Genomic DNA, 72,089 nt, shown 5'->3' with positions numbered 1-72,089 from the left:
GGTCCCCCCACAGCCTTCTCTTCTCCAGGCTGAACAAGCCCAGTTCCCTCAGCCTCTCTTTGTAGGGCAGGTGCTCCAGCCCTCTAATCATCCTTGTGGCCCTCCTCTGAACCCTCTCCAACAGTTCCACATCTTTCTTGTATTGGGGGCCCCAGATCTGGACACAGGACTCCAGATGGGGCCTCATGAGGGCAGAGTAGGGAGGGACAATCACCTCCCTGTCCCTGCTGGCCACTCCTCTCCTGATGGAGCCCAGGATACCATTGGCCCTACGAGCTGCAAGAGCACACTGCTGGCTCATGTTAAGTTTCTCATCTATGTGAGAGATCTTATAAATGTCCCTGCTGAAGGAAAGCCCTGTCTTTCCTTGGACCTATAGCTCAGTTGACCACAAGACAGGAATCTGAAGGAAGGAAAAATCAGAAAAAACATTTCAACATAATTCAAGGTAATTCTGAGTGTACAATATTTAACAAGCAACTTGATGAGCAATTTCAAAATGTTTTGTCATGTGGATTTGATGCAATATAAAAAAACAAACATGAGCTGATTGAAGAACTCTGCTTACATAAACAAAAGATTGGTTTTTTTGCTATTGATTTTTCCCCACCTCCTTCCTCAAGCACCTATGCTTTGGCAACACAGAGAGTCTATTTGGCTAAGTACGAGTGAAGTCTCCTGATGGGCAGCCTGATAGCCCTGTCAGAATGTTATGGGTATATGGATGTTCAAAGATGGCATTCTCAGGTAAAGCCAAGCATACCTTTAGTTATTACAACATGGAAAACTTTAATGTATGTAGGTACTGTGCTGGTCTGAACCTTTCTGGTAGCATTTTTGATCCTGTATTATGTAGATATTCAGGACTTGCTAGGTTTGTCTTGAATTTCTGGATGTACATGATCCTATCTAAAGCTGCTATGTGTAGTATGGTACTAATGTTAATCCATAATCCACACAGAGAACCTGGTGAATCCACCAAGCTTTATTATCCAGTTTTTCATATATACAAAAATCCTTAACACTTCCAAGGAAAACAGTGGACTTCCTGTGCAGGCACTGGATAGAGCTAGGCACCTCTCGTGTTTGATGGCCATCTTTGAAAGCAAGTTGGAAAGGCTCTTTTTTTTTAAAAAAAAAATAGGTGTAAGGAATTCTTAGTTTCCCTGTCTTTTTACATATTTGAAGGTACTTCTTTTTTTGGTGGATTTAATAATTTTATAACAATAGCATTGTATGAGCAATGGTTTCTGTAACAGACTTCAGAACAAGGATATATCAAAATTCTATCCTGCTTTCACTGAAGTTAATGTGAGGACTCTATTGTGAACTGTATCTGATTCTGCTTTACAGGTAACAGTAGTCAGACATGCAAAGCTCTTTGATAATACAGTTTTTGAATCAAAGTGAATCATTTGGTATAATGAAGTAAAGATTTTTCGGAATCATATTTTAAAACACTGGAAATACTTTGACCTTCTGTTATATAGAGCTTCTTGGGCATCCAAAATAATCTGGCTGTCAGTGATCTAGACAAGGTGTTTTTTGCCACTGCTAATGAGATGTGTTGTATTGGACTGTTTACTGCTCTGTGTAGTTCTCCAGGTTTTTCACCTCTTCTACTAATACTACTTATTTTGTCTCTGCACGAAAAGAGCATTCTGCTGCCACAGTAGAGTCTCATTACAGGTTTTTATTTCAAACCCATCTCTAGAAATACCTAAAAATAGCTGGACTTCAATGTCCTTTTTTAAAAGTCTTTCTTTCTGAAAACTGCCCAGGTACTACTGTGATGGAAATATTGGTAAAAAGGATGAAATAGAAAAGCAGTATGAGTGGGGTTGTTAGTGATGTCTTTCAGTAAATACACTTAATTATCTTCAATCAAAATCCCTATTGTAATCTAACACACTTCCTGTTCTGAAAGGTGTACTCAGTATTTATTTATCTGGTACTTTCAGGTTTTGTCCATTGGTATTTTAAGCTATAGCTTCTACCTCTTGTTTTTCAATGGCAGCCCTTTATCATAGATCTCTCCTACATATATGTAAATACCAGTTTTGTCAGCATCTACTGTACTGACAGCTGTTTGTGTTGTAGGTGTTCCAAGTGGTACCTCTTTTTCCAGTCATGTCTACAAATCTCAAAGTGATGAGTTGTTCCTTTACGTGCTTGAAGTCCATCATAAGGGACAGCACTCTTCAAAGATTTAAATAATATGTAATTAAAAAACATAATCAGTTTTCTTTAGTGATTGAAGATTATTTAATAACCATACATGAGTAATACTACAAAGTGCTTAAGCAAATCAAATCAGAATCAAGTGCCTTGAAAACTTTTGAGTAATAACTGTTAAGAACCGAACAGATAACACTTTGAACTGAACTTAATATGCAGACAAACAAGGAATGAATGGTTGAATAGAAACAAGTGTTAAGAGGGAAGTGAGCTGATGCAATACTTTGTAAGGAAGGGGCTGAGTCCATTCTAGGTGGTTAGAGACAACTGTTTGAGCAGTTTCAGAATGCCAGAAATTAGATTACAAATAGTTCCATTTCGGGATAAGGAGAGCAGAATGGTGGGTTTTCCCTCCTTTTTTCTTTTTTTTTTTAAGTTTCCTTTACGTCTTTTGATCTGTTTCTGAAACTGTCCCCTACCAGTATCAAAGAATGAGTATTGAAAAAAATATTATCTCTGATTTAAATAATAATTTAGTAAAACGCTAGAAAGCCAAAGCAGTGATTAAATTTTATTAATCACATCGAGTTAGCCAATAGCAAATGCCACTTGGAGTGGGGAGACCCCCTAAAAATGGATTCTCATGCTGCACTCAGTTTGCACTTGTGTATTCTGCATTGCAAATAACAGAGAAGACATAAAAAGAGAAAACACTTTTCAGATATTTCAACACAGCTGTAACAAGGAAATAGGTTGTACGCTGTTTTTCAGCGACTCTCTATTTTACTCTGTTTTTGAAGGAGTTATAAGTGCTTACTTCTGGAGGCAGAGTAGCTATTATTCATGCATTGCTTTGTTAGACATAATTAACCTTGTGGAGAAGTCGGATATTATGTTAGCCCAGGCAGAGTATCATGCTAACACAGCTACGTTCTTTCTGGTACCTGAGACATCTCTCTAGAAGCTGTGAACATGCCTTTACTGAAACATGATTCATTCTGATAATGTCAGGAAACCAAACAATGTAATAAAATGACTCCATACGCTGAATAGTTTCCATCTGTCCATACCTTCCATATTCGTGTTCAGTAGTGTGCAACTCTCTCAGTCTTACAGTAAAATAAACAGGAATGTGTGCAGTCCTTTCTCCTTATTTTTCATCTTTCCTTCTGCTGCACTTCATAATGTTTTTCTTGAGTATTTTTAGTAATGGTAGATAAATAGTGATCATATCCATAGTATTTGGAAGAATACAGAAAGCTTCCTCAACACATCTCTCCAAAAATAGGTTAGGAAAAATATTTGTTATGGAGCCGGAAAGCATTTCTGGGTGATTTACAACTTCTTAGGGTAAAAGAACATTTGAAACAAGAAGCTTTTACCATGTCAATAACAGCATTTTAAGGCAAACTTGAAGAATTATTTTCCCTGCTATTTTATTGTACATGGTTTTTTGATAACTATGACATTATGTTTAATTATTATCCTGGTATTATTTTTAAAATTGATGAGAGTCTCCTGCGTGTAACAGCTGATGGGTTTTTTTCAGCATTTGGGTTTCTTAATGAGCAAAACCTGAAACTCTCACGTTTGGTTTTAGCACATAGTGAGAATTAAACAATAGCTGGCCTTAGGAAACAAGCTTGAATGGATGTATCATGAATTGATTCTGATGAAAGTAAATACATGGACAACTTAAATATTTCAGTGTCGTGATTTCAGAAGGACAAATTTCTTTAAGAGATATTTAATGATTTTGACTGAAGCATGCTTTGTCTTTGTTTCAGTCTAAAGTACAGAATAGCCTGAAATCTAACGATTGTAGGAAGATCATTAGGAAAATGAAGTAACCGTAAGAAATGGAGCAGAAATACATCTGAGATGTTTTACATATAAAATCAGAATTCCCTAAAACAGAACCTGCATTACATCTTGAAAATAGGTCTGAAAAGATGCTAAGGCAAATGTCAAAAGGTCCTTGAACCCTGTGCATAGACGGTGTAAAGGAAGACATTCTCAAGAAATAGATGGCAGACAAAATTGTATTTTACTCTAGGTATTTTTCTACTAGGTAAATGGAAATGAATTCCCATTTTCAATAAAGATTATTTCAGAGAAGGCAGGATGGCTAATGAGAATGGGGGTGTGTGTAGACAGAAATTACTTTGGTCAAAGGGGAAGCAAAATTTGAGAGGAGATTGTGAAGTAGGAGGTAGAGATAACTTCTACCCTAGAATTCCTGTCAGGTATCTGTCTTGTTGGGTGGCAGTGTTGGAATGCAAAATACCCGAAATCTGGTTGTTATTGTTGCTGGGTATTTTGGATTTTTAAATTTTTTATTTAAAAAGGCAAAAAGCTATAGGTGTATCAACCTAACGTCAGTGGTATTTAAAGTTTTTGAATAGATTCCTTAAGAAGTCCTGAGTAAGGGTTGAAAATGGACATAGGATGGAATACAGAATGGGTTTGCAAAAAGTAGTGAACCATTGCCAATTATTTGGCAAAATAACTGATTTGCTAGAGAAAGAAAATTCAGTGCTTCCCATCCATTCTGGAAAAACATTTTGTATTAATAGCACACAGGAAAACAAATCTGAGCGGTAATAGCATAAGGATACATCCTCAGACAAATCTTGTATTTTAACTAGTAATTGTAGTACAGGAAGTAGGAGAGGGTTAATTAAATTTGCTGGCAGAGTATCTGGAGGCATTGTCAATACCACAGAAGATGCGAAATTCCTGTGGAGAGAACCAAGGACCTTGTGGACTGGCGTAACAGAAACAGGATGAAATTTAGTGGTGCAAAGTACAAGGTCATGTACTTGGGGAGTAAGGATAGGATAATTCTGTTTCAGAAACTTGTGGCTCATTAGTTGGAAATGACTGAGGAGGAGAAAGACATGGGTGTTTTAGTTGATCGTAGGATTATTGTGAGCTGCTAATGGGCATGAATGAAATAAAGACAGTTTTAGGTTCTGTCTGGATGTTGCTTTCAGCTGAAATTGGTATTATACAACAAGGATGCTGAGGACTCATCTGTTGTGCTGTATGTTTAATTCCAGTTACTCCCACTCCAAAAAAAAAAAAAAAAGAAATTAAAAGAAGTAGTAGAATTGTTATGGTGATTGGGAAAATCAGATTGGGAAAAGCCTATCTTATGAGAAAAGACTAGAAGAATTAATCTTGTTTAGTTTAGGGGAAAAAAAAAAAAAGCCTGAAAGGAATTATGATTTATCTCTGTTAATACGCTGGGGAAAAAAGGTTTGAAATGCCAAGGAATGAAAGAACTATTTAAACTAAACTAAAATGTTGGCACTGGAATTAAAAGTTATAAACTGAACTTAGATAAACTTGCACTGAAACTGGAAGAGAAGTGAGCTGCTGAAGTGGCTTTCCAAAAGAAACAATGGTATCCAAAAGCCAGTTATTTTTCAGTGAAAATGATATAAGTTTAGTAAAAAGCATTACATGATGTTTGCTACTTGTGGTAATGAGATACTGAACTTAATGATCCAGAAGGTCCCTTGCCCTCCTATTTCATACATCATTATTATTCATTTTGTGTTATCTGTGACTGTGGTGAAAGACAGGTATTTAGAGTTAATCCCTTTGTTGAGATATGTGTGTGTGTGTGTGCATGTAGATATACATACCTATATATATCCCATTTTGCAAGACTTCTTGGAGGGTCAGGAAATTACAGCTGAGATTGCGCAAGAGTGTGTATTTTCCCTTGTGAAACAGGACCCTCATCTTTATATTATCTGTGAGAAAGATATTTTTCACTTCTGCCCTAGTTAAAGGATCCTAAAAGCCTGGGATCAGATTTTTGAGAAAATGCAATCCTCAAAATCCCTCAGGTTTTAGTTTTTCAAAATTGCACACCCATGTTATGTTTCCATGTGAAGTTTAGCTAGGAATTTCTCCTTCTATATTCTTCCCAAAACAAACCAGAGAGGTACTTCACCTTCACTGCAAAGGAAACAGAGGAAAGAAAATACAGGAAGTTTATCAAGAATTGGACTAACAATTCACAGTGCTAGTTAGCATACTCCCCTTACTGTGTGGAGTTCTTCATCACTGAGACTCCAGTGTGCCAATGGGAATGTCTGTCTTAGGATAAGCTTTTGAAAGAAAATGAGGAGAATAATTTGGTTCAGTTAGAGGAAGTGAGCACAGAGGTAATGTGGGTGAGACTGTGTGCACCCTTCATACATGTGAGGAACAGGGCAGGAGTGCTTGTTATGGTTGGACTGAGAAGAGTAACGTGGAGAAGTCTGGGATAAGTCATTGGTATGAATTAGGATTGTTCCCTGCTAAAACTCAGGTGTATTTTTTCCTCAGAGGCTGAACAAGGAACCACAGACTCAGAATCACAGGGGTTAGAAGGAACCTCAAGAGATCGTTGGGTCGAACCACCCTGCCAGAGCAGGCTCCCTAATTTCTTCCATGTGCTTCCATATTTCCAGACCTGATACTGCTACTCAGAAGTATTGCTGTTGCTAATGCTGAGCATGGGCTTCAGGTACCTTGTGCCTGCTTGTGATGGGATGAGACCAACAAATGTTTACATCCCTTTGGTGGCATTTTTCCCTCTGGGATTTGAGAGTTGTTGTAGTTTTTTATGGTATAGAAGTCTAAAAATTGCCTTCTTACCTGATGAAATGAACCAGAAGTGAGTGTTAAGCTGGGGAACAGAGGGGATGAGGGTTTCTGTCCTGAACACAAAGCAGAGAAACACAATGGAGAGAGCACTGCACTGAGCAGCCTCAGAGGGTGAAAACTTGGTCCCCTGCTCTTGCAACACTGTGCTACTGCTTGGGTTGGTTAAAGAGGGAGGATGCTGCAAGGTTAGTAATTTATTTCACCTTTGTAGATTAGCTTTGCCTTGAAGCAGAGAAACAGTCTGGTGTTAAAAATGCCAATTTTAATGAAACACAGTTTTAGGTTATCCATAGTTTTATATTTTTATCTTTCTCTTGGTAATTTGTTGCCAGCTTTCTTACCAAAAACGTAATCTTTTGCTTTCCTAGGTGAAATTTGTGTTCATTTGTAAGTCATCTGGTGTTAAAATGAACAGAACTGAGGGACAGGCTTCTTCAGAGATGATGTATCCTAGGAAAGGAGAACGTACAGCTTCCAAGCAACGGGGATCTACAACCTGAGAGAAAGTCAGGATTTTCTGGAGCTGTGCAGGAATCCTGCCAACTGGAGGGGTCTGTGTGCACCTGGCATCAGCTCCTGAGTGGTAGGAAAACGTCCTGACAGGCAAGGTACAGGTGGAGTAAACCTGAACCCAGGGCAGTCCCCCAGATCACTGCACACTTCTGCACCCTTCCAGCTTTGGAAAACCACTTTTTAACCAATCTTTCCAAATGACTTGTATCAAGGAGCTCTGCTATGGGGTGAGGTGTGTGTGCTGATAAAGGGTCCATGTTACTTTCCTTCTAGTGGCTGGAAGTGCAGTCATTGGGAAAAAGAAATAATGTTTTTGAAAGTGCCATCTCTGTGTGGAAAGCTTGCCCTAGTGAAACAGAGGAGTTTTGAATATTAACATCATGCTTAACTTCCCTTGCCCTTGTTCTCAGCCCCACGCATCTTCATGAACTTGGTTCAAGCTTATTATCTTACTTCTGTGTGAGAAAAATGAGCCAATACGGAGTCAAGAGACTGAGGTGAATGCTTTTCTGATGGTGATAAAATGAAGCCTGTGTTGTAGTCATCTACAAATGTGTTGAATTTTCATTTCATTTTGTCCTAAATCAGAGGACCATTCTGCTTTTTTCCAGCAATACCATTTTCGCTTCTGATTAATTTTTAATGCCCACCTGTTGAACAGCCTGTATCTCTGAATTAGGACTAAGGCTAGTAGTTCTGGGTTTATGTTGGGACTGATCTCCTCACTCATATTGGTGTTCTTCCCCTTGAAGCCTCAGGAGCATCCCCAAAATCAAAGCTGTGAAGGTGTGTATATGTTCCATACAGGATCGTGGAAGCTTATCCTTTGGTCAGATGTGCCTGTTACAGCACATCCATCAGTCACAAGTGGGGAAGAAGATAGACCATCTGTACAGTCAGTGTCTTAGGAGTGGTTTGTACTGGGGGTGGGGGGGGAGGTAATCTTGGTTATAGAATTATGGTTTTATATGAGAAAATCTAATATTAATGTGCTCTTTTTAGGTTAATTTTGTCTGAGTGACTCAGACAGTTCCCAATTGTGATTGGCAATCAATAGCAATAATGTGAGCACTAAGTCATGTTTCTTCATCAAAATGACAAGCCTCAGAGCAGACAGTATAATTGTTTGCTTTTCTGCACAGATAGAGACATGATTGCTCTGCTTTTTTATGAAGAATGAGTTCATGGGGGCTGAAGAAATTAATGTGTAAAGTACTAGAGACAAAGACTTATGTAAGATTAGGGAAGTGTAAATGTAAAACAGAATGGACATTTTAAAAGTTGGGCTAAACATCTGCAGCAGTAGCTAATGAGGGGCATTTTAAAAGAACCCTTTAGAAATCTGAAACAGGGGTTTCTACATGGGATTTCAGAAAGGCATGTTAACATGGAAGTAGAACGGTGTTGAGCACAAACATACATGGACTTTTAGGAAGAGAAAAAGGGATTATATCATTTATGCAAGTAATACTGCTTACATAACTGCTATTTCTCAATAGTGTCTAACATTAAAACCAAAATAAAATCTCTGATAATTTTTTTTATTTCCCAACTTGGCATATATGATTTTTCCTGGATTCTCGAGTCTTATCTCCATAAGGAAGAATTAAGTATCTCTATTTTATTTCCATTTTTACTTAGCAACCTTTTGTATTTCTATCTGGCATCCAATTTTCAGATTTATTTATTTATTTTGTGTTCCAAATAGTATGTGTCTTTTGGCTCAGTTTCATGTATGTTGCTCAATATCTGCAGTATCAACAGTTCCTTCAGTTCCAGTGTGGTTAAGATAAGCCAGAAAAACTTAAGTTATTTTGGGAGCACCTGATATCAAAGAGATGAAAGCTACAGAAATGCTGTTGAAAGTTAGGCTCATTCTCACTATGAAATTTCAAGACTATCAGGAGGAGATGTGGGGCAAAGAGACCCAATGGTTTCAAGATGGAGCTAGCGTGATGTGTGGCTGCTGTGCAGTCCTGGTGCTGGGCTTGACACTACATCCTGTTCCTTGTTCATGTTCCTCTAACTCACATTTCAAGTATTAATGTGTGGGCAGGATTTTTATCCACCATTTAGTATTTCTGAAAACCTGGACCTCAGTAGAGCTCAACATGTGGTCTGCCAGGCTAACATGATTCAGGTATTCTGCATTTATTTGTGGGTTTTTTTTTTCCTTTTTATTCCAAGTCAGTTGGAATTTTGTCAATTGTGTCACGTATCAAGAAAGATGCTCGTGTACAGCCATCATCAACCACAGCAAAAATGAAACAAAGCAAATTCACCCTAGCTGGCCTGTCAGTTTTGGAAGTCTGATCCCCTATTTTGCACTCAGATGGTCCTTCATAATTTAAAAGGAATATATGTATATTTAGTTGCTGTTATAAAATTAATGTTTCTTTTTTCTTTGCCATTTTTATGTTTCATGCAAAGATTTAATTGAGAATTGAGACTTTCTACTACTGTTTTATGTAAAAGAATTAAAATTCTTTACTGTGAGGACAAACCATATGATGGAAAAGCTAACAGGAGTGCTAAAAGAGAAAAACATGAGAAGATAGTTTTTAATTTAAATATGTAAAGCTATGTTTTCAGTCTACTTTCAGCACCTACTTCTGTGATTAATCCTTATTTGAATAGAAGGCAAATTTATGAGAGTTAACTGTCTCAGTCTTTAAATTATACTCGTAAGTTAAAGATACAAACACAACTTACATCTACTGTTGCTTCTCTGGAATCAGTTTCTGTGTCTGAATTTACTCTGGAAGTTACTAACTGGCATGATAATATTAGTTTTACAGACAAAATCTTACGGTTTTCTCTAATTATGTCTTGTCTTGCACTAGCCAAAGACATTAAAAAATCTTGGTGTTAATAGATTCAAGTATTTCTGTGATTTGTTCTTAAATGTTGCTGAAAACTGAATTTTACTATTTCTGATGCAGTGGCATCCAGCTTTCCAAAGGACGTTCTCTGATAGTTCACAGAACAATTTAGGAGTGTTTTTGCTCATAGGCTTAGGTATTTAGTACAGAGAGTTATTATTCTTAAGTTATTTTTTAGATTTCGGGGGGGTGGACTAGATGATCTCTAGATTCCTTCCAGCCCCTATCATTCTGTCATTCTGTGATTTTTTTCAAAGCACAATTTTGACAGTCACTCGAGCTGTGAAGGTCCCAGGGTGTATTATAAGGTTGTCTGAGACATGGTTGTGTTAATACTGTCCTGTGATTAAAGGTGGCACCAAACTTTGAAAGACCATTAAGCATGTTTTTTACTGATTTAAATTTTAAAATCAAACACTTGAAAAAAAAACCTTCCTAAATGTTGATATTTTACCACTGAGTGATTACATCTAATAATATTTGATCTTCCTTTTGGAATATTAGGTTTTGAAAGCAAAAAATGTCTTTAATATGTCTTGTGTGTTTTACTGCCATCCCTGCCTTTAAAGGTTTTTAATGTTCAAAAATGGTTTACCTGCTGAAACTCCAGGACTGGTTTTGAAGTTCTTTTGCTAAAATAGTTGTAAGATAGCTAATTATTTCTTGAGTGTTTGGAAATGCACAGCATATTGGCACTAGGAATCAAAATAATTAAATTATGCACTCAGTTCTGTTGTGAATTTACCATATAAGCTTGATCAAAGCACTTCACCTTTCTGAGTTTTCACAGAGCTGGTGCTTGTAGGGGGTAGAAGCTAACAAAATAACTTCATAAGAGAGTAATCTTGATACAGAATATGCAGTGGACTTTGCAATGCCACTTTGTATAGAAAAAAACTCCACCTTATGATATCTGGTAAGACCACTGAGGCAAGACCTTAAACAAATCCCTTGTTGCATTGTAATGTTTACTTTCCTTTTGACTATTCCTATTTTTAAAACAGAATAGATGCATTTAAAAACCTTGCTTTTTTCTGTTGTGTCTTGGTCCTCCTGGGCTTATTGCTGAAAGTTTTGCCTTTTTTTTCTTTTTTTTTTTTTTACTGTGAAGCTGGAATTATGGAATAAGCAAGCACAGTGTGATTAAAAAAAATAATCATACAAGTGAAGACTGAGGATAAACGAATTTCAGGACTGAGCTGTTTGGTAGTTCACGTTCCACATGATCAACCTCTAAAGTCGGGACAAACTTTATTTCAGGATAAGCCTGTATAGGACCAGTGTTAATGCCAAGGTCCTCATTCTTCTTCCACGTGACACACTGAATCATGTAGAATTGAACAAGGGGTAAATTTAGCCCCGTTTTTCTTACTTGTATTGTCATCCAATTTTAATATTGCACTTTTCCCTGAGCAGAGGAGAGAGGGACACATTAAGTTGCCCAAATGAAACCCAGAGTATGATGTGAGGAATTCCTACTGCATGTTCAGTAGTAATGAGAGTGTGTTTATCGTTATGGATTCCCTTGCTGCAGGTTGTTTATTCAGCTTGAGTAGCAACCATGTTTTCTATCTGACTGCTAACATACTGTACTGTAAGTAGTTAGGCATTTCTCTGGTGACCCATATGTCTGAGCAATTGGAGGACAATTCAAAGGGAAGAAAAAGAAACAGACGACTAGAGGGCTAGCTTAACCCCCCTCTTCCCTCAAATTCAGTTTGAAATACAACTTCCTGTTGGAGGTCTGTGTCTCCAAGCAGGAGTAGGAGGAAAAGACAATTTTCTTTTCCTCCTGGATGCAGTCAAATTGCTGGGAAGGGTGGAATTGAGTTCATGTGAGCGCTTACACTTGAGGGAGAAATGGGAACGTTGTTTCTAATTCCTTTGGAATACAGACATTTTAAAAAAGCTTATTTAGAAAAATACAAGAAACTACTTCAGAGTGCCTCAGTAACGTGGCAGGTTGACACTGAGCAAGCTATACCATCAGGCTGTACCAGCTGGTGCTGCTGTGGGCACGGTTGAAGAGCCACTGTTAGCAGTTTCTACTGCAGTAGCAGGTAGAACCATCCCCAGCCTCAAATGTGGCAAATTGGCTGATAAAGCCACACATTCATCCCTATCCCTCTGCATCACACACCTATTAGAGGCTCAGTTCTTCTCCTGTTGGACAGCTTAGATGTTTTAGATGAGGCAGATCTGTAGAGGTGGTAGGTGCTTTAACTCTAGACCTTGTGGACTGGGCTCTTTTGAAGTTAGACCTTTGATTTTATATTAATTCAGATTTGTGTATCATCAGTTGTTTTCAGAGGCAAAGAACAATACTGATGTAACCCAAGCTTTCTACGTGGTGAGCTGCAATAAATTGATCTTGGTTTCACATTCTGTCATGTAAATGCATGTTTTGGCTCTTGAAGTACTTTTTAAGTATGCTCAGTATGTCCACATAGTAAAAACCTTATAAAAGGATTTGAAATGTCCCTGGTATCAATATGAAGTAAATGGATTTTCTTTGAGTATTAAGTGGCTTTATTTTTCTTTTTTTTTTTCTTTCAGAGTCATAATTGCAGTCAGGTTTATAAACCTGCAGTTTCCTTTTGCAGAGTGCTGTATGAATACTGTGGCAGAGGTGAAGGAGAGTTTTTAATGGAAGATTAATTTCCTACAAACTCAGATTTTCTTCAGGAATTTATTTTTCTAATTAGGCCAATGAAAACAGCTTTGTTTACCTAGGATGAATTTAATCCTACTGAAAGGGTGGCAATGTATTAAACTTCTGTGAATGTTTTTTTAGCAACAATTACACAATATACTCCACTGCCTAGTAGAGCTGTATTTTTTAGGTCTCTCCCCATGGTGGGTTGCTCTTTTGGGGAAAATAGCATTATACTTTAGGTGCTATAGTATTTTCTTTGACTATATGATGTTAGAGTAGTGAAGTGCCTGTGAATACCTCAATTTAGAGCTGAGCTGGCTAGAAACCTTGTTTTTTAGGTGAGAAGCAGATGTGCATTAGGTCATGCACACCACTTGGATTATCAAAGTGAATAAATATCCAGCTGATTCTAAGTTAATTGGTTCAGCAGATTTATATGGCACACACTAATTGAGAAATACCTAATTGTCTTTTTTAAATATCTCTTTCTTTTTTAATATCTTTAACCAGATAGAGAAGAAATGTAAAAATAGTGTCATTCCTCCTGGAATGGAAATGGCAGCATTTGGTCGGTCCCAGCATTTTGAATTCCCTTTTCTTTGTGAAAAACGTGGTTGGGCAAATGACATCTGTGAAGTGTGTGGGGAATCCCTAGTTGCCGTAGGAGAATGAGGGGCATTCATCTCTTGATTTGTTGATACTGTCAATACTTTTGTGACAAAAGAGGGAGAGGAGAGCTGAGATCAGCTTGTGGTAATCTTGATGTGGCAACATTTGTGTTATAAACTCTATTTCCTGTAACAGTTTCTGTCTCCTGCTCTATTGACCATGCTTCCCAGCTTTGTTTGGTCAGCAAAATTTGTCAACAATCTCTTGCTTTTGTGCTTACGTTATTAAGGAACGTTTTAACTAAGGTTTCTTTACAGACCAGTTTCAGAGGTGCTTACTTAATTCACTCTCTCCTGGTCAATAATTCTCCTGTTAGCATATTCCATTGTTATTCTCCAGTTTCTTATGCATTACATTTTTTACATAATCCTCATGTTCTCCATTTTAAATAATGATTTCCCATTTGGCGCAGTATCAAATGTTTTACTGAATCCAGGCAGATTGAATCTCCTGCATTTCCTTGTCCACTAATTTAGTTACCTTATCAGAGGAAGATATCAGGTTAATTTGGCATGCTCTTTCTTTGGTAAACCAGTGTTGTGTTTTATCCCAGTTTCTGTGTAGCTCTGTACATTCAGTTATTCTTTCCCTCAAAAATGGTTCTAACCCCTGTATACACTGAGGTCAGATGATGGTTACCTAAACAGCTTTTTCTCCCCTTTCTTAAATACAGATACTTCATTATATTTCATTCAGGTATTATCACTCCAGGATGATTCAGTGGTAAGAAGACCTTGCTGCTGGATATATTCCTTCATGTGTCTGTTCATTTAGGTTGGAGCTTGTTTCGCTCCTGCTCCTTGTTGGCTCTCCTACCAGTGACCTTGGTCTTCTGTCTGGGAATGAATGTAGCCTCACGCTCGTTAAACATTATATTGTGCTCCCATCTTCTGCCTTAGTGCTCTGAATGTGCATACTGGCCACGGAGACCGAATCTGAAATCAGGCTTGGGGCTCTTACTGTTTTCACTTTGAGACTCAGTCTTACCATCTCTTTGCACCACCTATTTTCATGTTCTACTGGTGGTCTGATGTGCCTTTTCCCATTTGCAAGTGTAAATCCAGCCTGAACTTTGTTACTTGTAGTTTGTTACTTCAGTTTTGTTGCTTGAATCTTTGTTAATCTACATAAAAATATTTTTCTTTTTGTTAATTTAGTGATTTTTTTGGTGGAGACAAAATTCAGGTATTGCATCTAAGAAAAAACAAGTCTTGCCAATACTAGAAACATGGTCTCCTACATCTCCTGGCAGTACTAATCTCGCAACATTTGGGAGATTTCCATCCAAATAAAATCCTGTTGGTCATATTTTTACTCCTATAAACCCCATTTTTATAGTTCTTCCCCCAGATGATTTTTGACCCAAGCTGAGGTGTCTTCTGCATTACTTGCACTTCTCTGCAGCACTGGCAGCTAGAATGTTGGCACTGAAAGCATTTCTTTGGAAGGGAGAACCTACTGTAGTATGTTCCTCCAAGTCCTGCACCAGCCATCCACCCCTTGCCTCTGGTTCTTCCCATGTCTCCAGAGTTCTTGAATTGGTATATTGACACCATGAACGCTCTCCTTTGACTCTCCCTGTCTCCTGTGTAACTCAAATACATCCCTTTTACTTCCTGTGAACACTAGTTTCAAGGATCATACTCCTCTCTGCTAATGATTTTTCCAGCACTTTAAATTTTAATTTGTGCTTCACCATTGCTTCAGTTATGGTTTTATTCTCTGTATAATCTTTCACAACACTTTTCCCCAATTTCCTGTTCTAAATCACCCACAAACTGTACTAGACATGACTGCAAACAAGAGTGACCCATGCTCAAATTATGTCTTTTTGTGGAGAGAAGTCAGTTGTCTGTGAAGGCTTACCAACAATGAAAGATCCTCAGATCTTCCAGAGTTAATCAGTAAGTAGTCTGCTGATCAACACCATGATACTATGCCTCCACCTTCCTTTCCCTGAGAAGGCAAATCCCAAAGAATCACAAAATTTCCACCTGAAGTTCCACAAAACCTTCGTTCTTTGAGCATTTTCCTTTGCCTGATGAAGTTGTCTGTCAGTCCTTTCTGTAGAAACACACATTTATGATTTGACTCAGTATGAGGGACAAGCAGTGGGGTTTTCCACACTTCACCTGAGGCTTGGAAGCTCTTTATTGAGTGAAAAGAATAAGGTTCTGTTTGTCTTATGTGCTGAACAAGGTGAAGAGTCTTTTGGGGAAAAAATTACTGTCTTCTATAAAAAAAATACATCTGTGTATCTACACTCATGGTCTGCAGAAGCATTCAAACATTTATGAAACCGTACACATAGATATAAAGAGCCAACATTTGCCTTTTCCCTATAAACTGTACACTATTCTGTAGTATTCAACATACAAATGGTCCTGGTACTCGCGGAACTGATTCCTGCAGCTGTAAATTCTTGAGCAGCTCACATATTACCTACAGACTCAGCAAAATCAAAAATGCAGATATCCTCCTTTACCTGAAACATCCCAGAATAGGGACCTCAGCAGTACTTTTTGAAATATCATAGAGACACGAGGCCTTTACGCTGAAAATATTTCTCCAGGGATTGCAGTTGAGTTGCAGAAACCTATAGATGAAAGGTAAGGAAAAATCCTGTCTTTGATTTTGGTGCATCACTACCATTCATAGCCTCTGCCTTATGAATAAAGGCAGAGGATAGGATGTTAAAAATACAACTAATGTAATTTTAGTTGTTTTTTTTCCTTCCCTTACATGCTTTGTTTTGCACGTGAATGAACTTCAGTGATGAGGAAAGCGTGCTTTTAGTGGAGTCCTTTACATAACCAGAAATAATTTAGGTAGTAAATACCTTGCTGTTTCTGTGGGACCCTCTTTGGGGTACGTGCAGCAGCACGCAGTACAATTAAAGGTTCTTTCAGCAAATGTTTAGGAAAATACTTTCCAAGAGATCTGCACATGATTAGAATCACTGAGTGCTCTCCTCTTTGGCTTCCTGTTTTGGAATTAAATGCCTTCGGGACACTTGGAAGATCTCAGCTTTGAAAAGCAAGAGCAATTTAACCAATTAAATACTTCATTGTCTTAGGTATGATTTCAGTTAGTTCTGAGTAGGGACGAAAATCCGAAATGGTCCCTGAGATAACGTTAATCAAATTGAAGTAACAAATTAACTTCAGTAGCTGTAGAGTAGCTTTTGAGGGAAATTAGAGCAGATAAAATGTAGCGAACAGTCAAAGCTGTGTTTTAGCTCTTTCTGTAAGATTGTATACATCTTAACATAGTTAACATGTATAATATACACACAATCGCTAACATTGTGTACATCTTAACATTGTTAACATATACAATTACTAGCTTGCTCTTTATTTCTTGCATCCTGTGTTTCTGATCCTATGGGACACTGAGCAAATGTCTTTCTGATTCATTCGAGGAAGTTGGGGCTGAGGAGCCTCTCATGCTGTGTGCCTTCCAAACACCAAAATCACCTGTGGAGGCTAGTCTGGCATCGTGTCATTCATCCAGGCTCTGTTCTCCCTGCTCCAGCAAATGTTGGGTGACTCATACAGAGGGGAACAGGAGAGACATCACCTCACAGTGTCTCTGTGTCTGAAGTGCTCCTCTCAGGGAGGAGACATGTGCTTTCAGACTTCCCCACGCAGAAGGAAGAACTGTGCAAAAGGGGTGAATGCAGTGTTGAGAGGGAGGAGGCAGAGATACCAAGGTATCAGATCTCCTTTTCCTTCTCAGATTTTTTGCTGCTTCCAAAAGAGAGAAAAAAAAAAGATCATTTTTTGGGGAGCAATTTGGTAGCCTAAAGTGTCTTACAGAGCATATTTATAAAGTTTTAAGGAAAATCGCAGAATCACAGAATGACTAATTTGGAAAAGACCTTTAAGATCATCAAGTCCAACCGTACCTGTCCTCTGTGAAATCATGTCTCTAAGTACCTCATCTGCCTGTGTTTTAAACACATCCAGGAATGGTGACTCAACCCCCTCTCTGGGCAGCCTGTTCCACATCCAGACAACTCTTTCAGTGAAGAACTTCTTCCTAACATCTAATCTGAACCTGCCCTGGTGCAGCTTTGTGCCATTTCCCCTTGTTCTATCCCCTGTCATCTGGCTGAAGAGACCGTCACCCACCTCTCTACAACCTCCCTTCAGGTAGTTGTAGGTGGTGATAAGGTCTCCCCTCAGCCTCCTCAAGACTAAACATCCCCAGCTCCCTCAGCCGCTCCTCATAGGATTTGCCCTCCAGCCTCTTCCCCAGCCTGGTTGCCCTTCTCTGGACACACTCCAGGGCCTCAATGTCCTTTTTATGGTGAGGAGCCCAGAACTGGACACAGCACTCAAGGTGCAGCTTCACCAATGCGGAGTACAGGGGCACAATCTCTTCCCTGGACCTACTGTTTCTGGTACAAGCCAGGATGCCATTGGCTTTTCTGGCCACCTGGGCACACTGCTGGCTCATGTTCCCTTGACAGTCACTCAACACCCCCAGGTGTAGATAAGCTTATTGAACAGTTGTAATACAAAAAACCCTCTTCAGGCCCCTCCACAAGTACTGAACAGTTTATCTACAAGAATTCCCCAAAATGAGATAACGAATGTATTTAATAGTTTGCTATCATGTGAATTTTGCAGCTGTGTAAAATTCATATAGTGACACTGTACATGAGCTTGGCCAAGTGCAGGTATATACTGTGTGTACCATTTCTTCCTTATTGTAAACCTTCTGCTACAGTGGTGGTATCTGTCCTTGTATTTCTGTAGGGTTGTTGACTGTTGCGGGTGTTTTTTTGCTGTTGAAATATTTGGATAGTCCTAAATCTGTACTGGGCTCTTGCTGTCAAATAAAAGAAAGTTTGCAAGCAGGTGAAGACCGTTAGAAGTTTTATTCCAGGCAGAAACATTGTAAATAATTCATACAAAATTTCTACTTGGATTTAAAAAATTATAAAGCAAACTCCAAATGCTTAGTTGTGGGGTACAGCTGGCTTCAAGGTGCAGTTGTATGGAGTTGTGTGAAACTCTGGCGGTGCATTACTATAGCTGGAATCCTTTTCTCTGTTTTTCTTTATTTTTCCATAGGAGACTCCTATGGAAACCATATTATTCAGCCATAGGAATTATATGGTATAGATACCTTTATTGTTAGATAATGCCTTAACAGGCAATTTTTAATTGCAGGAATGAATTGCATTGTGTCTTCTCATTTGAATTTTGTGAATTTTAGCTGCATTCTGTCAAACTACAATTACTTCTTTGTAGAGCTTGCTAGCAGTTAAATTTGCATTGAGATCTATTATGTGCCGCATTCCTGGATATTAATAGCATTGTGTAATACAGCATGGCAGTTTTCATTCGAGATCATTTTAATAAAATAAGTCATTCAGTGCTTTCTTTCCATCCACTACTGAATGTCTCCAGTATAGATTTGGGCTGGTTATGATCAATAACATTTGATAACATTGTATTTATTAATACTTAGGATATATACAGGGTATTTTGTTTGAAAATGAACAGAGGGGCTTTTGACCTGCCCAAATCTGAATTCAGAGCTTTGCATGTCCTATGTAACAGTGATCAGAGAGTAGAAACAAAGTATGCCTGTATTACATCATATATTAATAAAATACACAGGTTTTTAGAGCAAGCAAAAACTGAACTCATTTGACTTGGTAGGTTCTGGCCCTTTTCCATTTAAAAATTTGTATTTTATTTAGGCATTTCCAAAAGAAAAGATCTAAAGATATCTGGATCCTAAATGCTACCAGTTTTTATTTAAGTGTAGAAACAAATTCATATTTATTTGTATGGTATTTAGAAGTAAATTCATAATTATTTTGAGTGATAGTTAACATTTTTGAATTAAGATTGTTTTGAATTTGAAAGAGATCATTATATTTTCATTTTATCTTAATAAGAGAATAATGTATGTGCTTTAGCCTTAATTTAGAGTTAGTTTAATTGAATCTCATATTCAAATAAACTGTAATTAAGCTACATTGTTTATGACTATTGTTTCTAATTGTTGTGCTTATATTGCACGCATTATGGCCAAGCTTAGATTAGCATCTCAGGTAAATTTTAAGTTGTATCATTTTGAGAGATATGAACATAATCAGGTGCTATTTCCTTTTTCAAAGAGGCAGCATGCTGACATTGTACTTAGAATCAGAGAACCTTTAAGGCTGGAAAAGACCACTAAAATCATCATGTCCAACTGTCTGTCCAGTACCACTAACTAACCCATGTCCTGGAGTGCCACATCTGACTCCACCACCTCTCTGGGCAGCCTGGTCCAATGCCTGACCACTCTTTTGGTGAAGACTTTTTTCCTAATACCCAATCTAAACATTCCCTGACCCAACTAGAGACCGTTTACTGCAGTAAGGGACTGTCCCAAAGACACTGCCTTTCTCTGGGGGTGTCCTGGTGGGCATCAGGGCAGGCAAGCCTCCTGGAGTGGCTGGACGTGGCTGACAAGCCTGTAACACTGCAAGTGACTCCAGAACTGCTCCCTCCACCCCTGCTTCCCCTTTGGCCCCTTTTCATTGTAACCTCCAACTTCAAATTTCTTAGTTTTATAATGCCAGATTTTGTGACAATTTGAGCATTTCTGTCTTTAACTTTTTTCACTTGAATTACTGCTAAACACTGTCTGTCAGTCTTGGCACCATTTTCATACAGTTTCCCATCTGAGAAATTAATGAGGATTTGAGTTTGTCTTCTATAAAGTGAAGGTTTGTAGGCATTTGCTGTCAGTCTCCCCATTGAATTAAGCGTGGCCAAAACTGGGTTGCCTCTGAGATTCTCTGAGCAGAAATAATAATAATTCTTGTTCTAAAAAAAATAAAGCTGACCTAAAATACAGCTGAACTGCTACCTTTGTCTTCTAGTATAGCAGGTTTTGCCTATTATAAAACATAATGTTATGAAGCACTGAGCCCAATCCTGGAACCACTTCAGTTTAAAAAGGCAATAATCTTGTGAAATAGTACTTAATCTTGAAGTAGTAACTTTTCCCAGTCTGCACGAATGCAAGACAGTGACAAAAATAATGGGAAAATACCGCAATTTGATTTATCTTCTCCTGGATAAAACTCAGTGATATAAAACTTGTGTGTGAATTTTTTTTTTTTTCTTCTTCTCTAATAATTACTGCAAACTAACTGCAACCACGTGTACTTAACACCTACTTGATTTCACTTTCCTGAGCTTGAAAACTCTCTGCACCGCTGTGTGTGCGTGGCTTGTTCTCATGTGGCAGCACCATTGAGGACTGGCATATTTTGCAAGGGCTTTTTATGAATGAAACTCCCAAACTTTCTATTAATCATAGTTTTCTTCTTGTAATTCTAGAGTAGGAAAATGCACAGATCTAAATCAGCAGAGAGAGGTTATATCCACCAAAGGATGTGGATGCCCTTGGCAGCTCTGGCCTGGAAGCTTGGTCTGTTGGTTCCCACATGCCTCTTTAACCTGGGATGTGCCAGAGGGCCCTGGGAGTCCAGTCCCAGGTAGGAGATGCCATGATCTTTCATGGCCTGTCTTGCCCTCAGGCAAGTTCCAGCAAGGCTCCTGACAACATGAGTGCTAAAATGTGCCCTGCAAAAGACGGCCAGAAGAGATGGTGGTGGTTTGAGGGGGGTTACAGATCCTGATTTTGGTTCTCTCCTTTGGCGGGGTGGCTGGAGGCTGCTTTGAAAGTGCTTGACTCGTTGGGTGTCAAGGTATTGTGGAAGTTGTTCTGCTTCATATGGCTTAAGTACACATTGGATGAGACAGAGAAAAAGGCTTTGGGATGATGTTGACAGTATTTGGGAGAAGAGGCTGGAGTTGCTGTCCCTGCAGAGGGACTTAGGCAGAGTGGTGTCCTTACATTAACTGTCGTGCATCACTTTTCTTACAAAAAGGCTGGAGGCAAAAATAGAGGAGGTACAGGTACCACTGTCTGCAGTTGCTTCTTACTGCCCCATACCCAGAAAGAAGGGCTGCTGGAAATGCCTAATTCTGATGAATCATATTGACAAAGTTGGCTGGAGGGGGTAGAAATAAATGCATCCCTACTGCTGACAGATGAGGTAGCTCTGTTCTGCCACAAGGCTGCATCTGTAGCTTTGGGTGCACCCTTCTTGTAAGAATTTTGGGTAGCCAATGTTAGGCCATGTCTCTCCTGCTCCTTTGATCACCTTGCCTCCTCTCCCAGCTTCAACTGGGTGTTAACAGCAGTTCCCACCAGAAGCAGTTTCCTAATGTACTGTGTCTCAGTGCTTCAGCCCTGAGGCTTCAGAATGGAGTCTTGTACTTCCTACATGAAAAAAAAGGAGGAAACATTTCTTCTAGGGAAGGAGAGACGCCACCAAATTCTGCATTTTACATGTGACAACCTGTGAGGAGTGAAGAGTGATTTTTGAAAGAGTTCCCCACCTTTATCTGAAGAAGAAATTCACAACTGTTCTGTTTTCATGGTCCACTGCTTCTTTTGCTTGAATAGATTTTGTTCTCACTCGTGATAGCGGTTTTAAAGCAATCAAAAGACAAATCTAATTTCCAGCCATTAGAAGTGATTGTTAATGCATGAGAGACTACGGCAGTTTTATGTGCTGCATCTTTCTGGGGTGGAAGTCTTGATTTTGGTCTTTTGGTATGCCTTGAATGACAAAAGGCTGGAGGGGAGGGGAGGGTTTGTCAGTGATCTGCATATTGTAATAATGACCAGGTGCTTTAAGAGTGTCTGGTCAGGGTGCTGAAATGCAGTTAGAAGGTTTTCCTTTGGGAAATTAAGGATTTCAGGGACCTGTGCGTCCGTAGGAATCCCCTGCCTGTTTGCACACACCAGAGTTTAGGTGGTGGTGTAGCTGCCCTTCCAGGTAGCTGTGTCTTCCAAAAGAAAGCTCTTGGAATCATAGAATGGTCTGGGTTGGAAGGGACCCCAAGGATCATAGAGCTCCAACCCCCCTGCCACAGGCAGGGACACCAACCTCCAGGCCTGGAGCTACACAAGGTTGCCCAGGGGCTACACAAGGCTGTCCCGTGCCTTTGGGCACGGCATTTAGTAACCTCACCGACTAATTTAAGGGCCGCTTTCTGTTATGGGGGGGGCCCAGTATTTAATCAGGTTCTTCACTTGGCTAGCAGAGGATGAAGAAATCCAGGATAACGGGGACGATCTTGTAGCTGCATACAGAAAAGAAATCTGTGAGGTATCTTTGTTATTTTTCAGAGCTCTTTCGTTATCCTCATATTGCCTCATCTGTCACTAGTGATGGCGGCACCGGAAGACACATGGAGATTGTTGGTTTCCCTGTATATACTTCACATAAAAGAGCAATTTATTAATGTATATAAAAATGCTGCAACTGGTGGCAAAGACTGTTCATCTTACACTTAAATTATTCAGGAAGATGTCCAAATTTTTATGCATTTTTACAGGCCATGATACAGTGAGGTAAGTTTGATTACAGCCTGTAAATAAATGAATATATAGTATAGTATGAGTTTAACAGTGAGCAGAAGATACTGACAATCACTTAATGCAAACTGAAATTCCCTGCCTAAATTAAAGTGAATTCTTAAAAAGTGCTAGGATGATTTTGAGGTTCTTGCAACCCTTGTTTTTTGTTTGGTTTGGGGTTTGTTTTTTTTTTTTTTTCACCTCAGAATATTTGCTTTTGCAAGGAGACTTTTTTTTTATATATATATTTTTTCTAGGACTCCTTGCAATTTCCAAGCACTACTTCATTTTGAGACTTGAATCCAGGCACTGGGCATACTGACAGTTCAGCCTTCGCTCAGTCAGCCAAGCTCCCGTCTCCTGTCACCTTCCAGCTTGTGGGGATGATCTGAGCTGGTCGTGGGTGTGTGAGGTGGGGTGGGTTTGCTGCCTGGAGCTCCGAAGCTTCTCCGCTCCCACCACGGTTCCCTCACTGACCACCGGGACCCCACGCTGCGTTTTCAGCGTGGGAGGGAAAGGGAGGACGGGATCTGCAGACTCGAGGAGTGTGTAAGGGTGGGGGATGACTTCAGGCTGCGCAGGAGGGACAAAACCAGCAGCAAAATGACCTGCAGAGACTAGACCCGTGGGGGCTCCAGGCAAGAAAGCGAGACGAGGTCCAAATAAATGTGGAGAACACCCAGGAGGAAGAATAAAGAGCGTAGATACCATCTCCCCACGCTGCCGCACCCTCCACATTAAGCTCTGTTTTAATTCTATCTGATGAACGCTGTCCTACCATTCAGTTTTCCTGTTCAGATCTCCCTGTTTGCCAAAGGGAAAGTGCTGCATGGGGAGGGGAGCAGCTCCCTGAAAGCTCTTGTGTTTCACACAGTAGCTCGCAGTCGTCTCTGAAGAAAGAGAAACGCCGCGCTAGAGAAGCAGCGATGCATTTGTTTTCAACTTTAGAGGCTGAAATGAAATTAAGTGTAAATGTATTCCAAGCAATGAAATCAGATTTGCTTACTAATCTGGATTGCATCTCCTTTTCCTCCCACCCCCCCTCATCCCCACCCCCCCCACATCGAAACTAGCAGTACCAGTAACTGTGCCTGCGTCACCTCTTCCTCCCCTTCCTGCTCGCAGCCCAATCCTGCCCTGTGCCTGCAGGAGAATTTCCCAGGAGGCTGGCCTGCAGCAGGAGGAAATAGAGGTCAGGACAGCAAGAGAAGAGATGAGGAACATGGGAATTGGGAGAAAGGCAACAGTGACTTGAGACCCAGGAGAAATGTGCCTGCTGTTCTTTAAACCACTTCCCTTAGCTTTTCCCCAAAAATGGGCATGAGGGACATCCTGCATTTCAGAGGGACTTGGAGCTGAGCAAGAGAGGCAGGCTCTGCCGGCCTCTGCGGGTGAGGTGGAGAGAGGGAAATGTGTGGTGTCATCAGAGAAAAATCCCCCTTTTATCAGGTAACTCTGTCGCCTTCCCATTTTACCCTGGCTGTCACTTCCCTGGCCCTTCCCTTCCCCTTGGAGCCCTCTCTCCAAAGGTGACCCACCTTAACCTATACCTTCCTGCTGCACTTTGGGGAGCACAGTCATGACTAAAGAGTATCAAAACACACTATTAACTCTCTTTTGCTTTCAAATTAGCTTGTTACCAGGGCTTTTTAACTTGCCCCCTTTGTCAGGAGGAATAAAAATAGTATAGATGCATAGTTTTTCTTCAGAATGACATTTCCTATCTATTGATTTTAAATATTTGGCATTTTAAAAATGATAAAAAAATAAACTTTCTTTGTTTAGGGGATACTTAAAAGTTGAGAACACTTTTATATCAGTTAATTTTAGTGATAATTCATTTATGATGGAACTAATATGATTCATTAAGCTGCTTACCTTTTTTTCTGGTACATTCATTGCTTTTAAATATCTGCTCAATAGTCCATTATTACAGACGAGAATGGGTTTACATGAGAGCAATAGAGAGGCAGATGCTTCCTGATGACAACTTCCCAATTTGTTTAGGAAACACTGAGTGAGTTCTGGATTCACAGTTTTAACTTGAAGCATGGCAAGCATGAAAGCAAATTTGCAAAGCAGAAACAAAAAATTGAGAAATCAAATTACTGCATAGCAGTTTTAATGATTTCAGTTTGCTCAGACTCCCTTTTTGTTACATTTTACTTTTTTAAATGCAGGTATGTTCTTCTTTTGCCTTTACAAGATCTAAGCAAAATTACAAATTTGTTTTGTGATGTGTACATGTGTGTACAGTTTGCAGCAGTTAACAAAATCTTCTGAAGTTAGAATTGATCACAGTGTTGTCTGTTACAGTAACTGAAATTCAACAGTAGCTCAAAAAGAGACAGAACAACAGTATATACTAAAAAGGAAAGTAGAACAATTGAAGAAAAAAATAAAGTAGGCTATCATATGACATAGATAAAAATAAAATTCCGTATTTTTTTAATAAGTTACACCTGCATTTGTATTTATGGTTTTATCAGTAGTTAGTTAAAGGATAAAAACAAATCTCTTTTTGGGGGGGCTAATATAAAACTCTCTGAGGCTCCATGGCTTTGTTCAGCCATGTGCAGATTTTTAGATGTTCCAAAGATCACCTAAAATGACTGTACTCATTTTATTCATCTCATCAGCAAAGTTCATCTCATCAGCCAGAGAGATACCATCAAAACTTTTAGGCTCTAAAATGTATTTTCACTGCATAAATACTGTGTGTGTTGTACTTCCAGAGACTGTAAAGTGCAGGATTACACATCAGTGCTGTATATTTTTATGTAAGAAGTCTTGAAACTGCTGTTTACCCAAAGTAAAGGAGATTATAGGTAGCTGTAAGAAGGATCCGGCTTTCTGCCTTTGTACGCCGATCACAAACACAGTGCGCTCACTTGTCACTGGGAACAGCAGAGAAAGAGGTGTGAGTATCAGGAATTTACTTTGAATAGCTGGAAACTTTGTAGGAGACCCAAGTCCATCTTGTTACAGAGCAGAAGAATGTCAGTTTCCAAGCTTTGCATGGAACTGAACACTTGATTTCAGAAGCTGCCTAAACTATGGGTAAAAAAAAAAATAAAGATCTAGAATAATGCAAAATAAATGTGTCCAAAAATATTCTGCGCTCCAAAAGATTAAATCATTAAAGCTGCCTTCTTCCTTTCTCTGCTGCCTCTCCTGCCATCAGTCTATCTACATCTGGGAAGGCCATTTCTGGATAAAATCACCTTTTTCTGGAATTAATAGCGTGCTTTGGGAAGTACCTCACCATCTAGTATCTCTCTGGTAATGGCAGAAATTCTTAAGATTTCTCAGTGGCCATCTCAGGGAGCACAGAAATTAGAAAGTCTCATCTCTGCTTTCCTTTTCTAATCCAGAAGATTAAGATAGAAATGGTTTACCAGCTGAAATCTGTGCTAACCCTGTAAGCTGAATTTGTAATGATCCAGTTCTTCCTAACTTAATTTATGGCTTTCTGAGATAGTAAGTAGGGTTTTTACAAAGCATGTTTTCCCTAAGGGTATACAGGTTTGAGCATTTCATTTTTTCAAATGACTATTAACTTCTTTTCCTAAATATTTAGAGGTAATAAAGAGTATGGCTTCTTTATCACTCAGTCTAAAATTGTCACACATCACATACCAGTATTTATGTGGGGGTATATGGTATATGGTTTTACCTTTACATCCAGAAAGCAGGAGAGAGACAAGTATGTGTATACATGCAGCTTTTTTCTTTTTTTTTAATAGGTGAACAGGGAGTTTTGTCATTTCCAGGATAAATAGTATTTTTAGGGCAAGGTAAGCTAGTGACTAAGCAATAGGCAAGGCCACAGTATCTGATGACACGTTAATGTCTTAAAGGAGTAAGATTTTGATGCCAGGACATTGATCTCAATGGCTTTTGTAAATTTTAATCTAGGTTCAGTTCTGCATATGGAGTCTTTCCCACCCCAGGAAACCTGAAAGCCAGTCTGTAGTTGGTTTTGTTTTCTTCTACCACATCCAGCTGCTGTTCTGTCTTGTACTGTTCTCACCAAAGTGTTCAAAATGGATCACTGAAAATTGACTAAAGAAAGCTCAGTTTATTACAGAGAAAAAAAAATCTGTTTTCCTTGAGATTTTTTTTTTTTAAATCTGTATTTCACATCTGATCAGTGGATCTGATGTGTGAGGAGGAGAAGAACTTGCCTTCTCAGTCTGTTACACGTTGACACAGGACCTGGGCATAGCATACCTAACTTACCTGGCTCATGAAGTCAGATAAAGTAATTATCATTGTCCCTTCTGTTGTGCTGTCTTTAGTACCCCTTCATATACAGTTTTTAAAACTAGGTTTACACAGAGAGAACTTTCTCCAACATTCTCTTTCAGTGCTTTAGCTACCTGTTTCCTGATAAGCTGTTTCTGTAGCTGTCCAGAATTTCTTAGAACCCTTTCTGCTCTGGGAGCATCAGTGATTTTCTGATTTAATGTCCAAAAATGTATTTACAGTACCTTGTAGTGTAGCTCTGCATTTGTGGAGCTCCATTTGTGATCTTCTATCCATGTGCCTCAGCAGTACCTGGTTGTCTAATACACAAAATTTGTGGGAAATCACTTTTATGTGAGCTGTCAAAAAAAAAAAAATTCAAAGTATTTTCTGTGCCATTACTGTTACAGTTTATCAGTTCTTCTATCTCTTCACAGATTGATTCACAGCTGAGTTGAGTTAAGGATATAAGATAAAAATGCAAAATAGCTTTAAATTTCTTGTGTGTTAAACCAGCATGATGTTCAAAGGATGCTGGTTCTTCTTTTTGGTTAAACCTTTTTTTTTTTTTTTAATTTTATTTTGCTTGGACAGAGACAGCAAGCCAATCTTCTCAGATGCTTGGCAGGACTCAAGTTGTGAAACGCACACCCACCCTGTGGGGCACTGTGGTTGCTTAGTTCATGCATGTAAATCTGGGGGTTTGAAAACCGAACAAGTCCACACCCATAGTGTCTTCTTGGAAAGTCTGTTCTGACAATTAATGGCGTTATTAATTTAATGGTTCCATTTTCAGAGACGTTGGGTATCAACGGTTTTTGGAAGAGGCTGAAAAACGGGGTGCTCAAGTGCTGCTTCAATATTCACTTGAAATGCTAGGAATTTTTATGCTGCAACTGGGGTATCTCTCAATGCAGTGCATTCCATCCCTTATTAATTTCAAATCTACACCACACTTGGTTTACAACTGAAATGCACATTAGCAGGAAAAAAATTGTCTCAGTTTTAGAAGTATTATTAGCAAAAACAACCTCTGGCAAAACGCCTTAAAAGAAAGTAGAACAGAGAATTTTTGATGGATATATTTGATTTGCCTTTTGGCAAGCGAAACCGGATTATTTAAGGATACACTTTTAAAGTGGTCTGTACTGAAGGTAGTGAGGAGATACGCAGCTGTTGTCCCCTTATTGTACCTGTAAAGATTTTAGAGAGCTTTTGTCTTTCGCTTGCAACAGCAGCCGACGCTTAGAAAAGACCTCGATTCCACAAATGGCTTTCACATAGTTGTGGAAATAAGCCTGTAAGAGGTCTTTGTAGGTTTTGGGCTTCTCTGATTTTCTTGCTAGTGTTGAAAAACTCCTTCAGGAATGCAAACGAGTAGTGCTGTGAAAGGGGTGATTGCCATTATTTCAGTTCTGTGTATTTATTGAATTTAATACAATACTGGTAAATTACTTTTCCCTTGATACAAAATACAAAAGTTGATGTATTGCTGTGTTTGTTTGTTGTTTTAGGAGTCGTTGGATGATTCTCAAGTAGCTGGAGTTTGTGCAACAGAAGAAGTGATTCGCTTTGAGTATCATGTGTTGTACTCCAGCAGCTATCAAGTACCTGTGCTTTATTTCAGGGCATGCTTTTTAGGTAAGACCAATCTTCTGTTAGACAAAGGGAAGGATAAAAATGCATTGGATGTGATGGCTGTTAAAAACAGAGATTTTGTATTACATTGAGGAGCAGGTTCATGATCACATGTAATAAGAAAGCAAGAGATGAGGCTGCTCACCAGTAAATTTTGTAATACTTCCAATACGGAGCTTCAGGACCTTGGAGTAGATGATATCATCTCAGCCTGAAGGAGGCTGATCTTTGGCTCCTGGCATCTTGCCTGCGGTTGACTAAAGCTGCTGGTCATTTTTCTTGTTCTTTTCGTTAAATGAATACAAAAACTTAAAGCTGCAGGTTTGAATTTGGCTACAAAACAAGCAGACATAATTGCAGTGCTTCAGCAGAACTGTGTCTGTTTCTTTGGGGCCTGAATTTGAGCTGCAAGGCTGGGGTCTAAGTGTGCCTTTAGAAGTATATGGTGTTTTCGATTTAAATTTGCTGCTTTAAAAAAAAAACCCAAACTGATAAGGTATTGTCTTTTTCTGTCTATTAAAACTGGCTCTTGAAACACTAACTGATCTTCTTTCCACCCTGATATGTATATCTTGTTACTCAGGTGCTGTAGCCAGTGTGATTTCACTCACCATCCTGTCAGGAAGGAAGGAGGAACACACAGCTTCCCTCCAAGGCCGCTGTTAGTGTCACTTATTTAATCAGCAAACATAGAGTGATCACACTGCAGCACTGGCTGTGCTCTGTTCCTTTCTGCCCAAAGACTCTGTACCTAGGACAGAGGGATTGAAATCTTCAAGATATTTTGGTCTCCTGCATGGTAGCATCAGCATCTTTTGTGTTTTGAATAATCTCCTAACTTTATCTAGATAAAGATGTCTGAATGTTGCCAGTGATATCTTTTCCTTTTTAATTAAAAAGTAGCTTAAGCTGCTTTGAATGTGTTTGGTAGATTTAATCACTCTCTGCCTTATATTGTTTAATGGTTTCTAATTTTGCAGTGTTAGCGTTTTAAAAGGCACTTTGGATTTAAAATTGAAGAACAAATTCTCATAGACTCCCTGGTGGAAAGATCTTAGTCTGAGGTGCAGTTTCAGGAATGGATAATTCGGGGTAAATTTTCAAACTGGGACGTGGGGAATTGGGGACATTGCTCTGCCTTTACCACCAGCAGAACTCATTTGCACACATCCTGCCGCAAATTTATTTGCAGAATTATTACAGGCGTTTCCAAATGTGCAGTGTTTTGCCTTTAAACTTACCCTGCCGACAGGAAGATAAAGTTTTGCTGCAAGAGACAGATTAACCTATTTGTGGTCCTGAAAAATGTCATCTTCTTGGTTTTAGCTGAATTAATAGTGCGCTGTCTCCTCAGAAGAGGATGGAGACGCTGCAGGTAGAGGAAATAGGACGCTATTTCTCCTGTACTGTACTTTCATATAATTAGTATTCACCATAAGCAGTTAATCACCAGAGAAGAGCTCCCAGAGACAAAACAAGTTGTTTAGCTTGTCAGCATCAGGGAATCGGAGGTGTTGAAACATGACTCCTTATAGCTGGAAGTGGATATTACAGAAGCTAGTGGATGATCTAATGCTCAATCCTGGTATTATGTGCCAACAGCTCCCCTTGCAGTACAAAACCGTAATTGTTCCTACAAGTGCCATTACGGTTTTAAACACTTCTTGGGAACCTTTCACAATGGAAAACAAGGACTTTTTTTCAGGTAGTTCCTAAAGTCACCTGGGTTCTCTTCAGCATTTAACATTTAACATTCTCTGACTCTTGGAAAGATACAAAATGCGGCCAATAAGTACTTTTCCTGTAATGTTTTCAGCCAGCATTCTCTGATTTAAATTATGGATAGCTTACTTTTGAAAAGGAAAAATTCTGTCATCCCTGCAAGTTATTTGCCTGCCCGTGCCACGCTGTCTGAAGGTCCCATCACAGCGTTTTCAGGAACATGCAGATGACAAGTCTCTCATAATCACTTGAGGTATCTGAGCAAAATATTTTTTGTCTTGTCCTGAATCTGGTATGAAGAAAACTCTAGATAACATCCCAAGATTTTTTTTTCTTTGAGGTAATAGTCTTGATGGGTATAAGATCCTCACCTTGTTTCTCAGACAACTAGTAATCTTTGCTGTTTTCCTCATCTGAAGTAACCAGGGAAGAATCATCTGAGACCCACATCAATTTCCCAGGCTAAATTCCTGCCATTATTTGTAGATCAAGCAACATAATCTGTTCCTCACAAGCCTCTTCTGAACTGTTCATGGTTTCCCTTGATTCCTGTCTATACCGTTCCTCATGTTAATTGGAACTTGTTGCAGGAGCTGAAGGTGAGCTGTAATCCTTCCAGTGCTTCCACAGCCCTGCCCTGTCTTGCCTTCCCCAGGAGCAGGGCACAGAGTTTGAATTCAAAGCTCTGCTTTCTCTCTGGCAGCATGTTAAGTGGCCATTACACCTCGAGGCCTGCCTAGGAAATAATAATTCTTCTGTTCGACCTGACTAAGTAGTTTTGCTTGTTTTGCAATATTCACTTCCTCACTTTGTATGTTCTAATAGCAACTGGTGCCAGCCTGTCCAAATCTGTGCTCTTCCAAACAGACTCATTAAAAACTTTTCTAGAGCAATTAAATCCCTCCTTTCTCCCATCGTTTGTAAGTCCATTTTCCACTGACCTTTTGGTCTCTCACCGTCTTTCATATGGAAAAGGCTTCAAAAACAGTTGCTGGAGAGATTTTTCCATCATATTCAGCATGGTTGTCATCTTCAGGAGCATCTGTCAGTTAGGACATCCAGTTTTTACTCCTCTCTGCTAGTGATTGCACTCAAACATTGTAGATCAGCCCTTTCTGCAGAAGGACAAAAGTTGCACTGTATCTTTACCCTTGCTGTTGTCTAAATTGGCTGAAATTATTTATTTTCAGGAAATAATCTTTAGATCTCTTTTTTGGTGAGAACCCTGATGGGTAAGGTAGTACAAGGTAAGGGTTTGAAATTTTACAAGAGAACTAAAGCATTCTAATCTTTTTGATAGTCTCTGGGGATAGATTTACAGGGAAGATGTTGCTCTGTGCAAGGACAAATACTTCATCTGAAAATAATGATTAAGTGTGATGACTCTGTCTGGAAAAATGTTTGGAAGCTGTACAAGAAGATTTTTTAGGCTACATATACATATGTAAAAAACATTTTTCAGGCCTGCTGAAGTCACAGTTTGTCAGAAGCTCAAGGAAGTGGTCCTCAGTACCTCAGGCTCTCAAAAGAACTAGGTGTCATTTCTCCAAAATCAGTCTTATGCATGCCATACCTTTGAAAAATAAGAACCCTTCTTTCTTTCTCTGGCTTCTGAGATTACCAGATAGGTAGCTGAAGAAATGCAGGAACCCCTGCTGATATCTGATGTCAGCAATTAGCCCTCTTCGAGACAGATGGTATAGGCAATTAGCCTTCCCCTTCAATGCTAGCATCAGCCAGATGGGCTGGGCTAGGTCCAGTAAGCTTTCTTTAATCAGAAGAGTATTTTTCCCTTTTCTTAGTCTTTTAAGATGTCAAGGAACTTTGGTCTTTTCCTGAACTGCCATCATCTGAAGCCATACATTCAAAAACCTCTTGCACCAGCGGTGAGGTAGCAGCAACACAATCACAGGGAGACACAGGCATGATTCAGGGATCACTCTGCATGTCAATGGAAATAATGGTTGGTATTGCAGTTCTCTTGCTGTTTTTCCTACTAAGGTAGAGGGAAAAGGATGAATGCTAGCTATCAACAGAAAGAAAGAGCAGGAGTAGTATGAGTCAGCACGGACTGCAGCCTATCTCCTTTGGAAAAGAGAGAAAAAATGGGATCTTCAAGTTGATCTGCTCAAAATATGTCTAGCTCTCTGCCATGTAAGTAGATCCCTGCCCATAAAAAGCATGCCAATCAGTGGTTAGAGAGAGGGAGCTTCTAAGATGATGTAACTCCCTCCAGCCCTGAAGGTATGACTTTCTGTGTTCATAACCATACTGGGCCTGACCAATGCACTTTCCAGAACAGAGGCATACTGCCTGGACTCAGAAGCATGAAGCACTGTGTCATTTCTCAGAAGAGCTCTTCTGAAGACCATGTCCTATATGAACTGGTTTTGTCATGGCTTTCAACATAAATGAAACGGAGTAATTGGCATAATCAGATACTCTCTACCTTAAGCTGTAGGGGTGTTTCTTTGTCTGTGGCAATGGTTTCTTTAAAGTACCAGAACCTGGTATTTCTTTGGAAAGTACAGCGGAATGAAGCCTAAAAACAACCCCTGCACTGTTTCACCAGAAGTGTCAAATAACCTTTAATTAGAAATCTAAGAAATTATATAAAAGCACTCAGTAAATATCAAGAAAACAGAATACACCAACCTTGGAAAGGCTGAACATTTTATCTGAAAATGTATGTGAAATTTTTGTGCCTAAAAGATTTCTGCTCTTTGCAGAAATTAAGGTGCCAAGTCAGCTGGGAGCCACAGCTCATGTGTGGTCCTGATGCCATACCTTACTGCTGGGAGGGGGCACTCAGCCATCTGCTTTTTAACTGTTTGTTGTGGTGACATAAACGAGTTAACCCCAAGTGGACCATCAAGAAGCTTTTGTCAGAAGAGTTTGTTGTAGCCTCAACAGTTTAAATAATAAAAATCTGAGTTTGTGATGGAGATGCTGTAGTTCTTCTTGCCTGACTGTTAGGGCAGATGAACTGGTTGATTCGAGCCTCTGGTTAGAAAATGGTAGAGACAGAACCTGTGCATAGGAGCCCTTGACTCACATCCTTTATTGCATTTCTGGTGGCAAAAAAATGTTAGTTGTTTACTTCCCAGGCTCTTCTGGCCTTTCTTGCTGGGTAGATGTAAGATCATGTGTGAAAGAGTCTGTATTTTGCATCACCTGATGAACTGGTGATGTGTCATGTGCCAGACTGCTGCCATGGCAGGCGTGGAGCTTCGGACAGAGGTGCACTGAATCTGGCATGACCCACAAGCACCTGTTTCCTTTCACCCCCTGTAATGGTGTAAGGAACTGAGTGGTGCAAAACGTACACACAGCCACAAACTTCCACGTCTGTCTGCACACCCGCTCCCAGCTAGACTTGGGATAAGACTCGGGAGCTGTGTTGTCGCGGGTGGATGATGAGTAAATGTACTGCTGGGTGAATCTGAAGCCTCTGCCTCCCTCTCCTGCCACCTCTCTTGGCTTGATGCTGCTCTTGCCATCTTTTTTCTGGCTGAACTTTTGGAGTTCAGCTCCGTCACAGGAAAGAATGAGACAAGAAGCAGAGAGGCTGCTTGGCTCAGCAGGTGCCACAGTGGCCCCTTGTTGCTAGCAGCAACAATTACAGGCTGCTCTGTCAGCCCAGCTGGATATTTGAAGTCTCAGTGGGTTGCAAGAATGTGTAACAGGGCTGCTAAACATGTGAATGCTGGCAGCTCTGGAAAAAGGGCTCTAAAAGTGCCCAGAGAATACAGATGTGTGTTTTGTGCAAATATGGGAGCTTGCAAATAAAATGGTTTCAGACACATCATCCTATGCAGAGGACCACACAAACCAAGGAGTTTTAAAACATAGAACATACCTGCAGACAGATTACCTGAAATGTGTCATTCTATCATCATTTTCAGATCTTAATGGAGTTATTTCATTTCATTTAATTTCATTTCATTTCGAACGCTTTCAGCATACTTTCAGGTCTGCATCCCACAAAAGAGGATGAGGAAACTGCCCATCCGCCCTGTCTCCTTTTTAAAGGTCTTGGCATTTCCTGGCTATGTAGCTGAACCTCACATCTATTTTAAATATTGATAATTTATTATCTCCTGCTGCATCTGGCCTCTCAGCTTATGAGCTCCTCAGTTAAATAAGAATTTACAGGAACACAATGCTGGGGAGCATGTAGGAAAGCTTGCTCAGCTCAAAAAATACAATCAAACTAATTTAGATCTTAGTGAAATATATTCAAATAGTGCAGACAACTCAAAATGTAGGGAAAATTAGAGCCAAGCATATTTCAATATATAACACACAGATCTTTCTTCTTTCCTGTGTGAAACATTGCAGTTACTCTATATTTACAGCTTAGGTATTTTTCTCTGATGTACTCTGATGTGAAGCTAAATTTTCAGTTTGGATGTGTTTGTGTTTTTCTGTGAAATGAAAATAAATCTATACTGAAATATAATGGAAGATATACTGCTTCTCATATATAAGGTAATAAAAAAGTAAAGACAAAACTCAATTTTAACTATGATTTGATTAATGCTTCAACAGTTCTTGATCGTTTCTGTAAATGAGATTAATGGTTGGAGCCAGAGTAATCCACTCCACATGTACTAAGTTTGCTCTAGTGTTACTCTGCGAATCCACAGGTAAAAATAAGGGCCTACAGAAAAAATTGTGGAGTAGCAAGTGAAATTTTGCAGTAGAATGTGTACGTTTGGACTTTATCTGAATTGTCTTTGCAGATTGAGTAGAAAACAGGGAGGTGCAAGTATGTGTGGCATCTCATACTACACACACACAGATGATCTGAACATAAATGCATCCTTCTGAAGTTATCTTGAGCTCTGGTAACAAATTTCTTGGTATATCACAGAGCTTCTCCAGCCCAGCTCTGGTCTCTGCCATCATGAGACAGATGTCTAACAAGTCTCATGTTCCTGAGAATGACATAGCATAGCTAGTTAATATACTATTATTCCTTGAGATACTTTATTTGCCACGTGCTTCTGTTATGTTTTGCTTATGTAAGTTCAGAACTTGGTACCTTTTGTAAATATGTGCAGAAAATAAGATAAAACAGAGGCTGTAGGCAGCTGGTTTTAACTTACATCTAAACATGGCATTCAAATGTTAATTGGGTGAATAAATCTTGTTCATTTTACAGACATGAAAATGTCAGTAGCATAAAACTGTTTATCACAGTATAATGGTTTCTGACACCTAATAAATGCCAAGATGAAGCTACTTATTGAAAGTATATCAAAATATTCTATTGCTATTTGCCAAAAACAAATATTCAGGAAAAAATGACATGCTTATTTTCTAAGTGGTTGACACTAATATCTTTGCATAATTCTAACTTCACAAGTAATAACCCAGTGCAGCAATGCTATGTATTAATGCAGCTCAAGAAAAAAACTGCGAGCATGTAGGTTACAAAACTGCAGTAAACTTTTGTGTGCAGAATTTTGTTCCTGGATTTTTTCACTCTTCTGCTATGAATTGCAGATATTTACATGAGATAACTGTTCAAGATAGTACTTTGGGGTTTTAAAATTTTCTTACCCAAGTGTTGTTTTACAAAATTAGCTTCATTTCACACTTTGCCACCAGAGCAGTCAGTTGTTACTCTCAGGTGACAGAGAATAAATCTGACCAGGGAATTTAGGGTAGTTTTATATGCACCTACAGTCAGGATTTGAGCAATGCTGGTTTGGAGCAATGTGCCAGAAGTGGCTCACTCATGGTTGGCTGTTATTTTTTCCATCTCCTTCCAGATAATCAGTATTTTCAGATTTAATTTTGCTATTCAGTGGAAAAAGGTATACCATGCTTAAGAGCCTTGACTGTGGGTGTTTGTTCCCTCCCCTCACAGATGGAAGACCTTTAACTCTGGATGAAATATGGGGAAGTGTTCATGCGTGCTACCAGGCTCGTCTGCTGGAGGGGCCCTGGGACACTATTACACAGCAGGTGAGAAATCACTGGTCATTTACAAAATTGATGAATGCAATATATGTCTCAATGGCCTTACTCCCTTCCTGGACACAAGTAAAATATATAGAAGTCTGAATGAAGCTGTGCTGAGCAACAATAGTAAGTACTGGATTTTGAATGAGGTATGCGTATGTATATTTAAAATACTTTTCTAAAGCCAATCCTGAAAACTTTAGGGAATTTCTCAGTAAATTTCTGGATTTGGGTAGGTATGAAAGTGGACTTACTTATGTAAGCAAAATATGTTAGTGTAATATTTCACAGATATTTCTGTTAATCAGATTACCAAAAAAAAACTCTGTGATTTTCAATTTTAAGTGGGCTTGCAGTCCTTACAATTGAAGGAAGGAAAATTGGTCTCTCAGTCATATATTAACTTATTGCCCTGAGAATCAGTAGTTAATGAATGCCATGATTTACAAGAGGAAGCAGATTGGTAAACTGTGGTATCACTGCCTTCTTTTAGAGCTATTCAAATCACTTTTATTTAAAGTGGTTTTAAAGCCACCAGATCATTTCAGCAACCGTTCCCAGACTTGTGATGACAGCTTGTTCAAGGAAGAGTGAGATATGGTTCAGAGTTCAGTTGGCTGCTCTGGTTTCTTTCCTCAGCTCCAGGTCTCCAGTGCAAGTTTGGAAAAAGGACAGAGAGTCTCTGAGTGTGAACTCTTTATTATCAAATGCACTTATGTGTCCTTTCTTCCTCTCCTTTCCTTCCTTGACTTTTTGATTTTAGCTGTTTTCAGGTATGTAAGTCTCTTGCCAGAGCAGCTGGCACAACAGGGATGTAACCTCAACTGAGTTCTACAGGTGTTTCCTTAATTCAGCTAATGCAGTTAATTACAGGATGCCTCTTTGGCGATGATGCCCAGTCATAGGAACACAAGCAGCATTCATGTTTTTTGCAGCTATGGACTATTATTTATATTGTAATAGTTCCTCAAGAACCCACCAGACATTAGTTTTCTGATGTTTGCTGCGCATGCCTCAATTCCAGCTGCGAGTTTGCACATTCTCACAATACATGCTTTTAAATAAACTGTTAATTACCTGACATGTCTACTGCAGAGTGAAGATGGGAAAAGTAGGTTTTAACAGGATTGTGTAATATAGTAGCATATAACCGATTCTCTGCACAAGAAGGTACTTCAGATTTTTCTGTACTTCAGATTTTTCAGAAAACTTTTATTATTTGTAGCTGAAGTTTAAGATTTGCAGCTAAATCATGACTGCTCCTGCATAGGGAGACAGAGGATTGAATTAATTTTGCTTTCACTGCATCCACCTTCTTGCATTCCTGGTAGGCAGAGAGCAGTAACCCCGTGGTCAGATGCTAGGTATACTTTAGGGCTGACATCTCTGGTATTTCCCAGCTGAGCTGTTCTGGCTTGTGGATAGTTTGTATTCCCACCTGCAGAAACGTACAGCAGAATCTGCTGTGTGCACTCCAGACGTGGTGTGCCTTCTCTACGCTCATATTATACTGTGGCCTGAAGCCATGTTCAAGCTCCTCTAGAAAGTATAGTCTCTTTCCATTTGTCTGCAAAGCACTGCAAGAACCCACAGCTCTGTCTAGGTAATAAATCATAATGCAATACTACTGAGAATAAAGCATAAACAGTATGTTTGGAATGTGTAAAAGCAGAGTGGTGGAAGCCAAAGGGAAAACTAGGTTGTTCTGACCCAGACATTATTTTTGCCTCTTAAGAAACAATAAGGTAAAGTGTCCTGCATCTTTGTGTACACACAAAGTATCACAGAAACAGGATCAGGGGTGGTAAAACGTGTGGAGTGCTGAATGTGTTGTCTCTGTGACACTTCTCCAGAGGCAGCTCAGCCAGTGTGAGCTCAGTGACAAACACAAACTAAGACATAAGGAAAAACATTTTTGAGAAATCAGCAAGGTTATAGCAGCAAAATACTACTGAACATAACATCAAGGTGACTTTCCATTAAATAAGGAGATGGAGTAACATAGACTGTACCTCAGGCCGATAGCACAGTAGTAGAACTGCTGGCAGGTAGCAGAAACTGGAAAAGTTAGGATTCTCCAGCAATCCCACTACATAATACAAGATTAATTTACTTTTTTTTCCCTTTTTTTTTTCCACATCGTTTTTATGTACACCTTCTCCCTGAAAACTGTACCTGTGGCTGAAGGCTGTTGAATTCCACTGACTTTGGTGAGGGTAACCTGCTTTACAGCAGTGTTGAACTTGGTCCAAAGGCCCCAGCTGCGTTCCTGGGTTGGAAATGTACTTTCCCACATGGCTGCCAGAGAAAGCCTCTGGGAAAGCAGCTTTAAGCAGCATAGAGTTTTAATTTTAGATGAAAGCAGAAAAGCACCGGGCAGGGAAGGTGCTTTTGCTTATGGTCATTCAGTCGGGTGATAAGAAGACAAAAGAGTGCATGGTTTGTGGAAGTGTATATCTCTGGAGCTGAACCAGAGCAGAAGCAAGCACTGGTACATTTAGTGTGAGCACCATCATATTTTCTGTGCTAGCAACCACTGGTGCAACAAACAGCTCCCCTTGTAAACTGAGATGCATATGCCAGTCAAAATATAAAGCAGCAGTAAAAAGCAGAGTATTCTCAAAGGAATTATGAAGGTAATAAAAGCATACTGTAAGTACTAGCCTGCAAAGCTCTGATCAAAACAAGGCTTAGGTTTACAAGAAAAAAAGAGTATTCTTCCCCTCAAATGAATCAGGGTTCTGAATTCAAATCCGGAGTTTTATCTTCCTGCTTTTCTGCTGACCCATTTTGTTATGTGGGTTAGGCTGTGCCTGCAGGGACACAGATCATATAATGCAAGTCACTGGGCAAACTCAGCAAATCAGGCTTGAACTCTCAGTACACATGAATAGTAGAAAGAAAAGGTTCAGGATTTTGCTGCAAAACAGGTTCAAATTTTAAATTCTACTAGCAGTCCACCACTGGGAAGAAAAATTGAGCTTACTGCTGCCCATGCATAATGTTGCTCAGCTTTTAACTATGGCTGATTTTGCACCTTGGTTGAATAGCTGGCAGGTTAGGAGAAGAAAGTCATACTGCCTTTTTATTCTCCCAGATATAGGATCTTACACTCACCATGAGACTTAAATTCCATGTATTTTACAAAATGTGGGTGCCATGCCTGTGCCCATTTTTGATGTAACTATCTTTCAGCTTATACTCTCTATGGTAAAATATATCTGCAGCCAGGAACTGAGACATTGCCTAAGCTCTAAGGAATCTACCTTTTTGGCAATTATATTGCCAAAAGGCAATGACATATTTTTGGCAATTATATTGCCAAAACCAATTTTTAGGTAAAATTTGAACTTACTTAAATTTGATTATTGTGGAAAGTCACTCATTTTCAGAGAAAGCATCCTTATGTATTTTTACTGACTAGCTTATTTTTATTGCAAAAAAGCAGAAGTCAACTAGTTACCTTCTCATAAATAAATTAATATGATAAGGTTGCATAGTATTTTATAATGATAATTGATAAATGGTGATGATTTAATTGCACTTCCTCTAGTAATAATCTTAAAATGCACAAATGAAGTTCCTATGATTGGCTTTCTTCTGAGTTAAATCTCCCTGGAGTCTTCAGTCATCCCTTTTCTACATCCGGCAATAACTTGCTTTAGCTGTTTTAAATAAGACAAATCAATTATAACACACAGCTGTTTAACAAAACTTCTAAATGTTGCTACAGGTCTCGGTGGGTATTTCCTGATGGCTTATAATGACATCAATTTAGCACACCTGGTAAGATCTGTGTGAGCTGGAAGTAGCATAATTCTGCAGTGACAGGAAAATTAAAGAGTATTTATGGATTACTATTGCATTTCAGAACTGTTGCCAACTGTGATTTTAGCTTCTTTTTACAAAGAGTCAGAAATGGAATTGCAGGCATCGCATGCCTGCCTCCTGAATAGTTCTCTTGTAACTTGGTGAGTGCTTTTGAGGCTGTCCTGTAGTAGTTATTTCTCTCTACACATGCTGCACAAAATAATGTCTCTTCACCATTTTGAATTGATGGATGCTAGAAACGTACTCTTTACAAGAAGCTCCCTCCCAAGGCTTTGTAGCCTTTCCTGACTGTGGAGGAAAACTGAGCTTTCCTCAGGTGGATTTTGCTGTCCAGCTGGTCTTCAGATGGAATCCCAGCCCCGCATCCCCCACACCATCATGCTGGGTAGCCTTCTGGGCCCCTCTGCTGACAGCCCTGGTGTTTTTCCTCACTGCATTGCTTTTTAACTTACCAAACCAGTTGTTTATCTGCTGTAAGGGTGAATAGGAGATCTAGATGTTTGGAAGAGGGTGGGGGAAGAAAAGATGAATATGTTGAACTGATAGTTGCAAATAGAACGAACAGAAGAATAACACTAAGGGTCCTGGAGAGATTTCAATCAATAGTGGAGAACAAAACCAAAACACATTAATCAAAAACTCTGGCAAACGTATTTGGCAAAAAAAAATATAAAATAAATGGGAAGAATAGTCTAGAAAAAAAAAATGAAGTAAGTCATGGTGGTAATGGATGGCAGCAAAGGAGGCACATGCTTCTCTCACTCGTACTCTGATATTCAGCAGAGGAGTCCAGTACAGTTTTAGGTAAATACATAGTGACATTGTGTGAAACGGCTCAAACATAATGTCACTTCTTTGTGTAATTGAACAGCATATCCACTGCTTTAAAACCCAGCTATGATATACCAGAAGCTTAGTTAAGTTGGCAGCAGTCCAAAAGTGCCATGGTCAAATGCTAAATCATGAGGCAATTTGTAAAGAAAAAAACCAGGATAGGAAAAAGGTTCCAAAACTACAGAGAATAAAGAATAGCAATTAAACAAAGGGGGAGAAATCTTCCTGATAGTACAGGTGAACATATTTTACCACTCAGTAGTGCTTGATTTAACAAACAGGAATTTAAAACCCAAGGATAACTAAAATTTAATTCATCCATAAAGGGTACATTTTACCTTTTATCATTTTGGAAATCTCTCCTAATGTGAATCAGCAGAAGGTGATGATATGGTTGTAGCCAGAAATTGTGTCATCAGACTAAGTGGCATTAAGTCTTTGCCCTGGAATTTAGAAATACAGAGGCCATAAGTACCTGTGAATATCAGATTTTATCCTCTAATTTAAGAAACCTGCTTTTCAAAACTATGGCCTGGCAATCATGAAGGCTTTAAAGCATATTAACTTCATCAGATACTACATACACACTTCCATAGAAGCTCTACACATTGTTGCACGCAACAGTAAAGCTGCTTTGGAAATTTAAATGCATGTCTAATGCTCAAAATGTCAAGTAATGATTGAACTATTAAAAAATGTAAATAAAAACACTGAATAGAGATGCTCAGCTATCCTCATGATCCATGTTTGTATTTTTCTGGCTATAAGATTACTGATTGTCTATGAAGAGTTGCTGAGTTCTTCAAGACTGAAGCCCTTTTATGTTACTTTGGGTATGGGATAGGCATTAGCAGTGCATGAATTTTCATCCTTGTGTGGCTGGGTGCTCCAAACCTGTTTTAAAGTTCCTGCATCAAGGACCAGGACGGTAGTGTAGTCTCCACATCCAGCCAAGTCATTCTTTTTTGTAGAGTGTGAAATGGTGCTGGATTGGTGACTTACAGAGTCTTCTATTAGAAGGTAAACTGAGACACATTTGTTTCCCAGGCACCTTCTGAAATTTGTTTAATACTGAAATATTTATTGGAATGAAAAAAATGTTCATTCTTTGCCCTGGTGTGTACTTAGAAGAGTGTGTACAGAGTGGAACGACTGCAACAGGGGGAAGTGAAGCATTCCCACTCCAGAATGCCATGTAGGTCAGTGGTGAACTGCTGTCCTGGGAAGAGAATCACTCTAAATCAAGCAGAAATTTGAATATAGGTCTCTTGTGTCTCAGGTGAGTTCTGTACTTGCTTGTGGAGTAAAGGGGAGGTACAGCTGCCTTCTCATCTTTCCTTTGGATGCATTTGTGCAAGACCTGCTTTGGTGGCCACGCTGCGTGAACGCCTACGGGCTACCTGCATCAGTGTCACAGACATAGTCTGGGACTCATGTCAGGGCACAGACCATACACTGATCACCTTTTCAAGATGTGGTTGTTTAATCACATAACCAGAGACAGGAATTCAGTGTTTTTTCTCCTTGGAGGAGAGACAACACTCTGAGAAGCATGCCTTTCTATGGCTACAATGAAGCTGAGTAACAATTTTATGAATTTTATATATGAACCCTTCAACATTGGTGTCTGAGTCCACTTTTGATTCTTGTCACTTGTGTAAGTCCATGTCTTAGGTATTGGGTTTTTTTTTTTCCTATGAAGAAGCAAACTAGCCAGAGATGAATCAACCCGATCACAGTCAGTACCAGGTATCACCAAAATTTTTGGTTTTAACAGTGTGATGTTGTCATAAAGCCTGACCTTCCCCTGAAAAATAAAACCCTGAAGTCATAAACACAGTCAAGCGTATGTGCTAAGGCTTAATCAATGCTTGGTGATGATGGAATGTAAAATCAAACATCCAAGGATGAAAATCGAATTGCATTATCACAGGAGACTCAGCAGTTGAAAAACTGCCCAATAAAACAGGAGTGAAAGCTTGCAGGACTTGAAGGTCCTGCAGAAATTGACTAAAAACCCATGGTCTGTGAGTCAAGACTCTGAAGGATGATGAAGTTACAGAACAAGCACAAGTGTTCCTACATCCTTCCCCTTCCCGCAGTTTTTGGAACCAAACCCATTTGGACACAGTTAGTTCTGTTGCCAGAGGGTGACTTACAGGTGTGTGTCACCTGTGATACCCCAGTTCTATGTTTGTCAACAGTAAGTCAGCGTTTTGCTTGTTTAGTGCATTGTTCTCACTGCAGAAAAAAAAGGTGTTGAGAGCATCCTGATGCTGACTGTAAGTGCAGCAGTTCCTGAGGACTGCAGATTTAAGGATTGGGGTTATATTAACTTGCTGCTTCTTCCACTCTGGAATTCTGCTTCCAGAAGGGTGCAAAAACCTTCAGTATTCTTAAGAATGAGGAGTTTCCTGTGGTTGCATTGATTGTGGTGTTCTGTCACTGTGTCTTCTTGTAACATCCTCTCCTTCATGGCCCTGTCGAAAAGATAAACCTGAGGGTTTAACTTATGGATAGTGATCTCTGCAAATACACTTCCCTTCAGAGTTTATTTCTCCTTTGGTGTGTTCCTGCTGTTCTGTGACCTTGAATAAATTCTTAAATATGGGGGATCATTGTTGATCCTCTGCGGTGCTTGCTTACAGAATAGTAAGGGATAAAGAATTCTTCTGTGTCTGTTTTTCCTCAACATTTATTTCTCAGTTTCACCCGAATGAGGTTTTTTCCTTCTGTCATTTGATACTTAGCAGGTAGTTGTAGTGCCATCTCTTTTATATGTCCATTCTGTCATATAAAAAGTAGTCAACCAAACCCAAACTGCCCAAATAACAGCACATATTATTTATACTACTTCAATAATCCTGTCCATTACATCACTTAATTTATAGCAGTGTTAACAGAAAAATCAATAAACATTATTTCTAAAATGTCAGGGATGTTAATGGTGTGATTTAAAGAAAGGAGAAAGATTCAAAACTCTGAACAGAACACATTGATATAGTGTTGTAGAGGCACATCTTGCTGAAACTGTGGTAGGGAGGATTTAAATCATTATGGCTCAGTCATCTTGAAAAATGTGTGTAGGTAGCTATTCTTAGACATACAAATCTTTCTTGCCATATTGTGGGATTTTGCTAAGTGGGGGAGGCTGTATACAGTATATCTTAACAGAAGGTTGCTAAGATTGCTCTTAAATCATTTTGAGTCATATCAACAGTTGCTATGGATCCCCTGCTAATATTTTTGGAAAATTATTAGTACAACTTCCTTAGGAAAGGGAGCTTTACCAGTGTGGACTGGAAGGCTGTTTCAGAGGGAAAAAAAAAATCTAAGAATGGGAAAGCTGGGCAGATATTTATTTCCAACTAAAATTTTCTGTGATGAAGTACATTTTATTTTAAAATTAAGCATTAATTAATAATGTATAGCTGCCCTACAATTTAATCATGATTTTCCCAGTAAGATGTTGTGAACATAAACCTAGTCCAACTAATTTCAAAGGAGGAAAAGACCAAATAGTGGACCAATACTAAATTATGCAGAATAAATACAGAGGCTTAAAGTATAACATTAAAAAGCAGTGGGAGAATCTTTGCAATTTCTGGGGCTCAGTTGAGGACAGAGTTTCAAGTCCGGGTCCTGTTGTTATTTGAGTTGATATGAGTTGGTTATTCTGAAATGAAGATCCAGTAGTATTTTCCACACAGATATGTAATTAATTGAATGAATTACAATGTGATAGTATTGATTCTCTTGATTCTTTCCTATATCTGTAGACAAACTGTTCCAGTCCAACACACTCCATTTACAGATACTTTTCTAGCAGTTGTTTTGTGGCAGAACTTGTAGTAGTGTGTCCCCTCCCTGGTCTGGCATTCCTCCTTGTAGGCTGGGGTGGGTTGCTCCTCTGCCTTCCCCCTGCCACGACATCTAACAGTTCACTGCTGAGATGAAGCTCGTTACTGAACATTCCTCCTTATTCAATGTTTTTGTGATAAATCGTTGTCCTGTTGATTGCACAATATGAAATTAGTGGATATTACATGTAACACATTCATCTCCATTTAAGAGGCAACTGGTATGGTCACAAGGTGTTGAAAACTTTGTAACAATTTCCTTTTTTTGTTTTCTACAGTGAGGGCTTCTGGTCAAGACTTTACAGATTGAAAAAAATTTTTTTTAAATAAAAAAAGCATTGTAAGTGCCATTTAAATGGAAGTTAGGTATCCATGTTAACAGAAAGAGATTTACGTCTAAGCACCTGTGCTGTCACGTTGTGGAAGCAGATGCTATCAGCAGTTCAAATGCATGCTAGACAGTGTCATGAGACCACTTGTCCATACATGGATGCAAAATTACCAGGCAGGAATGTGTCCTTCATCATCCTTAACACAGCAGACATCCTGGAGCAGTAGAAGGGGAGTGAACTACAGAAAGAGGGCCAGGCTCCTGTTCTCCCAAAACAGCCATTCCAACTGCTGCTGTTGGAGACAGGATGCATTGGTAGGTGGACCATTGGTCCAATTCAGTCAGGCACTGATTAAATTTTTGAGGTAGTCTCCACAAGGTGAATTTGTCCAAGGAGATGAATTTACACCATTTAGTCAGGATTGGGTATGAAGCTCTGTACAGTCTCCAAGGCTCACAAACCCAGCAGGGATCCCTTGATATTGAAAGTCAACTGGAGGGCCTTTTTTGGTTATTCTTTTTTTTTATATGGTATTTCTGACTGCATGGCAGTCTGATTGAACAGTACCTTACTCTTCAAGAGTAAGGGAAGAGGGAGACCACCCACAATCCCCCTGCGTAGCGGGAACTGTGGCTCCTATAGAAATGGTGGGTTCAAGCTTCAAGAAGCTGTGCTCTCAGAAGAGAGCTTGGCGTTTCAGGCCTGTGTTGACTGAGACACTGATGTGATCAGAGTCTTTTCTGAACTCTGAATACCAGTTTCATCAAGCTGTAGCATTTAACTACTGTCCTAAGACAGCACTTTAGCCTTGCCAGAGTCAGTGTCAGTGTCCTTGTGCTGTTTTCTGTTGCCCATCTTTGTCATGCTAGCATTATGGTGGTTGCTACTCCCTGTTCAAATCTCTGATGCCCACCATCCTGCATGTAGAAATCATTAGTACCTCGGGCAAACTTGTGATCTTTAGGTAGTAAAAAGCTTGTAGCATTATACTGAGTCTATCATTAGGACAATTACCATGAATATTGTCCAAGAACTTTGGATATTCAGTTTCAGTAGTGATTCAGAGTACTTGGTCCAACAAACGTTCTTTCAAGATGATGGGTAATATAAGATGCTTGGACTGGAGGAGGGGGAGCACAGACATCTGCTGCTATAGGGAGAGATGATGAACAAAGAAAGCCATCCCTGACTCAGAATGAGGGTTGAGTCACACTTCTATGGACAAGTCATTGCCTCCTTATATTTGGTATAGCTCAATTAGTGTTCTGCTGCTCTGCTGCAGCAGAAATTTGCTTTCCATTCATCACATTCTGGTAATTGTCTGCTTCTGACTGCTATAGCGATCAGTCATGCTACCTTCTTGATAAACTGGAAAGAGGAGATAGGAATATATGCCATCCCATGTGCTAGTTACAGTATTTCAAGCTCAAAAGTCCTATGAAATCTCTTTTCCCAATATCTTTTTTGTCCAGGAATTCCTGGGATTACAAAATGGACCCTTTCAGGACACATTTGTCAAATGCCAGTATGGATTTTTAATTTTTTTTTTTTTTTAATCAGGGTAGGAAATCTGTCTCCAGTATCTTTTCCATACTTCCACAGCTTGTTCAATCTTTCAGTTTTGCACCTTAGATGAATCTCTTAGCTTAAGAACAGATTTTAAATAGTAATTAATTAAGACTATATGCTACATAACTAAAATGGTGACAACTGAATTAATCTTATTTTGGCAAGCATGGAAGAGGAATCATCTGTTTATTTTCTTAGGAAAATGGCTGAGATGCCATTTCTTGACAATATAACTATGGTCCTGCCAATTTTGACTATAAAGTTTTTTTTTAAGGCCTCCTAAATGCAAGTTACATGCCTGTGAGAAGTTCTTCTAAAACATGGTTTTGTCTGAGCGTCACCTAGTGCTTTGATTCCTCTTGCTCTTTATAAGCCTAACCTTATCATATATAGCTATGAAAATATATAGACATGTAAATATTTAAACACATAAATACACAGAGGTATGAATTCAAATATGTACACATATACATATATATGCATGTATAAATATCAGCAGTGTTGCCTATCTTGGATGATGTGCTTGTCCTACATTACCTCTGAGGTATGCCTTTCAAGGATCTTGTTTTAGCTGTTCAATAACTTTTTAAAAAAGTACTAAAATTGTAAATAATAAAAAACCTGACCACCACCATCCCCTCAAAACTGACAAGAATCTAACATCAGGCAGCCAAACCGATTCTGGGGATGAAATATGGAATAGGACTTGGTCACCTAGTTATTTTATTATTGTTGTATTGTTGTGCTGGGTTGTATTGAGCATCACAGGAATCAGTTAGCTCTGCACAAAAAGCACATATGCACATCAAATCTTATGGCAGTCTTCTCTGTTGTTATCATTGTCCTAGTTATAGATACCACTATGTGGAGAATATATTTAATCTTTTCAATACACCTAAACTAGGAAGGGCCTGAAGATGTGAAGTCAAGCTTCTGATTTAAACCCATTTCCATCTGCCACCCTTGAAAACACTTCTGGCAAACTGGCTTTGTCTGTGACTCTCTGTGTGTTGTACAGGGGAAGTAAAGCTGTCTTCAAAGGTCATAGATAGAGGTATTATTCCAGTTTTGGATGCACCCTGATAGTTCTGATGGCTTTAAAAATAGAAAAGCAAGATTGATGTTTTTGTGGCATCGAAGTGTAGACACTCAGCTGTCACATTCAGCAGAAGCTGCAGCTGTCAGTGTAAGTAGCAGCAAGTTAGCAACAGAGGAATGATGTGCATGGTGGTCAGAGGCTGTTCGAAGGAGAAGATGGTTTTATTGCAAGCTGTAGTCAAGAGGCAGCATTCAGGCTCTGGTCAGCCAGGCTTAATGACATTAGAAGGGTTTTAGGACATGCCATGAAGTGTTTGTTTCTTCAGAACCTGCATTTCCACCTTTGTGGCCAGTGATGGATTTGAAAGAGCAGGTTAGGTGTGTTTCATCTTACAGAACTTCTGGCTGTGTTAAGTGTCCTCATATGTTTGTGTCGTGGGATCTGCCAGAGCAACTCCATTTCCCTCAGAAAAACTTTCCTGTTTGATTAATTGCCTCTTCAGCTTGGACTTCATATTTGATGGAAGAAGGGTAGGATCTAGCTTAGTTGGCTGTGTGGGGTTAGAAGTAGTAAAAGTATTAATAAAAACTTGTCACCAAAGTTAGTTGGCACGTCTTTCAAAACACACAGGGAGCAGATGCATTAAATCATAAGGGCAATTGCAACTGCTTGTCTGCAAAGAAGAACTTGAGCATAAATCAAAATCCCTCTGCAGCCTTCTCCTCCAAAAACAGGTTCAGCAATGACAGAAATTGGCTTTTTGGTCTAGTTTGCACTTCTTTGCCTCATCAGGGTCCCTTCACATTTTCCCTTGCTCAGTGCCATTGCAGATTTATTTTGATTGTCTAAGAAAATGCAGGAGAACAGCGATACTTGCACTTTCATAGTCATTCTTCAGCACCCGTTACAGACAGAAGCAGGTTGTTTCATCTTCAGCATCCTTAGCAGTTGGGAGTGCTGCTCTGGGTTTTATGGCAAAGTTACAGAAACTTATCCTCAGTTGCAAGACTAGGATGACTTGGCTTCTGCTGGTAAACTGAAATCAAGGTGATTATGTCACCTCTCCCAGGTAATAAATGGGTAATCCCATGCTCACTAGGATAAATTACTTCCCTGGATTTGATCACTGTTACAGCAAGCACATTTCTTTCAATGGCCATTTTGCCCTCTCTGAAATTTTTCAGAATTATAATTTCTCTGTAACAAATTACTGTTCCCAAAACATTATTTTTATGAAGTGTCTGCATTAATAGAATGGTTGCAGCCGATGTCAGTAGGATGGAGAAGCCCTACACAATTAGTACCCTAACAACAGCTTTGTCACTATGATCTATACATTCCTGTGTAATTGCAGTTCCTTAACGTTGCATCTTCATCATAGTTGTTCCATAGTAATAGAGTTTCCATCATAGAGGAAAACCTTCTGCAAGGAGGAGGGGGAAGACAGAAGTTTGGAATGTCTTTCTTGTGACAGCTGTGCTGTCCCATTGCCTTTCCAAGCACCATTACCAGTTTGTGTAAACACAGTGTGCATGTACTAATGCTCAGGCTTTAAGTCCCCCCAGCCCTCATTCATAAAACTGTTACTCACCTTTTGCACCCAGACCTGAGCACACGTGTAGTTTAAACATAAAGCAGTCCGTGTAACCTCAAGTTCAACATGGTTCAAGCTCCACATGTGCACAGTTACTGTTCTGGCTGTGGGGGACACAGTCAGTCTGAAGAGCAAAATTTCACGACTTTCTGATGGAGCAGAGTTAGCAGATTTTGCTAACAGGTAGGTTGTTACAGTTGTAAATAACAGGAGGGAATAACAAAGATGGTTGAATTCAAGAATGTAACATACCCACAGTATCATAACTTTGTGGGAAGGATTGTTGTTTAAAAAGAAGCATTTGTTTCAGTTAGGGTGGTTAAAAATTGGTGGAAAGGGAAAAGCATGCAACTTCTTTATTCATTGCATCACTATTTCTGTTCCCTTAAATGGAAGAGATAATGGGGGATGTGTTTTGTTCATCCTGCCGCCTCCTGACCAGACGAGGGGACTGTGGATACTGCTGGGAAAACACCTGAAGAGAAATGATCTCACTGGTTATGTTCAGTTGTAGTACCCTGTGTGAAAGTTTGGACACCACCCTGTGAATTTTATGTTTTGCAAAGCAGCATCATGCAAACTGTATCAGGGAAGAGGCAGTAACAGGCACAAATCCCTTGCACTACCATAAATGGGGAGACCATAAATGTTATGATGGATGCTTGAAGGCAGTTTAATGTAGCACTGGAGAAAATAGAAGCCATTACTACTGGAAGAGCTCCAGTTATGACAGAGAAAATAAATGGTGCTGTTACAAGAGATGTACTGACAACAAAATACCTGCTGGCTGGGGAAGAGAAGAGCAGAGCACAGTAGAGATACCTGCAGGCAATTACCCGTTACCTGAAGACATGTTTGTTTTAATTTAAATCTGGCATGGGTGGTGTTTCCTACATGCACTGCTTGATAAAATGACATCATCCAACCTGACGGAAGTTTTAGACTTAGTTGTACTTAGGAGGAAGTGTTAGACCTAGTTGTACTTAGGAGCTACCCACCCTTTGCCACGCTTCAGATTCGTGTCATAACATTGCACTGTGCTATGGGCACTGCACAGGAGAGGGAATGAAGTTAGTATTTTACATCTTAACTCTTGGTGACTCTGAGGGACAGTCCAATTTCATAATTAAATGATGACGTGACAGGTGAAGGGCGCTTGATCGAGCTTTCACATCCCTGATGGACTTTATGAGAAGAGGCCTTCTTACACCACGTGTTAAAAACTGTTGCTTGGCTGAAATGTTTTCCAGTCCTCAGGGAGCCTGTAGCATTCATTTTTTGTTACTGCTGAGGGCTCAGGCACACTGTCTGACATAAACTTCAGTGAAAGAGGTTTAAGCTCTCCACTTTAACCTCACAGCCGGGGCAGCACAGCACCTCTCTCTTGCTTGCATGGTCATGTTTGGGAGGAGTTGGGGTAACAGCTGCAAAACAGGTGCAGAACATCCTTAGAGATCTTTCTTGAAGCAAAGAGTTCTCCCTAAGGAAAATAAATGCAGGACCATTGCTTTCAGATTCACTGGAGCTAGTGGTGGCCTGTGTTGGCTTGGACTTAGAGGGATATGCAGACGTATGATGGACTGGTGTACGGTGCCAAACAGAGATGAATCATCCTCATAGACAGATAGATACAAGTCCACAGATAGAAGAAAATAATGCTCTTGATTTCCAATAAACTGTGCCACTGTAGTACTGTACGGAAGAGTTGTGGGCAGCCTGCAAATGGGTTCTTGCCGTGTAATGCCAGCAAATAATTGTGAGAATTAACTTTAAACTTTCACATCTTGCTCCCTGAAATGCCTTGTTTCATGACCAATTGGAAAAAAGATTAATTGTAAATTAAGAGTGGGAAAAATCTTTTGTACTATTTGAAGTGGGGCTTTTAAAAATTTTTTATTTCCATGAATGCCCAGTAGGACTTTATAGTCTTCATGTTACTGGCTCATGGATCAGGCTGGCTGAAGGATAGTCTTACTGCCCTACTGTTTTGCTCAGGATACTTATCACTGCACGTGGAAACTCATCATTCCACTGCAGCAGGTAGTAAGTACAGTCACAAAGCTGATGGAGCACAAACTTTCCTTCACTCTCACACTTCTGGTAGTGTTTGAGAGGGACTTGTAGTTCATCGTCCCGTAGACACGCCGTGCTCTCTTGGGGCACACCACGAGCAGCAGAAGAGCAAGTCTCCTGCTTTTCCTGGCTTCAGAGCTGACCCATGGGGTCTGCCCTCCTGCCGTGACAAGGTAGACCACTGCCTTCAGTTCTGGGCTCATCTGCAGCGACGACGAGCAGGGGTGCTAATTAACAGCACTTTAAGTGTGTGAAACCCGACAATTGCACATACAGCCAGTGTACAGTAATGAGTTCCAGCTACCGCCAGCCTGGGCCAAATCTGAACTGGTGACCTGGCAATGAAAAGGCTCTGTAGCCTATTACCAATTCTGAAATCACTCAGGGCTTTGATAACTCTTGCATTTTTATTGGCAGCTGTCCGGTACTTCCTCCTCAGAGCTGCTGTGTCAGTTATTTAACCTCGAGTATACATTGAAGCCTCATGGGGATGCCATTATGTACAGGATTTGGAATTTAGGATTTGACTGAATCAGATCTGATGCTCTCAGAGTGTTTTCCCTGGTGCTCAACAGCTTTTCTTCCCTGCCTCAGCCTTTTCCCTTTTTAGAGGCTCCTGCTTAATGGGTCTTGGCTCGGGATTTCTATTAATCTCTTGTACTTTTGTGTTTTTCCTGCCAGTGTGTGACATATTCCTACCTCTCAGGTTCTGAACAAACAGGATGGCATTCTTGCAGTTTCATCCCCTTTTGTGTAGGGCAAGAAAAATACATGCAGCGAGGTTATTGAAAAATTCCTTGCTTTGCACACAAGTGTTTTGCACGACGTCATGTCTGTGGACTTCTAATGCTGAAGGATCCCTGGAATAATGAACTTCAGTTTCCTTAATTAGAGGTAAACAGGTCAGTGACGGTGCTGTTTTCAAAATACTCTGCTAAATGGAAGCCAAAGCAACTCTTCCTGGATGTGCAGACATGAAGCTTTAGTGTGAGTTTAACCAAACCCCTGGGTGATTCCATTGTTGCCATTCAGAGCTGTGTGGATGACAGTGAGAGGTGCATCACGCTGGCACGGCTGCTAATTCAGAAAGCACATGAAAACCTCAGTAGTGCAAAAAATGAGGAGACAAGCTGGGAAGAGGGTTTGACTAACCCAAGACCAACTGTCCTCAGAACATTCCTGTCAACCCAGAAACTGATAGCTGGGTCCTGTAGCAAAACCCCTCTCCCTTTCCATCTGCTGGAGCTGATGGGGAAGGAAGACTCTCTCCATCCATTCAAGGAGAATGGGGGGGGGGAGATTGCAAGGAGTTTGGAGTGTGAACAGATGTCACCTCTGTCACATGCTTGTAACTCACAGATTGATGCCAAAGATGGGAGGGACCAAGGATATTACCTTTTTGTAATACTGAGTGGCGATGCACTCTGCTTTTTCACACGGACATCTAGTTGTAGAGTTTGGGAATTTATTCAGTGTCACTCTCCTCGTGTTGGAAGAAGAGGAAGGACAAAAAGAAGAAAGGTGTAGAATATAAAGTTAATGTGATATTTTGTAGAAAATCAAGCCTGTTCCTCCCGTTAGTCACTCACTGGCGGTTTGCTGAGGCAAGAAGTGCAGGATAGAATCAAATATCAGGTGACAGGGAAGGAATTCAGGCTGAATATTCAGCTTTGGGAATTATCTTTATGCTTTGTTCAGTCCTAAGTCACTTAAAGCCCAGATTATTGTCCCTGTTCTTTCTGGGAGCCTGTGCTACCTCTTTATGCCCCTTCCTTGTGTAAGGGAGTTGGTTGAAAAAACAGCTCCTTAATCTACCTTTTTCTTTTCTTAACAGAGTTATAAATATTAACTTTTTTTTTTTTTTTTGGGAAGCTACCTTTGAGGAATACCACTGGCACAATCTGTATATTTTCTGAAGTTATTTAGAGACCTAAGATGATTTAAACTAGCAGATAATTAGGATTTTTAATTCAAACTACCACTTTTTCTCAATGGCAAACAGCATCAGTTCACCTTTACCAACAGCAGATGGTAGCATTCTTGTGCAAGTTATCTACCTGCACTGCAGTGTAAAACAAAGCTTTCTGAATGTTTGGCTTTTTGTTTTGTTTTGGGTTTGGTTATTTTTGTATGATGTTCTCAAGTTTCTGGAAGTTTTTTGAAGTTTCTGAGGCACAAAGTGATTGATCCTCAAGGAGAACATTTTCAGCATAAGAACCAAGGATGCTTCAGCCGTAAGAGACCCCGTTTAATATTTAATAATATAGAACATGTCCTATTTGCTGAACATGAAAGGCCAGGATTTGTTTTTTTGTTTCTAGGCAAGGGGTCGAAGAAGGAGTTTGTACTGTGTAGCAGGAAGACTTGCTCAGCAAGCATCTTCTCTTCAGCACACGCAGTGTACTGCATGCTAAGATAGAACACACAGAGCTAGGGGAGTCTGTGTCAGCTTGAACAAGGGAAACCTGTGCTGGAGTGTAAATGTAGTCACTTCTTCTTTGCCATCACCTGGAGTGTTGTGTCCAGTTCTGGGCTCCCTGGTATAAAAAAGACAGGGATTTCCTGGAGAGAGTCCAGAGGAGGCTGCAGAGATGATTAAGGGCCTGGAGCATCTCCCCTATGAGGAAAGACTGAGATGGGGCTGTTCAGCCTGGAGAAAAGAAGACTAAGGGGGGACCTTCTTAATGTTTATAAATATCTTAAGTATGGGATGCAGGGGAAATGTCCAGCCCCTTTTCAGTGGTCTGTGGGGACAGGACAAGAGGCAATGGCTGCAAGTTAGAGCAGAGGAAGTTCCACACCAACATGCAGAAGAACTTTTCCCCAGTGAGGATGACAGAGCCCCGGGACAGGCTGCCCAGGGAGGTGGTGGAGTCTCCATCTCTGGAGATATTCAAGACCTGTCTGGACGCCTGTCTGAGTGACCTGTCCTAGGGAGCTGCTTTGTCAGGGGGGGTGGACCCGATGATCTCTTGAGGTCCCTTCCAATCCCTATGATTCTGTGATTCTGTGATCAAGAAACAAAGCCAGTGTGTGTTGCACATTGAAGTAAAAGGGCCTTTACCCAAGATGAGTCATAGAATGCTCTGGGTTGGAAGGGACCCCAAGGATCATAGAGTTCCAGCCCCCAAGATGAAACACCCATCATGTTAATCCTCACAGCCCCTGCCGTGGCTCTGCTGAGTAGCATCGCGCAGCGGACCTGGCTCACACGGCTGAGCAGGGAATGCTGTGCAGAGGTTGTGATGCTGCTGTTTCCTTCATCACTGTGCATGTCTTCTCCCCACCCTGCTGCCTTGTGTTCCGTGCTGCTCTGCTCCAGGAGCCCTGGGCTTAGTGACATCTGAGCACAGTCTGTGCCTGGCTGTGAGCAGGCTGTCATTTTTTTTTTTTTTTATTATTTGACATCTTTCTTGTCTGAAATCCCTTTCTCTCCATTCCCTGCTGTGCTGTTGTGCCCCTCACTGTGCGTGGGGATGAGGTAGGATTTGTTTATTTCAGTGCAGAAGTAGTAGCAGGGACCTCAGCAGCATTAAAGGAAAATCACTTCCCCGGGGCGCGATGTGTGAGACAGATAGGCTGGTCTTGTGGTATCACCCATGCAAGAGCTGATGAGATCACTGTTACAGCCTTGCATGGCATGCAAGCTCGATTAAGTCAGAGCACGTATCCTGTTGGAGCGCTGGCTGGAGATGAAAGCGAAAGCTTTATGGAGCGTTGGATTGAGTTCTCGGCAGCGCTGTGTGCAGTGTGAAGGTGCAGAGGAACAGACCTACCGTGTTGTAGGGAGTGTGCCTGACTGCAAACTTAACTGCCTACTGAATGGAGACAGTTTTGACTGGGCTTCTTGAAGAAGAACTGTTTTAGGACATTTGTCTGTAAAGTAGCCCAAAATGAGGATATACCATCGAGAGGAAGCTAAAGCCGCCTTGAGGGCTCTCCCCTCTTCCTTCTTGCTCCCTCTCACAGGCTCAGAATAAAACTGTGTTTACTTCCCAGCACCAGTTGAGAAGATACAAGGGTGGGGGTTCAAGGATCTTAAAGAGCTTTTCCCTGGAGTGGATTTGTTTTATGCAGTACATTTGATCAGATACTTGCTTACACGGTAGCTTCACCTACCTGCACTCAGGTAATGATGAAGCAGTAAGTGGAGTTAGTTCTCAAAACCGTTAGATTTTACCTAAAACAGTGGCATATCCTTGTTGGTGATCTCGTTTCCCTTTTACAATAGGAGAACATGGACTCAGATATTAACTTGTCAGTTATTATCAGTATAATAGCAGTGTAGCTTGGATTCTGAAATGACAGAAGTTGTATCAAGCATTAACTGCCCCCTGCTTTGTCTTTTCCAAATGCAAGTGGTGTCTTTTTTCTTCTTGTGTAATAAAAAAACCCCCCTGATATTCCTTCCTAGGAGCATCCCTTACTTGGGCAGCCATTTTTTGTTCTGCACCCCTGCCGAACTTACGAATTCATGTCTGCTGTACTGACCGGTTCACGGAGGCAGAACAGGTGAGGAACAGTCCTGTGCAATGCAGATGTTAAATAAATGAGCCAGGAAGTGGAGGTGGGCAAAACAACTTCCTTGGTCCAAACTGAGTAAGGTTCTGGGTTTTCCCCTAAGGGCTGAAAGTTAAAATATGCTTGATGTAGATAAAGTGAAGTAGTAGCACTGTCTGAAGTTATTTTGTGACTGTCAAGTGTGACTGTAACTCAGAAAAGTTTGGGATACTAAGTTTGTGGTGGGTTTTTTTTTTTTTCCTCTCCTCTAGACACACAAACTACATTGTGTTGTGGCTCAGTACTGTAGGCCCAGTTGTGGGTCTAAATCTGCCCCTGAGTTATGCAAAGCTGTCATCTGAGCAGGATACAAATGCTGACTCAGTTGAAAGGTAAGAGAAAAGGAAACAACCTTTTTTCTCTCCCATCCTCCTATGAAATTAAGAATATCAGAGGGGTAACTGGCAAAAACATCATCTTCTCCTTTGGAGCTCTTGGTTCAGTTCATTTAGGGCTCACCTTTCAATATTTTGCCTTACTTTGCAATGAAAATTTGCACTGAGATGTGCTTGGCACATTGCTGACACCCTTCCTGACTGTCAGGAGGTCCCTGATGTCCTTGGGTCTTTCTCAGGTTTGTAAAAGCATTTTATGGTGGTCCCTTCAGCGTGGGGTTGGTTGTGTGATCCAGCATAACTCTGCTAGGGTGATTTTAATTTTGTCTCTTTTTTTTTTTTTGTGTTTGATGTCTCTACTTCAGATCTCGGAGCTGAAGGACAGATGACAGGAAGACTTTAGGAGAGTAAGCTCTCCTAAAGCTACTGCACATTTCCCTAGGGTTGAAATCAGAGGAATCCTTCCTGACTGGTAAGCAGGGTGGGTGCAGTGTGGAAAGATGAGAGTTCATGGCGCTTTCCCTGCAAGAACTTGCCTGACAAGAAGACCTGAGTTGGCTGCAATTGTGACAACAACTCTTAAGCACCACCAAGACCTGAGCTCCCATGTGATGGCATGGACCCTTTGAAGTCACTCCTTCCCTGCCTCTGTTTTACTGTGGTCATGGCCTTAGTAACACTGTGCACAAATACCCTCTGGTTCCTCGACACAGAGTTGAGATGCTGGGTTTGGATCTGCAAAACTTACCTACTAAATGTCATGTCTGTAGGAAACCTGCACTGCCTGTGAGGATGCATACAGCTAAATGCTTGTAGGATGTGGCTTAGTGTGGCCATCAGTGTATGGGCTGAGACTACTTCGCCCAGGGACCACCTTCTCCACTGCAGCTGATGTGTGGACCATCCTTGTGTGCCAAACCACACACAGAATAGCCCAGTCCAGGGACTGGATAATGCTCTGCTGAGAAGGTTTTGTGTGGGTCATGCATCAGGGAACAGACAGGATCAGGACTGTAGGCAGACAGTCTACATCTGACTGAGCATGTACAGTTCTAGAGTTCAAGGTGCCTCATGCTGTCTTATGAGAACATCTGTCTTTTCTGTGCTTCGCTGCCTCCAAAGGAAGCTCTGCCATGCCCTGTGGGAGTTACTGTTGTAGTCAATTAGTATTTCTCATTGTACTAGTAGTTGTTCTCAGGTTTGGTCCCCATCCTGCAGTCTCTGTGCAAGCCTCCCATGACAGCTGTTGCAATTTTGAGCGAGGAGGAATTGCATAGTAGTGCAATCAGTGAAAAAACAGATTAGAAGTAGCTTCCACACAAGTCATCTTGGATTCTTTCCCAGTCACATTTTATCTGCAGTATAAACCAGACCACGAGTCCTAGGGATCTGGGATGGAATTACAGATCTTACTTTCTGTGTTCAGCAATGTGTCACTTGCACCCAGAGTCCAACGTATGCCACATCAGAGCTGAGAACGTGAAACACGTCGGGTTTCAGAGTCTGGGTTTTCAGGTATTTTGATTGGTTGCATATTTTTAACTCAAGTCATACGTTGTCAGTGGATTGCAGTAGACAGCAGCCCTTAAAGATCCATCGCAGCAGAATTCTTTTGCCAGCCATTTGGAATTAATAATGAAAGCACATAATTTATCCCATTCCACCATGACAAACTGAAAGGCCATTTTTCCTTGTGAGGGTTATAAAACACAGCATTCCCTCCATGTACCGTGGCAGCAGCGACTTCCAGCACTTCTGGTAACACTGGCTTGATAACTGCATCCACAGCCCGATTTTAAGTTTCAGGGAGACTTAGGCAGGAGCATAAACCAAGAAGATGGGTAACAGCAGCTTTAAGAGCTGCTCAGTGCTCACCCCGCCTCTGTGATCTTCACTTGTGATACACTGGAACAGAGAAGGCAAAGCAGTCAGCCCCTCTGTGCTGCTAAGCCTTTCTAAGCATCTCTCTCAGCTGCTTCTGCCTCTGTCCAGCATATTGTCACACTCACAGTGTGCTGGTCCCCTCGGGACCTTTATTCCCCCTATAACTTAGGCCTGTCCTCACGTAGCTTTGTTTAAAGCAAGGTCTGAATTAGCTCCTGCTGACCTCAGGATCAGGGAAGTGGAAAGGATTGATGGAGTTGTTCCCTATAAACCACCAGCACTGAATGCTGCATCAGCATATCTGAGGATCAGTGACGCTCGTTTTCCTGGAGCATCACAGATGTTACCTGGTACTGCACTGAGGCTTGAATTTACAGGAGAAATTCCACTTGTAAACAATAGAATGAAGTGCAGTCCTGAATATGAAGTGGCTTTGGAATAACTAATAGCTGGTTTTAGTGTTCTCATATACCAGACAAGAGTTGTTCCTTGATAAAGGAGGAGAAAAGAGCCTGGAACAACTTCTGAAGATTATATTCAGTACCAGAAGATTTGACTGCTATGATGCTGCTGTGTGAAGTGTGTCAGCGTAGCTTCACGAGCCTTTCTTGGACACCACCCCTTCCTGTTTCTGTTCTGGGAGCAAAAACTGCAGTACAACAGGTATTATTCATAACAAGACTTGGGTAGTTGTTTTTTGTCATGACAGGCAAGACTTAAGGCAGGTCTGTGAAGTGTCATTGCCCTACTCAGAACGTCAGCATCTCATCCATGTGATGGCATACACTGGGCACTGCAACTTACAGGTTGTAATTGCAGACAATGGGCAACAAACATGAAATACATCTGTGAGAATATGCCATGGTCACTTTCTCCCCTCCACCCTCTTTCCACTCAACCTTAATCTTCTCTGTTTTCTCCCAGGAAAAGTGGAATTTGTATGTAAATAAGAAATAAATATTTTTCCTTTACACAGAGGAGTTCTCAACGCATGTTACTTCATACCTGGACTTATAATTTGCAAAGAGAATTGAGTATTACTTGGTCAGGGCATTGCATGGTGAACCAAGCTCCAGATTTCCTCTGTCAGACACAACCTGGGGCACTTGTCTAAGGGATGGCAGCACACAGCAGGGTACTGCGATGTCCCTGTCCTGACAGTCACACTCTTACTCCCAGACACCACTCTACCTCCTAGGCATCTTACAATTGTGCATGCACTTGGCTGGACACTCCAGTTGTTCCCAGTTTCTGGATCTGTTGCTGTCCTGCTTGCTTCCTGCTGATAACACCCCTCCAAATTCCTCTTCAGTGCCTTGACTCTGTCCCCACAGTTACCGAGGCGCCCTGATAATAATGGTGAGCTTGAACATGGACAAGCCAACTGACAGATCCCGTGCCCTGCTGCAATTCTTAACCCTTTAGCACCAGAGTCAGTGAAGTAACAGAGCAGCAGTGTCATCAGTGTCCCACATTTCCCTGAAAATTGTCTGGAATACAGCTAGACAGACACTCAGCTCAGCTAGTACAAATACACTAAGCTTTGAGAAACAAATAGGGCATAACATAAATATTTGGGATCAAGGAGAGATGTAATCCTGTTTAGATATCTACTTTCTAATGGCTTAAGTGGGAGGCGGGCATCTCATTTCCCATTTCCATCTGTGCCTTAATGACTTACAGGATATTTCGTACAGAATGTTTATGTACAAAGGTCTTACTTCAAAATCAAATTAATTGCAGTGCTATATTGTAATTTTATTTCACAAATTTGTTGAAGATCTGTAGATCTGAACTTGGGGTTTGGCTACAAGCTGAGTGGTGAAGTTAATGTGCCAGAGGATGGGATGCCATCCAGAGGGATCATATGCAGGCTGGAGAAGTGGGACAAGGTGAATTTCATGAGGTTCAACAGAGTCAAGTGCAGGGTCCTGCATATGGGTCGGGACAACCCCTGTTATCCATACAAATTAGGAGAGGATGTGCTTGAAAGCAGCCCTGATGAAGAGGACTTGGGGGTGCTTGTGGATGAGAAGCTGGGCATGAGCCACCAATGAGCACTCACAGCCCAGAAGGCCGACCCCATCCTGGGCTGCATCACAAGAAGTGTGGCCAGCAGATTGAGAGAGGGGATTCTGTCCCTCTGCTCTGGGGAGACCCCACCTGCAGTACTGCATCCAGCTCTGGAGCCCTCAACACAAGAAGGACATGGACCTGCTGGAGTGTGTCTGGAGGAGGCCACAAAAATGATCAAAGGGCTGGAGCACCTCTGCTGTGAAGACAGGCTGAGAGAGTTGGGGCTGTCCAGCCTGGGTGAGAGAAGGCTCTGGGGGAACTTATAGTGGCCTGAAAGGTGCCTATAGGAAAGCTGGGGAAGAACTGTTCACAAGGGCAGGGTGCAATAGGACGAAGGGTGGTGGTTTTAAACTGGAAAAGAGGAGATTTCAGTTGGATATTAGGAAAAAATTCTTCACTCTGAGGGTGGTGAGACACTGGCACATGTTGCTCAGAGAGGTGGTGGAGGCCCAATCCCGTGAGACATTCCAGGTCAGGCTTGATGGGGCTCTGAGCAACCTGTTCTAGTGAAGATGTCCCTGCTCACTGCAGGGGAGGTTGGACTAGGTGGCCTCCAAAGGTCACTCCCAACCTCACACACTCAATGGTTCTGTGATTCTACATCTGAAATCTTGCTGCCTACCAGAAGGGAAACTTCCAGCTCCACGCGGTTTTGTAGGTTTGCTCAGTCGTTCATCCTTGCTAATCCAGTAAGACATATTGAGGGCCATTGCTTCTGGGGACTCCTTTTTAAGAGAACTGACTCATACCTGCCCTTGGTTACAGGAATGGTAAAGAATGAATGTTACATGTTCAACTAAGCCAAAAAAACACGCTTTTCTTTGGAATGCAGTTGCTGCCTACATAATCCCTCATTTGTGTCACCATGATCAGGTTAGAATTTAACCCCCATCTCCTCTGCCAGAAGCTTTGTAGTTGGTTGGTTTCAGTTACTGAAAGAAACGTTTCTTTCCTCGAATTGCAGGCTTGTTTTCACAACAGGAGATGTTGGGCTTGTTAATTAGAGCTGGATGCAGTGAAGTGATCAATACAAGTCCTTGTTGCAACTCCATGAATTTCAGCCAAACTTCTCAGATAACTTTTTTTTCCCCCCTTCCCCCTACCCCCCTTGCCATTAGCTACAGCTGTGGTGTAATGAGTTTGTTCAGACATCTGTATTTATCGTGCTTAGCATTTCAGCTCCAGCACAGAGGAGGAACCATTGCTCCTTCCTCTGAACTGTGCAGTAACAACTCTTTCCTCTGATACACTCTGCTCTGGAGAACCGTGTATGTGTGAATATCTGTGCGTATTTTTAGTAACATGTAGGCTTTTAAAAGCGTTTCAGAGCATTTCTTAGCAATAAGTTCTTACTTTCCAGAATAAAAATAATTAAAAAAAAGCAAAAAGCACATCTGAAGTTCATCGCTGCAGAACTGCCGTGCCAGGTAGCTGCAGCTTTAATTCCTCAGTTTAAAAAGCTCGGTTGATACAAAGGCAGTAGCCCCAAAGAGAGCACTTGGGAAGGATTAGGAAAGGGTCACACCAGTTACCTGTTTGTCCTGGGTTTCATTAGAGTCTTTAAAAACTGCTGAGCCCAAGGAAGCCACTTCACCACTGGAGAGCATGTTGAAACTGTCACCTGCTGAAGGTGAATTCCAGCTTAAGGGGAGAGAGGAGTTGGCTGCTGTGCTTGGATAGAGAGCAGTGTTAGGGAGCCTTGCCTGGGACACCTTCTTCCTCCAGCCTGTTAGAAAACAATGTGTTTTCCTGTAGCGTCATGTCCAGTGATGTTGTCAGTACAGCCCACTGGAAGAGGTAGCCCTGTCTAAAGAGAGGAGGCTGCCTGCTTTGTGCACTGCTGGGCTCAGCAGCCCAGGCCACGTGGAGTGAGACACCATGCAGGTGCTTCCTTTCCTCACCTTCAGGGCTGCCTGGGATTAAGCTGTAGATGGAGAAGAATCCCAGGAAGGATTTTCACCAGCAGTTGTCTGCATCACTGGGAACAACCCCCAGTGTCTCTTTCAGAACACATCACCTGAAAACACAGATTTTTTTTTTTTCCCCCAAGCAAGTGCTGCAGTTGAATCATCATAGAATCACCGAATCATAGAATCATAGACTGGTCTGGGTTGGAAGGGACCCCAAGGACCATAGAGCTCCAACCCCCCCTGCCACAGGCAGGGACACCAACCTCCAGGCCTGGATCTACACAAGGCTGCCCAGGGCCCCATCCAACCTGGCCTTGAACACCTCTAGGGATGGGGCACCCATCCCCTCTCTGGGCAGCCTGTTCCAGCACCTCACCACTCTCTCTGTAAAAAACTTCCCCCTAATATCTAATCTAAACCTTCCTTCCTTCAGCTTTAATCCATCCCCCTTGTCCTGCCATTATATCTGCTCTTTTAAAAAGTTGAATCCCCTCCTGCCTATAAGCTCCCTTCAGGTACTGGAAGGCTGCAGTGAGGTCCCCCCCGCAGCCTTCTCTTCTCCAGGCTGAACAAGCCCAGTTCCCTCAGCCTCTCTTTGTAGGGGAGGTGCTCCAGCCCTCTCATCATCTTTGCATCCTCCTCTGAACCCTCTCCAACAGTTCCACATCCTTCTTGTATTGTGGGCCCCAGATCTGGTCACAGGACTCCAGATGGGGCCTCAGGAGGGCAGAGTAGAGAGGGACAATCACCTCCCTGTCCCTGCTGGCCACCCCTCTTTTGATGGAGCCCAGGATACCATTGGCCCTACGAGCTGCAGGAGCACACTGCTGGCTCATGTCAAGCTTCTCATCCACCATGACACCCATGTCCTTCTCCGCAGGGCTGCTCTCTAGGAGCTCTTCTCCCAGACTGTATCTGTGTCTGGGATTCTTCCGGCCCAAGTGCAACACCTTACACTTTGCTCTGTTGAACCTCATTAGGTTCCCCTGGGCCCATCTTTCCAGCCTGTCAAGATCCCTCTGGATGGCTTCCTTTCCTTCTGGGGTGTCGACCACACCACTCAGCTTGGTGTCATCTGCAAACTTGCTGAGGCTGCACTCAATTCCATCATCGATGTCATTGATAAAGATGTTAAAGAGCACCGGTCCCAAGACAGACCCCTGGGGGACACCGCTTGTCACCGGCCTCCACCTGGACATAGACCCATTGACCACCACCCTTTGGCTACGGTCTGTTAACCAGTTTCTTATCCAGTGGACGGTCCACCCATCAAATCCACTTCTCTCCAATTTAGAGATAAGGAAGTGGTGGGGGACTGTGTCAAAGGCCTTGCACAAGTCCAGGTAGATGACATCGGTCGCCTTCCCTTTATCTACCGATGCTGTCACTCCATCAGAGAAAGTCACCAGATTGGTGAAGCCGTGCTGGCTGTCCCGGATCACTCACTCATCCCTCATGTGCTTCAACATGTCATCTGGGAAGGTCTGTTCCACGATCTTCCCAGGCACAGAGCTGAGGCTCACCGGCCTGTAATTCCCTGGGTCTTCCTTGGTGCCACTCCACTTCCAGGGGCAGGGAGGGACCATGGCAGGGGAGAACCCGGGCTGAGCTTAGGTGGGAAAAGACTGAGCGAGCTGTGGAAGTGAACTGATTCTCCTTCCCTTTGCACCTGAAATGAACTGAATTTTGGTGGGTTCCACACAGACCTTGCTCTACCAAGCATTGCTTGATTCTCTGGGGTTTTTAGAGCTCGCTCTCCTGCATCCAGCAGTCAGGTTTTATTAGTTTATTATGAATTAGCCAAGTCCATTAGCATTTGCACATGCCTTGCTGTGGAGAGGGAAGCGTGGACTGCCGTGTATGATGTATGATGTCACCTCTGATCTCCAGATTCCCTCCCATCACAAGGATTTGGATTGTGTGACACAGTGAATTAGGCTTGAACCCCCCTCATCACCTGGTGATGAGGTTTGGCTTGGTTTGTCATCCTTTGACTTCTATGTACAGTGTAAGATTACACAAGTTACTCCTGGGTGCTAACAGAATCCACGGACACGTTTGCTGGAAGAATCCTGGTGCCCCCGTGCTGACTGGATGTTGTGTGCTCAATATGCCTGTAAAACAAATCACAGAGTCCCAGAAACGGTCTGGGTTGGAAAGGATCACAGAGTTCCACCCCGCCCCCCGCCACTGGCAGGGCCACCAACCTGAACATGTGCAACTCCCTTTAATAACACTGTGCTTTACTCATTCTTCCCCCAGTTCTATGTCTTCTCCTACTCCCTGTAATTGTTGTTACCCCTTCACCAGTTTCACTTCAGCCACGTTGCACGAAGCTTAAAAAAAAAACCAAGCCCACAAAACAAGCCCCTGATTCAGCCAAACCTGTGACCAGCACACGAGCTGGATGGAGCAGCCTGAACCTGCTTCCTTCTCTCCCGTGGTTTTGAGCTGAGATTTCAAGGTGAATTGGCCCCCTCAGTTCTTTTGCTCCCCGTGTGGCATCTCTCCACCGCGTAGGGACACGGAGGCAGCAAGGCGGTGGCTGTCCATGCGCCTAAGTCTCCGAGTCAGCCGGAAGGTAAATGTCCCATTTTGGAGATTTCCTTTGTTGAACTCCACATAAACAACAACTTTTCCGGCTTACACGTTCCAGCGTTTCCCCTCGGTGTACTGACAGCAGCATCTAGTGGCAAGGGGCCGTCACGACAGCGTCCTACTTATGGAGACTGGTCTGGCTCCACTTAACGCCGGGTAGGTCCTTTCCCCCCGCTGTCAGGCTGGCTTCAGGGTTTGAACCGTGAGGACTTCGACAGAGCCCTCTTCGCTGGCTGGGGTAAGGTCCCTTTTCCAAAGGAGTACCCCCGGCAGCCCCACTGATAATCGCTGTCCGGCAAGAAAAGTGAATCAAAATAACAAACCCAGACTCAGTTTGCTGTAATCACAGAATCGTAGGGGTTGGAAGGGACCTCCAGAGATCATCTAGTCCAACCCCCCCTGCCAAAGCAGGGTCCCTAGGACAGGTCGCACAGGGAGGCATCCAGGTGGGTCTTGAATATCTCCAGAGAAGGAGACCCCACAACCCCCTGGGCAGCCTGTCCCAGGGCTCTGTCACCCTCACTGGGAAAAAGTTCTTCCGCATACAGGCGTGGAACTTCCTTGCAGCCACTGCCCCTTGTCCTGTCTCCACAGACCACTGAGAAGAAGCTGGCCATCTCCCTCTCTGTCTCCTGCATTTCAGATATTTACAACCATTGATCAGATCCCCCCTCAGTCTTCTCTTTTCAAGGTTGAACAGCCCCAACTCAGTCAGCCTTTCCTTGTGGGGGAGATGCTCCAGGCCCTTAATCACCTTCACAGTCCTCTGCTGGACTCTCTCCAGGAGATCCCTGTTTTCTTTATACCAGAGAGCCCAGAACTGGCCACAATACTCCAGGTGGGGCCTGACCAGGGCAGAGTAGAGGGGGAATAATAACAAAACTGAAGTTGCTGATTTTCTTCCTTGAGGTGACGTATCTCCTGCGGAAGGTGAGTCCTGAGACCAGCAGCTGTGAGGGCAGCGTTTGCATACATGGCACGTGCACGATTTCCTGATCGAATGAGCTGACAGAGATCTGCTCCTCACCAGGAGCTGCTGCCAGATCTGAAGCTGGGAGTCACAGTTCAGTCTTGAGGCTGGCTCATCCAGCACCTTCCTGTCTTACTGTAATCAAGACCTGGCTGTTCTGGGTGTAATCGTGCACGTGTTTGGTCTGAGGCATGTAGCTGCAGTTGGTTTGGTGGATATTGTTGGGCAGTATAGCTGTAGTGACAGTGGTCACTGCATTCAAACCCGGCGGTCTCCTCACACCCTTCAGCTCCTAGGTTGTGGTGGGTTGACCCCAGCTGTGGGCCATGTGCCCCCTGCAGCCACTCCATCCTGCCCTCCTCAGCTGGCCAGGGGGAGGAACAGATACCAAAAGGCTTGTCAGTTGAGGTAAGGACAGACTCAACACGGAATAAAATGCTTCCAATTTATTACCCAACTAAAGCAGAGTAGGATAAATGAGAAATTAAACCAAATCTTGAATCCCACTCCTCCCTCCCTTCTTCCCAGGCTCAACTCAAGTCCCCATTTCTCTCCCTCCTCCCTGCCGACAGCAGCACAGGGGAATGGAGACTGGCGTTGGGGTCCATCCATCACACATCTCTTTCACTGTCTCATCCTCCTCAGGGGGAGGACTCCTCACACTCTGCCCCTGCTCCAATCTGGGGTCCCACTCACAGGAGACAGTCCTACACCAACTTCTCCAGTGTGAGCCCTTCCCATGTGGATCTCAGAGGCTTTGTAGTAGTTATGTATGCATCTCTACTGCGTGCCACCCCTGACTACTGTGTATGCGTGCCAGGTTCCACAGAAGTGTAAGACAGTGACAGCAGACGTGATACAGATGATTCTGGGATTTCTGGGCCTGCAGTAGCATGGGTGAATTTACCGTGTGCAAACAGCTTTGATCCAGTGAAGCAGGAAGGAACACTGGGCAGGAGACGCTCAAAATCCATCCACATTTTGGGTGGAAAGAGAACACATCTGGAACATGCACATGGTTGCACGGATGAAAAAAACTACAAGCAGTTAACCCTGTGCTGTCCAGGAAAGCAGGAGGGCTAGGAAACCAGAGAGTATAGAGGAAACAAAAGGCACTATTGGGTAGGGTGGTGAGCCGTGGGGATAGCTGGCAGCATCATCCACAGCCTCTTCAGTTACACTCCGATGTGCTCGCTGGCCGAGGTGTGGCACAGGTACCACACACTTAAACCCTGTGTGAGATTCGTCAAGCAGCTAAGGCCTCACTTGGAAAATCTGAGGGTTCTCAAGACATGTTCCAACAGAGTTTTAATTCCAGAATGGCAAAGAGCAGCTTTTCCAAAGTCCCTCCGTAGGGCCGGGAAGGGGCTGCAGCAGAAGCCGTTCTCAGGGGCTAAGGGAAACCCAGGATCACCTGAACGGGGACTTGATCCCAATCTCTCTGATTCCCAGTTGACTGAGCTACAAAATAACCTGTGGCAGATATTCCCAATCTGTTCTTAAATTTTACTCCATTTTCATCTAAATTACCAAACAGTTCCTGAGGCAGAGCCTTTTGGGTGGACAGATGACTTGTGATTACAATGAGGGAACTGTTTATGGCCCCTGACTTCAGCCAAATAAATACATTCAGGTTTTATTGCATGAAACAGCTCTAACATGAAACAAACCCCAATGCTCCACTACCAGCCGTGCACAGAGAGTACCCCCAAGGGGCCAAAATTCATGGTAAAATACATGAGGGCAAGTATCAGCAGAAGAGGGGACCTGGCAATGACTTTCAGGCTGATCCAGGGGGACAACCTTGTTGACGTTCTGTAATTCTGTATTAGCTCTGGCTAAACACAGTGATGCTGAAAAAACAGACAGTGCAGAGAGGAAAAATGCTGGAGAATATGAACTGTTGAAATACTTCAGGGCTTCAAGAAGCACCAAGATGGTGCAGGCATCTTGAAAAGTAAACAAAATAATACTAGTATAAAAATCCAACTGTCTAGAAGTTCTGTAAACAAGCAAAGAAAGGCAAAAAGCCCTGCTCAGAGTCATGTTCCAGTCAGGAACAGCAGTTAAATGGGAACAGAGAAAGCTCTGAGTTAACTGAACTGGGCATATTCAGGTCAGGCAGACTTGCCCAGGTCCAACTTGTTTAAGACATAATTTGCACTTAACATGAAAGAAACCAGGTGAAGTTCTATGGACAAGGATGAGATTAAATGAGACAAATGGTTTAATAATCCCTTCAGGAGCTAAACCTGATCGATTCTGTGTCGGGCACCACTGCCTCTCTTCACTGGAGAGGATAGAACTGCTGCCATCATTTGAAGACCATGAATAAATTACCAGTTTCAACATTCACAGTGACCATTTTCAATTTGAGGAAGGAGGCCATTTTCTCAAATACACATTGAAACGTGTGCAATTCCTCCTCCCCACTTGCTTGAGGGGATATTTTGATTCCTGATAAATTTAATAGTCCCAGTGAAACATGAGGGTTTTTTTTTTTGGCCAGACCTAGCAGTAAGAAATTTAATTTCAGTTCCAGCAAGAAGAGTTTCAGGGCTGGCATGATGACCAAAGATGAAATTCCAGCCACACTGAACAGCTGTTTCTTCTAAGAAAGGCTGAGCCTCTAAGTTCTGGATTGTGTAGTATTTATTACAATTAATACAAACGTCTCTCAAGCAGTAGTTGTGCTCAGCCACTGAGCAGACAGGCAAAAGCAGGGGAGCAGGGTGCTTGGGAAAGAACAAACCAAACCCATCAATGAACAGCCAACCACCTCTAGTTAGGTGACAGCTGAGCTATTTAGTGTCTGAAAGAACAAGTACAGTTGCCCTGTGGTCACAAAAAGTAGTTTTTCTCCATGGAGCTCAGTGGTGCTTTATAAAGCCAAAACAGCCTCTTTACAACAAAAAAAAACCCACACAAAAACCTGTGGAAAGGTGAGCAGTACATCCAAGATCTAATCTTGCTGCTGGGCAGATCTCTTCATGCCAGGTTATCTTCTACTGACTGTACTAACACCCTGTGCAGTGCCCTTCAGACCTTTACAGGGTAACAATGTAACTTTACTGCAGGATGAGGCAGAAAACTTGTCACTCCTCCCACCCCTTCCACTGCAGAAGCCACCCCTAACCATACCCCCATTCGTGATGACACACACCCTTTGCATCATTAAGGCTGTGACATCGAAGCAGCAATAGCCCAGTTTCACTTTTTCACACCCAGTAGTTGGTCATCCTGGATTGCAAGTGTCAGGGTGACTCTGCACTCCCCCTTCCTGCGCCTGTAGAGCACTCCAGCCCTCTGGACTAGGTAGGAAAAGGAGCAAACACTGTGAACCTTCCCCTTCTACAGCACAGCCAAATACCTTAGGTCAGAGCCCCCCTCTGCTCAGGGTCAGCATCACACCCAGACCCAGAAATGGTTTTGTTGGGCCCTCCTCACAACAGCTTCCAGGAAAGTGTGTTTGAGGGAAGAGGCCTACAAGGAATCTGACAATTTATCCTGGCAGCAGGACGGTCCCTACTTTAGTTACTACACTGAAGAAGCCTTAGCAAAGATGCTGGCAATGAAGGATGGCCCACAAGGCGCTAAGACCCCCCTTTGTTCTGTGCAGCAAGCTTCACACAAAGGTTCTTTAGGAGACATCAAGCTCACCTGCCCACTCTAACTATGCTCTGGCTCTTCCACCGTTCACCAGCAAAGCATTTCTTACAGCAGGCAACGCCAGCTGCCAAAAAGGCTGTATGGTACACCCCTACACCGCTGTGTAAGTCACTCGCAGGAACACATCAGAAATAGCAAGCCTTAAGTACCAAGCACAGGAGTTTATCCAATTAAAATTTTATTGACATTCTTGGGAAGTCAATGTCAATTTATGATCTAGGTCTCTCTTTCTTGCCCTTGTACAAGGCCAAGAGAGAAACATTGGCTACTTTGACAACCTTGAAGCGAACTCCAGGAATGTCACCAACAGCGTGACCCTTCCGACCGAAACCGGCAACCAGAACCTCGTCGTTCTCCTGCAATGAAAGACAAAGAGTTACAGAGCTGTCAACACTCTGCAGCTGTAGATACAAACTCCTGAAATGGGTGATAGGAAGCGCAGGCTGTGGCTCATTTAAAGGAGGGGATCAGCTTGTTAGAAGGGTAGACACTGGCAGGACAAGGGGGAATGGAGTGAAGCTAAAGGAGGGAAGGTTTAGATTAGATATTAGGGGGACGTTTTTTTACAGAAAGAGTGGTGAGGTGTTGGAACAGGCTGCCCAGAGAGGTGGTGGATGCCCCATCCCTGGAGGTGTTCAAGGCCAACACAAGGTTGGATGGTGCCCTGGGCAACCTTGTGTAGATCCAGGCCTGAGGTTGGTGTCCCTGCCTGTGGCAGGGGGGTTGGAACTCTATGATCCTTGGGGTCCCTTCCAACCCAGACCATTCTATGATTCTACGAAGGGCAGAGATACTGAAGGGCATCAACTGATCTGGCCATCCCTTAAATCCATCGATTACACGTTTCTTTACTTCGATACACAACCTACAGGTCTCTCCTTGACAATTACCTCAATGAAGTTCAGGCAGCCATCGTTAGGGACAAAAGCTGTTATCTTTTTGCCATTCTTTATCAGCTGGACTCTCACGCATTTCCTGATGGCAGAGTTGGGCTGTTTAGCTTCTACTCCACTAAAATGGAAGCACATGGAAAAAAACAAACAAAAATCAGTTTGGTGAGTTAGCAATATTCGTTACACCACCACCAAATTACTGTATTAGTCTGTTCTAAGTGCAAGTCGTGCCTGTACTTCAAAACCACAAGCTATTAATTACCTATTTAGAACTACTCAATATATAAAAGTGGAGTTCCTAAGCTGAGCAGAACTTGAAAATTACCTACTGAATCACTAAACACAAATCTGGAAACAAAAAAAAGGGAAGAAGGGAAACTGGGATACCACCTTGGAGGCCTGGTGGTATCTCAATGAAGCTTACAAATTACCAAAAAACCCACCCAAACCTACAAGGCACCCACAAAGTCCACCCCTCTAACCATAAATCGAATCGTTGCATTATTTGCGGTACACACGTATGAAAAACGTACCTTTAAGTACAGCCGCTTAAAAAAGCCACCCACGTGTTCAGCCTAGCCCACAGAACCGGGACAAACGCGGCACGTCGCCGGCATCAAACCCACTCACGTATTTACCGTACAAAACAGCTTCACCACGCTTTCTCTCCGCGGTTCCCCTCCGAGGCCTCCTTTTCCGGGACCGTTCACGGGCAGCCAGAGGCCCGGCGGCCTAGCACACCGGGGGCCCTGGGCCCACAACCCACCCACGCTGCTCTCCCCCGGCCTCCTCCTGCAGCCCACGGCGGCGGCACCCCGCGCGGCGGTACTCACACTTTCTCCAGGACGATTCCCTTGGCGTGGGAGGCGCCGCCGAAGGGGTTGGCCTTCAGCGCCGTGCCCAGGTGGGCCTTCTTGTACTGCTTGTCGTGCCACTTCTGATCGCGGCGGTGGCTGCGGAGCTTCCGGGCGGTGCGGAGGCCTCGGCACTTCCCTGCGGAACAAGGGCGGGCAAGGGGTGAGTGGGCCGCTTCCCCATTACCTCCCCGGGCCGCGGCCTAGCGGCGTGCGGCCGCTCCCCGCTACGCCTGGGGGGACGGGGCCGGCCGCGAGGGACGGCGGCGGCGGGTAATGGCGGCCGCGCCGCTACCGCCCACCCCGGCGGCGCCGTGAGGGCGCCGAGCCGACGGCTGGTCGGCGGGGCAGGAAGGGGAGCGCGCTACGGCTTCCCCCAGCCCATGCGCTGCCCCCGCCTCACCCCGGGCACCCCTCCCGGCCCAGGCCGGTCCCGCGGCAGCGCTCACCCATCCTTCCGTCGCGGCTGCCAAGCGCGAAAGAGAGAGGCCCGCCCGCTCCACGCCACCTAGCTGCGGCCGTGAGGCCCCGTCGCGGGCTGCCTACGGCGCGCCTGACTGAAAGTCCCGCCCGGCAGCGGGCGGGGCGACACGGGCAGGCTCCCGGGGGTGGGG

The 72,089-nt window shown here is 42.0% G+C and overlaps 2 protein-coding genes across 2 annotated transcripts; one reads left to right on the top strand and one right to left on the bottom strand.

Annotated features, from left to right (window-relative positions):
- Positions 1-22,651: 22,651 nt before the first annotated feature.
- On the top strand, positions 22,652-59,893 carry ATG10 (autophagy related 10; the record flags this gene model as incomplete). The annotated part of the gene is made up of 6 exons (XM_084277930.1): positions 22,652-22,762; positions 28,776-28,902; positions 36,500-36,597; positions 56,141-56,238; positions 56,499-56,618; positions 59,818-59,893. 6 exons carry the CDS (start codon positions 22,652-22,654, stop codon positions 59,891-59,893), a joined length of 630 nt encoding a protein of 209 aa, XP_084134056.1.
- Positions 59,894-69,888: 9,995 nt separating this feature from the next.
- Positions 69,889-71,982, bottom strand: RPS23 (ribosomal protein S23). The gene is made up of 4 exons (XM_084278278.1): positions 71,925-71,982; positions 71,455-71,614; positions 70,619-70,739; positions 69,889-70,084 (listed from the first exon to the last, which is right to left on the bottom strand). The coding sequence occupies exons 1-4, from the start codon at positions 71,926-71,928 to the stop codon at positions 69,938-69,940; spliced, it is 432 nt and encodes a 143-aa protein (XP_084134404.1). The 5' UTR covers positions 71,929-71,982; the 3' UTR covers positions 69,889-69,937.
- Between the last annotated feature and the right edge of the window lie 107 nt (positions 71,983-72,089).

Source organism: Gallinula chloropus (assembly GCF_964237585.1).
Source record: "Gallinula chloropus genome assembly, chromosome: Z".
Taxonomy (NCBI): domain Eukaryota; kingdom Metazoa; phylum Chordata; class Aves; order Gruiformes; family Rallidae; genus Gallinula; species Gallinula chloropus.
Note: the sequence above shows the minus strand (reverse complement) of the source record. Positions and strands in the feature narration are given on the sequence as shown.

Bases quoted from the DNA above. Each gene is read 5' to 3' on its own strand.
- RPS23 (XM_084278278.1), bottom strand. The intron at 70,740-71,454 runs GTGAGTACCGCC...CTTCCATTTTAG, and splicing joins GGAATCGTCCTGGAGAAAGT to TGGAGTAGAAGCTAAACAGC. The intron at 70,085-70,618 runs GTAATTGTCAAG...CTTTCATTGCAG, and splicing joins GCTGCCTGAACTTCATTGAG to GAGAACGACGAGGTTCTGGT.